We start from the raw sequence: 60948 nt of genomic DNA, 5'->3' as shown, positions 1-60948 counted from the left end.
AAACGTACAAAATGTCAACAGGACCAGGGATTCCCAGCCAGTCTCCCATGCCGGTACTGGCCCGGCCTCAAGCTGCTTAGCGGCTGCGATCTGACGAGGGCATGCATATTCAGCTTAGAATGGCCGTTGACGGAAGCGTGCCATCTCTGACGTTCTTTTCAAGAAGGATAAACTCGGAAGGGCAAGCTTGGAAATAAAACGTACAAAATGTCAACAGGACCAGGGATTCCCAGCCAGTCTCCCATGCTGGTACTGGCCCGGCCTCAAGCTGCTTAGCGGCTGCGATCTGACGAGGGCATGCATATTCATCTTAGAATGGCCGTTGACGGAAGCGTGCCATCTCTGACGTTCTTTTCAAGAAGGATAAACTCGGAAGGGCAAGCTTGGAAAAAAAATGTACAAAATGTCAACAGGACCAGGGATTCCCAGCCAGTCTCCTATGCCGGTACTGGCCCGGCTTCAAGCTGCTTAGCGGCTGCGATGTGACGAGGGAATGCATATTCAGCTTAGAATGGCCGTTGACGGACGCGTGCCATCTCTGACGTTCTTTTCAAGAAGGATAAACTCGGAAGGGCAAGCTTGGAAAAAAAACATACAAAATGTCAACAGGACCAGGGATTCCCAGCCAGTCTCCCATGCCGGTACTGGCCCGGCCTCAAGCTGCTTAGCGGCTGCGATCTGACGAGGGCATGCATATTCAGCTTAGAATGGCCGTTGACGGAAGCGTGCCATCTCTGACGTTCTTTTCAAAAAGGATAAACTCGGAAGGGCAAGCATGGAAATAAAACGTACAAAATGTCAACAGGACCAGGGATTCCCAGCCAGTCTCCCATGCCGGTACTGGCCCGGCCTCAAGCTGCTTAGCGGCTGCGATCTGACGAGGGCATGCATATTCAGCTTAGAATGGCCGTTGACGGAAGCGTGTCATCTCTGACGTTCTTTTCAAGAAGGATAAACTCGGAAGGGCAAGCTTGGAAAAAAAATGTACAAAATGTCAACAGGACCAGGGATTCCCAGCCAGTCTCCTATGCCGGTACTGGCCCGGCCTCAAGCTGCTTAGCGGCTGCGATCTGACAAGGGCATGCATATTCAGCTTAGAATGGCCATTGACGGAAGTGTGCCATCTCTGACGTTCTTTTCAAGAAGGATAAACTCGGAAGGGCAAGCTTGGAAAAAAAACGTACAAAATGTCAACACGACCAGGGATTCCCAGCCAGTCTCCCATGCCAGTACTGGCCCAGCCTCAAGCTGCTTAGCGGCTGCAATCTGACAAGGGCATGCATATTCAGCTTAGAATGGCCATTGACGGAAGTGTGCCATCTCTGACGTTCTTTTCAAGAAGGATAAACTCGGAAGGGCAAGCTTGGAAATAAAACGTACAAAATGTCAACAGGACCAGGGATTCCCAGCCAGTCTCCCATGCCGGTACTGGCCCGGCCTCAAGCTGCTTAGCGTCTGCAATCTGACGAGGGCATGCATATTCAGCTTAGAATGGCCGTTGACAGAAGCGTGCCATCTCTGACGTTTTTTTCAAGAAGGATAAACTCGGAAGGGCAAGCTTGGAAATAAAACATACAAAATGTTAACAGGACCAGGGATTCCCAGCCAGTCTCCCATGCCGGTACTGGCCCGGCCTCAAGCTGCTTAGCAGCTGCAATCTGACAAGGGCATGCATATTCAGCTTAGAATGGCCGTTGACAGGAGCGTGCCCTCTCTGACGTTCTTTTCAAGAAGGATAAACTCGGAAGGGCAAGCTTGGAAATAAAACATACAAAATGTCAACAGGACCAGGGATTCCCAGCCAGTCTCCCATGCCGGTACTGGCCCGGCCTCAAGCTGCTGCGATGTGACGAGGGCATGCATATTCAGCTTAGAATGGCCGTTGACGGAAGCGTGCCATCTCTGACGTTCTTTTCAAGAAGGATAAACTCGGAAGGGCAAGCTTGGAAAAAAAACGTACAAAATGTCAACAGGACCAGGGATTCCCAGCCAGTCTCCCATGCCGGTACTGGCCCGGCCTCAAGCTGCTTAGCGGCTGCGATCTGACGAGGGCATGCATATTCAGCTTAGAATGGCCGTTGACGGAAGCGTGCCATCTCTGACGTTCTTTTCAAGAAGGATAAACTCGGAAGGGCAAGCTTGGAAATAAAACGTACAGAATGTCAACAGGACCAGGGATTCCCAGCCAGTCTCCCATGCTGGTACTGGCCCGGCCTCAAGCTGCTTAGCGGCTGCGATCTGACGAGGGCATGCATATTCATCTTAGAATGGCCGTTGACGGAAGCGTGCCATCTCTGACGTTCTTTTCAAGAAGGATAAACTCGGAAGGGCAAGCTTGGAAAAAAAATGTACAAAATGTCAACAGGACCAGGGATTCCCAGCCAGTCTCCTATGCCGGTACTGGCCCGGCTTCAAGCTGCTTAGCGGCTGCGATGTGACGAGGGAATGCATATTCAGCTTAGAATGGCCGTTGACGGACGCGTGCCATCTCTGACGTTCTTTTCAAGAAGGATAAACTCGGAAGGGCAAGCTTGGAAAAAAAACATACAAAATGTCAACAGGACCAGGGATTCCCTGCCAGTCTCCCATGCCGGTACTGGCCCGGCCTCAAGCTGCTTAGCGGCTGCGATCTGACGAGGGCATGCATATTCAGCTTAGAATGGCCGTTGACGGAAGCGTGCCATCTCTGACGTTCTTTTCAAGAAGGATAAACTCGGAAGGGCAAGCATGGAAATAAAACGTACAAAATGTCAACAGGACCAGGGATTCCCAGCCAGTCTCCCATGCCGGTACTGGCCCGGCCTCAAGCTGCTTAGCGGCTGCGATCTGACGAGGGCATGCATATTCAGCTTAGAATGGCCGTTGACGGAAGCGTGTCATCTCTGACGTTCTTTTCAAGAAGGATAAACTCGGAAGGGCAAGCTTGGAAAAAAAATGTACAAAATGTCAACAGGACCAGGGATTCCCAGCCAGTCTCCTATGCCGGTACTGGCCCGGCCTCAAGCTGCTTAGCGGCTGCGATGTGACGAGGGAATGCATATTCAGCTTAGAATGGCCGTTGACGGACGCGTGCCATCTCTGACGTTCTTTTCAAGAAGGATAAACTCGGAAGGGCAAGCTTGGAAAAAAAACGTACAAAATGTCAACAGGACCAGGGATTCCCAGCCAGTCTCCCATGCCGGTACTGGCCCGGCCTCAAGCTGCTTAGTGGCTGCGATCTGACGAGGGAAGGCATATTCAGCTTAGAATGGCCGTTGACAGAAGCGTGCCATCTCTGACGTTTTTTTCAAGAAGGATAAACTCGGAAGGGCAAGCTTGGAAAAAAAACGTACAAAATGTCAACAGGACCAGGGATTCCCAGCCAGTCTCCCATGCCGGTACTGGCCCGGCCTCCGGCTGCTTAGCGGCTGCGATCTGATGAGGGCATGCATATTCAGCTTAGAAGGGCCATTGACGGAAGTGTGCCATCTCTGACGTTCTTTTCAAGAAGGATAAACTCGGAAGGGCAAGCTTGGAAATAAAACGTACAAAATGTCAACAGGACCAGGGATTCCCAGCCAGTCTCCCATGCCGGTACTGGCCCGGCCTCAAGCTGCTTAGCAGCTGCGATCTGACGAGGGCATGCATATTCAGCTTAGAATGGCCGTTGACGGAAGTGTGCCATCTCTGACGTTTTTTTCAAGAAGGATAAACTCGGAAGGGCAAGCTTGGAAATAAAACGTACAAAATGTTAACAGGACCAGGGATTCCCAGCCAGTCTCCCATGCCGGTACTCGCCCGGCCTCAGGCTGCTTAGCAGCTGCGATCTGACGAGGGCATGCATATTTAGCTTAGAATGGCCATTGACGGAAGTGTGCAATCTCTGACGTTCTTTTCAAGAAGGATAAACTCGGAAGGGCAAGCTTGGAAATAAAACGTACAAAATGTCAACAGGACCAGGGATTCCCAGCCAGTCTCCCATGCCGGTACTGGCCCGGCCTCAAGCTGCTTAGCGGCTGCGATCTGACGAGGGCATGCATATTCAGCTTAGAATGGCCGTTGACGGAAGCGTGCCATCTCTGACGTTCTTTTCAAGAAGGATAAACTCGGAAGGGCAAGCTTGGAAATAAAACGTACAAAATGTCAACAGGACCAGGGATTCCCAGCCAGTCTCCCATGCTGGTACTGGCCCAGCCTCAAGCTGCTTAGCGGCTGCGATCTGACGAGGGCATGCATATTCATCTTAGAATGGCCGTTGACGGAAGCGTGCCATCTCTGACGTTCTTTTCAAGAAGGATAAACTCGGAAGGGCAAGCTTGGAAAAAAAATGTACAAAATGTCAACAGGACCAGGGATTCCCAGCCAGTCTCCTATGCCGGTACTGGCCCGGCTTCAAGCTGCTTAGCGGCTGCGATGTGACGAGGGAATGCATATTCAGCTTAGAATGGCCGTTGACGGACGCGTGCCATCTCTGACGTTCTTTTCAAGAAGGATAAACTCGGAAGGGCAAGCTTGGAAAAAAAACGTACAAAATGTCAACAGGACCAGGGATTCCCAGCCAGTCTCCCATGCCGGTACTGGCCCGGCCTCAAGCTGCTTAGTGGCTGCGATCTGACGAGGGCAGGCATATTCAGCTTAGAATGGCCGTTGACAGAAGCGTGCCATCTCTGACGTTTTTTTCAAGAAGGATAAACTCGGAAGGGCAAGCTTGGAAAAAAAACGTACAAAATGTCAACAGGACCAGGGATTCCCAGCCAGTCTCCCATGCCGGTACTGGCCCGGCCTCTGGCTGCTTAGCGGCTGCGATCTGATGAGGGCATGCATATTCAGCTTAGAAGGGCCATTGACGGAAGTGTGCCATCTCTGACGTTCTTTTCAAGAAGGATAAACTCGGAAGGGCAAGCTTGGAAATAAAACGTACAAAATGTCAACAGGACCAGGGATTCCCAGCCAGTCTCCCATGCTGGTACTGGCCCGGCCTCAAGCTGCTGCGATCTGACGAGGGCATGCATATTCAGCTTAGAATGGCCGTTGACGGAAGCGTGCCATCTCTGACGTTCTTTTCAAGAAGGATAAACTCGGAAGGGCAAGCTTGGAAAAAAAATGTACAAAATGTCAACAGGACCAGGGATTCCCAGCCAGTCTCCTATGCCGGTACTGGCCCGGCTTCAAGCTGCTTAGCGGCTGCGATGTGACGAGGGAATGCATATTCAGCTTAGAATGGCCGTTGACGGACGCGTGCCATCTCTGACGTTCTTTTCAAGAAGGATAAACTCGGAAGGGCAAGCTTGGAAAAAAAACGTACAAAATGTCAACAGGACCAGGGATTCCCAGCCAGTCTCCCATGCCGGTAATGGCCCGGCCTCAAGCTGCTTAGCGGCTGCGATCTGACGAGGGCATGCATATTCAGCTTAGAATGGCCGTTGACGGAAGCGTGCCATCTCTGACGTTCTTTTCAAGAAGGATAAACTCGGAAGGGCAAGCTTGGAAATAAAACGTACAAAATGTCAACAGGACCAGGGATTCCCAGCCAGTCTCCCATGCCGGTACTGGCCCGGCCTCAAGCTGCTTAGTGGCTGCGATCTGATGAGGGCATGCATATTCAGCTTAGAAGGGCCATTGACGGAAGTGTGCCATCTCTGACGTTCTTTTCAAGAAGGATAAACTCGGAAGGGCAAGCTTGGAAAAAAAACGTACAAAATGTCAACAGGACCAGGGATTCCCAGCCAGTCTCCCATGCCGGTACTGGCCCGGCCTCAAGCTGCTTAGCAGCTGCGATCTGACAAGGGCATGCATATTCAGCTTAGAATGGCCGTTGACGGAAGCGTGCCATCTCTGACGTTCTTTTCAAGAAGGATAAACTCGGAAGGGCAAGCTTGGAAATAAAACGTACAAAATGTCAACAGGACCAGGGATTCCCAGCCAGTCTCCCATGCTGGTACTGGCCCGGCCTCAAGCTGCTTAGCGGCTGCGATCTGACGAGGGCATGCATATTCATCTTAGAATGGCCGTTGACAGAAGCGTGCCATCTCTGACGTTTTTTTCAAGAAGGATAAACTCGGAAGGGCAAGCTTGGAAATAAAACATACAAAATGTTAACAGGACCAGGGATTCCCAGCCAGTCTCCCATGCCGGTACTGGCCCGGCCTCAAGCTGCTTAGCAGCTGCAATCTGACAAGGGCATGCATATTCAGCTTAGAATGGCCGTTGACAGGAGCGTGCCCTCTCTGACGTTCTTTTCAAGAAGGATAAACTCGGAAGGGCAAGCTTGGAAATAAAACATACAAAATGTCAACAGGACCAGGGATTCCCAGCCAGTCTCCCATGCCGGTACTGGCCCGGCCTCAAGCTGCTGCGATGTGACGAGGGCATGCATATTCAGCTTAGAATGGCCGTTGACGGAAGCGTGCCATCTCTGACGTTTTTTTCAAGAAGGATAAACTCGGAAGGGCAAGCTTGGAAATAAAACGTACAAAATGTCAACAGGACCAGGGATTCCCAGCCAGTCTCCCATGCCGGTACTGGCCCGGCCTCAAGCTGCTGCGATCTGACGAGGGCATGCATATTCAGCTTAGAATGGCCGTTGACGGAAGCGTGCCATCTCTGACGTTCTTTTCAAGAAGGATAAACTCGGAAGGGCAAGCTTGGAAAAAAAACATTCAAAATGTCAACAGGACCAGGGATTCCCAGCCAGTCTCCCATGCCGGTACTGGCCCGGCCTCAAGCTGCTTAGCGGCTGCGATCTGACGAGGGAATGCATATTCAGCTTAGAATGGCCGTTGACAGAAGCGTGCCATCTCTGACGTTCTTTTCAAGAAGGATAAACTCGGAAGGGCAAGCTTGGAAATAAAACGTACAAAATGTCAACAGGACCAGGGATTCCCAGCCAGTCTCCCATGCCGGTACTGGCCCGGCCTCAAGCTGCTTAGCGGTTGCGATCTGACGAGGGCATGCATATTCAGCTTAGAATGGCCGTTGACGGAAGCGTGCCATCTCTGACGTTTTTTTCAAGAAGAATAAACTCGGAAGGGCAAGCTTGGAAAAAAACGTACAAAATGTCAACAGGACCAGGGATTCCCAGCCAGTCTCCCATGCCAGTACTGCCCCGGCCTCAAGCTGCTTAGCGGCTGCGATCTGACGAGGGCAGGCATATTCAGCTTAGAATGGCCGTTGACGGAAGCGTGCCATCTCTGACGTTTTTTTCAAGAAGGATAAACTCGGTAGGGCAAGCTTGGAAAAAAAACGTACAAAATGTCAACAGGACCAGGGATTCCCAGCCAGTCTTCCATGCCGGTACTGGCCCGGCCTCAGGCTGCTTAGCAGCTGCGATCTGACGAGGGCATGCATATTTAGCTTAGAATGGCCATTGACGGAAGTGTGCAATCTCTGACGTTCTTTTCAAGAAGGATAAACTCGGAAGGGCAAGCTTGGAAATAAAACGTACAAAATGTCAACAGGACCAGGGATTCCCAGCCAGTCTCCCATGCCGGTACTGGCCCGGCCTCAAGCTGCTGCGATCTGACAAGGGCATGCATATTCAGCTTAGAATGGCCATTGACGGAAGTGTGCCATCTCTGACGTTCTTTTCAAGAAGGATAAACTCGGAAGGGCAAGCTTGGAAAAAAAACGTACAAAATGTCAACACGACCAGGGATTCCCAGCCAGTCTCCCATGCCAGTACTGGCCCAGCCTCAAGCTGCTTAGCGGCTGCAATCTGACAAGGGCATGCATATTCAGCTTAGAATGGCCATTGACGGAAGTGTGCCATCTCTGACGTTCTTTTCAAGAAGGATAAACTCGGAAGGGCAAGCTTGGAAATAAAACGTACAAAATGTCAACAGGACCAGGGATTCCCAGCCAGTCTCCCATGCCGGTACTGGCCCGGCCTCAAGCTGCTTAGCGGCTGCAATCTGACGAGGGCATGCATATTCAGCTTAGAATGGCCGTTGACAGAAGCGTGCCATCTCTGACGTTTTTTTCAAGAAGGATAAACTCGGAAGGGCAAGCTTGGAAATAAAACATACAAAATGTTAACAGGACCAGGGATTCCCAGCCAGTCTCCCATGCCGGTACTGGCCCGGCCTCAAGCTGCTTAGCAGCTGCAATCTGACAAGGGCATGCATATTCAGCTTAGAATGGCCGTTGACAGGAGCGTGCCCTCTCTGACGTTCTTTTCAAGAAGGATAAACTCGGAAGGGCAAGCTTGGAAATAAAACGTACAAAATGTCAACAGGACCAGGGATTCCCAGCCAGTCTCCCATGCCGGTACTGGCCCGGCCTCAAGCTGCTGCGATGTGACGAGGGCATGCATATTCAGCTTAGAATGGCCGTTGACGGAAGCGTGCCATCTCTGACGTTCTTTTCAAGAAGGATAAACTCGGAAGGGCAAGCTTGGAAAAAAAACGTACAAAATGTCAACAGGACCAGGGATTCCCAGCCAGTCTCCCATGCCGGTACTGGCCCGGCCTCAAGCTGCTTAGCGGCTGCGATCTGACGAGGGCATGCATATTCAGCTTAGAATGGCCGTTGACGGAAGCGTGCCATCTCTGACGTTCTTTTCAAGAAGGATAAACTCGGAAGGGCAAGCTTGGAAATAAAACGTACAAAATGTCAACAGGACCAGGGATTCCCAGCCAGTCTCCCATGCTGGTACTGGCCCGGCCTCAAGCTGCTTAGCGGCTGCGATCTGACGAGGGCATGCATATTCATCTTAGAATGGCCGTTGACGGAAGCGTGCCATCTCTGACGTTCTTTTCAAGAAGGATAAACTCGGAAGGGCAAGCTTGGAAAAAAAATGTACAAAATGTCAACAGGACCAGGGATTCCCAGCCAGTCTCCTATGCCGGTACTGGCCCGGCTTCAAGCTGCTTAGCGGCTGCGATGTGACGAGGGAATGCATATTCAGCTTAGAATGGCCGTTGACGGACGCGTGCCATCTCTGACGTTCTTTTCAAGAAGGATAAACTCGGAAGGGCAAGCTTGGAAAAAAAACATACAAAATGTCAACAGGACCAGGGATTCCCAGCCAGTCTCCCATGCCGGTACTGGCCCGGCCTCAAGCTGCTTAGCGGCTGCGATCTGACGAGGGCATGCATATTCAGCTTAGAATGGCCGTTGACGGAAGCGTGCCATCTCTGACGTTCTTTTCAAGAAGGATAAACTCGGAAGGGCAAGCATGGAAATAAAACGTACAAAATGTCAACAGGACCAGGGATTCCCAGCCAGTCTCCCATGCCGGTACTGGCCCGGCCTCAAGCTGCTTAGCGGCTGCGATCTGACGAGGGCATGCATATTCAGCTTAGAATGGCCGTTGACGGAAGCGTGTCATCTCTGACGTTCTTTTCAAGAAGGATAAACTCGGAAGGGCAAGCTTGGAAAAAAAATGTACAAAATGTCAACAGGACCAGGGATTCCCAGCCAGTCTCCTATGCCGGTACTGGCCCGGCCTCAAGCTGCTTAGCGGCTGCGATCTGACAAGGGCATGCATATTCAGCTTAGAATGGCCATTGACGGAAGTGTGCCATCTCTGACGTTCTTTTCAAGAAGGATAAACTCGGAAGGGCAAGCTTGGAAAAAAAACGTACAAAATGTCAACACGACCAGGGATTCCCAGCCAGTCTCCCATGCCAGTACTGGCCCAGCCTCAAGCTGCTTAGCGGCTGCAATCTGACAAGGGCATGCATATTCAGCTTAGAATGGCCATTGACGGAAGTGTGCCATCTCTGACGTTCTTTTCAAGAAGGATAAACTCGGAAGGGCAAGCTTGGAAATAAAACGTACAAAATGTCAACAGGACCAGGGATTCCCAGCCAGTCTCCCATGCCGGTACTGGCCCGGCCTCAAGCTGCTTAGCGTCTGCAATCTGACGAGGGCATGCATATTCAGCTTAGAATGGCCGTTGACAGAAGCGTGCCATCTCTGACGTTTTTTTCAAGAAGGATAAACTCGGAAGGGCAAGCTTGGAAATAAAACATACAAAATGTTAACAGGACCAGGGATTCCCAGCCAGTCTCCCATGCCGGTACTGGCCCGGCCTCAAGCTGCTTAGCAGCTGCAATCTGACAAGGGCATGCATATTCAGCTTAGAATGGCCGTTGACAGGAGCGTGCCCTCTCTGACGTTCTTTTCAAGAAGGATAAACTCGGAAGGGCAAGCTTGGAAATAAAACATACAAAATGTCAACAGGACCAGGAATTCCCAGCCAGTCTCCCATGCCGGTACTGGCCCGGCCTCAAGCTGCTGCGATGTGACGAGGGCATGCATATTCAGCTTAGAATGGCCGTTGACGGAAGCGTGCCATCTCTGACGTTCTTTTCAAGAAGGATAAACTCGGAAGGGCAAGCTTGGAAAAAAAACGTACAAAATGTCAACAGGACCAGGGATTCCCAGCCAGTCTCCCATGCCGGTACTGGCCCGGCCTCAAGCTGCTTAGCGGCTGCGATCTGACGAGGGCATGCATATTCAGCTTAGAATGGCCGTTGACGGAAGCGTGCCATCTCTGACGTTCTTTTCAAGAAGGATAAACTCGGAAGGGCAAGCTTGGAAATAAAACGTACAGAATGTCAACAGGACCAGGGATTCCCAGCCAGTCTCCCATGCTGGTACTGGCCCGGCCTCAAGCTGCTTAGCGGCTGCGATCTGACGAGGGCATGCATATTCATCTTAGAATGGCCGTTGACGGAAGCGTGCCATCTCTGACGTTCTTTTCAAGAAGGATAAACTCGGAAGGGCAAGCTTGGAAAAAAAATGTACAAAATGTCAACAGGACCAGGGATTCCCAGCCAGTCTCCTATGCCGGTACTGGCCCGGCTTCAAGCTGCTTAGCGGCTGCGATGTGACGAGGGAATGCATATTCAGCTTAGAATGGCCGTTGACGGACGCGTGCCATCTCTGACGTTCTTTTCAAGAAGGATAAACTCGGAAGGGCAAGCTTGGAAAAAAAACATACAAAATGTCAACAGGACCAGGGATTCCCAGCCAGTCTCCCATGCCGGTACTGGCCCGGCCTCAAGCTGCTTAGCGGCTGCGATCTGACGAGGGCATGCATATTCAGCTTAGAATGGCCGTTGACGGAAGCGTGCCATCTCTGACGTTCTTTTCAAGAAGGATAAACTCGGAAGGGCAAGCATGGAAATAAAACGTACAAAATGTCAACAGGACCAGGGATTCCCAGCCAGTCTCCCATGCCGGTACTGGCCCGGCCTCAAGCTGCTTAGCGGCTGCGATCTGACGAGGGCATGCATATTCAGCTTAGAATGGCCGTTGACGGAAGCGTGTCATCTCTGACGTTCTTTTCAAGAAGGATAAACTCGGAAGGGCAAGCTTGGAAAAAAAATGTACAAAATGTCAACAGGACCAGGGATTCCCAGCCAGTCTCCTATGCCGGTACTGGCCCGGCCTCAAGCTGCTTAGCGGCTGCGATGTGACGAGGGAATGCATATTCAGCTTAGAATGGCCGTTGACGGACGCGTGCCATCTCTGACGTTCTTTTCAAGAAGGATAAACTCGGAAGGGCAAGCTTGGAAAAAAAACGTACAAAATGTCAACAGGACCAGGGATTCCCAGCCAGTCTCCCATGCCGGTACTGGCCCGGCCTCAAGCTGCTTAGTGGCTGCGATCTGACGAGGGCAGGCATATTCAGCTTAGAATGGCCGTTGACAGAAGCGTGCCATCTCTGACGTTTTTTTCAAGAAGGATAAACTCGGAAGGGCAAGCTTGGAAAAAAAACGTACAAAATGTCAACAGGACCAGGGATTCCCAGCCAGTCTCCCATGCCGGTACTGGCCCGGCCTCCGGCTGCTTAGCGGCTGCGATCTGATGAGGGCATGCATATTCAGCTTAGAAGGGCCATTGACGGAAGTGTGCCATCTCTGACGTTCTTTTCAAGAAGGATAAACTCGGAAGGGCAAGCTTGGAAATAAAACGTACAAAATGTCAACAGGACCAGGGATTCCCAGCCAGTCTCCCATGCCGGTACTGGCCCGGCCTCAAGCTGCTTAGCAGCTGCGATCTGACGAGGGCATGCATATTCAGCTTAGAATGGCCGTTGACGGAAGTGTGCCATCTCTGACGTTTTTTTCAAGAAGGATAAACTCGGAAGGGCAAGCTTGGAAATAAAACGTACAAAATGTTAACAGGACCAGGGATTCCCAGCCAGTCTCCCATGCCGGTACTGGCCCGGCCTCAGGCTGCTTAGCAGCTGCGATCTGACGAGGGCATGCATATTTAGCTTAGAATGGCCATCGACGGAAGTGTGCAATCTCTGACGTTCTTTTCAAGAAGGATAAACTCGGAAGGGCAAGCTTGGAAATAAAACGTACAAAATGTCAACAGGACCAGGGATTCCCAGCCAGTCTCCCATGCCGGTACTGGCCCGGCCTCAAGCTGCTTAGCGGCTGCGATCTGACGAGGGCATGCATATTCAGCTTAGAATGGCCGTTGACGGAAGCGTGCCATCTCTGACGTTCTTTTCAAGAAGGATAAACTCGGAAGGGCAAGCTTGGAAATAAAACGTACAAAATGTCAACAGGACCAGGGATTCCCAGCCAGTCTCCCATGCTGGTACTGGCCCAGCCTCAAGCTGCTTAGCGGCTGCGATCTGACGAGGGCATGCATATTCATCTTAGAATGGCCGTTGACGGAAGCGTGCCATCTCTGACGTTCTTTTCAAGAAGGATAAACTCGGAAGGGCAAGCTTGGAAAAAAAATGTACAAAATGTCAACAGGACCAGGGATTCCCAGCCAGTCTCCTATGCCGGTACTGGCCCGGCTTCAAGCTGCTTAGCGGCTGCGATGTGACGAGGGAATGCATATTCAGCTTAGAATGGCCGTTGACGGACGCGTGCCATCTCTGACGTTCTTTTCAAGAAGGATAAACTCGGAAGGGCAAGCTTGGAAAAAAAACGTACAAAATGTCAACAGGACCAGGGATTCCCAGCCAGTCTCCCATGCCGGTACTGGCCCGGCCTCAAGCTGCTTAGTGGCTGCGATCTGACGAGGGCAGGCATATTCAGCTTAGAATGGCCGTTGACAGAAGCGTGCCATCTCTGACGTTTTTTTCAAGAAGGATAAACTCGGAAGGGCAAGCTTGGAAAAAAAACGTACAAAATGTCAACAGGACCAGGGATTCCCAGCCAGTCTCCCATGCCGGTACTGGCCCGGCCTCTGGCTGCTTAGCGGCTGCGATCTGATGAGGGCATGCATATTCAGCTTAGAAGGGCCATTGACGGAAGTGTGCCATCTCTGACGTTCTTTTCAAGAAGGATAAACTCGGAAGGGCAAGCTTGGAAATAAAACGTACAAAATGTCAACAGGACCAGGGATTCCCAGCCAGTCTCCCATGCTGGTACTGGCCCGGCCTCAAGCTGCTGCGATCTGACGAGGGCATGCATATTCAGCTTAGAATGGCCGTTGACGGAAGCGTGCCATCTCTGACGTTCTTTTCAAGAAGGATAAACTCGGAAGGGCAAGCTTGGAAAAAAAATGTACAAAATGTCAACAGGACCAGGGATTCCCAGCCAGTCTCCTATGCCGGTACTGGCCCGGCTTCAAGCTGCTTAGCGGCTGCGATGTGACGAGGGAATGCATATTCAGCTTAGAATGGCCGTTGACGGACGCGTGCCATCTCTGACGTTCTTTTCAAGAAGGATAAACTCGGAAGGGCAAGCTTGGAAAAAAAACGTACAAAATGTCAACAGGACCAGGGATTCCCAGCCAGTCTCCCATGCCGGTACTGGCCCGGCCTCAAGCTGCTTAGCGGCTGCGATCTGACGAGGGCATGCATATTCAGCTTAGAATGGCCGTTGACGGAAGCGTGCCATCTCTGACGTTCTTTTCAAGAAGGATAAACTCGGAAGGGCAAGCTTGGAAATAAAACGTACAAAATGTCAACAGGACCAGGGATTCCCAGCCAGTCTCCCATGCCGGTACTGGCCCGGCCTCAAGCTGCTTAGCGGCTGCGATCTGATGAGGGCATGCATATTCAGCTTAGAAGGGCCATTGACGGAAGTGTGCCATCTCTGACGTTCTTTTCAAGAAGGATAAACTCGGAAGGGCAAGCTTGGAAAAAAAACGTACAAAATGTCAACAGGACCAGGGATTCCCAGCCAGTCTCCCATGCCGGTACTGGCCCGGCCTCAAGCTGCTTAGCAGCTGCGATCTGACGAGGGCATGCATATTCAGCTTAGAATGGCCGTTGACGGAAGTGTGCCATCTCTGACGTTTTTTTCAAGAAGGATAAACTCGGAAGGGCAAGCTTGGAAATAAAACGTACAAAATGTTAACAGGACCAGGGATTCCCAGCCAGTCTCCCATGCCGGTACTGGCCCGGCCTCAGGCTGCTTAGCAGCTGCGATCTGACGAGGGCATGCATATTTAGCTTAGAATGGCCATTGACGGAAGTGTGCAATCTCTGACGTTCTTTTCAAGAAGGATAAACTCGGAAGGGCAAGCTTGGAAATAAAACGTACAAAATGTCAACAGGACCAGGGATTCCCAGCCAGTCTCCCATGCCGGTACTGGCCCGGCCTCAAGCTGCTTAGCGGCTGCGATCTGACGAGGGCATGCATATTCAGCTTAGAATGGCCGTTGACGGAAGCGTGCCATCTCTGACGTTCTTTTCAAGAAGGATAAACTCGGAAGGGCAAGCTTGGAAATAAAACGTACAAAATGTCAACAGGACCAGGGATTCCCAGCCAGTCTCCCATGCCGGTACTGGCCCGGCCTCAAGCTGCTTAGCGGCTGCAATCTGACGAGGGCATGCATATTCAGCTTAGAATGGCCGTTGACAGAAGCGTGCCATCTCTGACGTTTTTTTCAAGAAGGATAAACTCGGAAGGGCAAGCTTGGAAATAAAACATACAAAATGTTAACAGGACCAGGGATTCCCAGCCAGTCTCCCATGCCGGTACTGGCCCGGCCTCAAGCTGCTTAGCAGCTGCAATCTGACAAGGGCATGCATATTCAGCTTAGAATGGCCGTTGACAGGAGCGTGCCCTCTCTGACGTTCTTTTCAAGAAGGATAAACTCGGAAGGGCAAGCTTGGAAATAAAACATACAAAATGTCAACAGGACCAGGGATTCCCAGCCAGTCTCCCATGCCGGTACTGGCCCGGCCTCAAGCTGCTGCGATGTGACGAGGGCATGCATATTCAGCTTAGAATGGCCGTTGACGGAAGCGTGCCATCTCTGACGTTCTTTTCAAGAAGGATAAACTCGGAAGGGCAAGCTTGGAAAAAAAACGTACAAAATGTCAACAGGACCAGGGATTCCCAGCCAGTCTCCCATGCCGGTACTGGCCCGGCCTCAAGCTGCTTAGCGGCTGCGATCTGACGAGGGCATGCATATTCAGCTTAGAATGGCCGTTGACGGAAGCGTGCCATCTCTGACGTTCTTTTCAAGAAGGATAAACTCGGAAGGGCAAGCTTGGAAATAAAACGTACAAAATGTCAACAGGACCAGGGATTCCCAGCCAGTCTCCCATGCTGGTACTGGCCCAGCCTCAAGCTGCTTAGCGGCTGCGATCTGACGAGGGCATGCATATTCATCTTAGAATGGCCGTTGACGGAAGCGTGCCATCTCTGACGTTCTTTTCAAGAAGGATAAACTCGGAAGGGCAAGCTTGGAAAAAAAATGTACAAAATGTCAACAGGACCAGGGATTCCCAGCCAGTCTCCTATGCCGGTACTGGCCCGGCTTCAAGCTGCTTAGCGGCTGCGATGTGACGAGGGAATGCATATTCAGCTTAGAATGGCCGTTGACGGATGCGTGCCATCTCTGACGTTCTTTTCAAGAAGGATAAACTCGGAAGGGCAAGCTTGGAAAAAAAACGTACAAAATGTCAACAGGACCAGGGATTCCCAGCCAGTCTCCCATGCCGGTACTGGCCCGGCCTCAAGCTGCTTAGTGGCTGCGATCTGACGAGGGCAGGTATATTCAGCTTAGAATGGCCGTTGACAGAAGCGTGCCATCTCTGACGTTTTTTTCAAGAAGGATAAACTCGGAAGGGCAAGCTTGGAAAAAAAACGTACAAAATGTCAACAGGACCAGGGATTCCCAGCCAGTCTCCCATGCCGGTACTGGCCCGGCCTCTGGCTGCTTAGCGGCTGCGATCTGATGAGGGCATGCATATTCAGCTTAGAAGGGCCATTGACGGAAGTGTGCCATCTCTGACGTTCTTTTCAAGAAGGATAAACTCGGAAGGGCAAGCTTGGAAATAAAACGTACAAAATGTCAACAGGACCAGGGATTCCCAGCCAGTCTCCCATGCTGGTACTGGCCCGGCCTCAAGCTGCTGCGATCTGACGAGGGCATGCATATTCAGCTTAGAATGGCCGTTGACGGAAGCGTGCCATCTCTGACGTTCTTTTCAAGAAGGATAAACTCGGAAGGGCAAGCTTGGAAAAAAAACGTACAAAATGTCAACAGGACCAGGGAATCCCAGCCAGTCTCCCATGCCGGCACTGGCCCGGCCTCAAGCTGCTTAGCAGCTGCGATCTGACGAGGGCATGCATATTCAGCTTAGAATGGCCGTTGACGGAAGCGTGCCATCTCTGACGTTTTTTTCAAGAAGGATAAACTCGGAAGGGCAAGCTTGGAAAAAAAACGTACAAAATGTCAACAGGACCAGGGATTCCCAGCCAGTCTCCCATGCCGGTACTGGCCCAGCCTCAAGCTGCTTAGCGGCTGCGATCTGACGAGGGCATGCATATTCAGCTTAGAATGGCCGTTGACGGAAGCGTGCCATCTCTGACGTTTTTTTCAAGAAGGATAAACTCGGAAGGGCAAGCTTGGAAATAAAACGTACAAAATGTCAACAGGACCAGGGATTCCCAGCCAGTCTCCCATGCCGGTACTGGCCCGGCCTCAAGCTGCTGCGATCTGACGAGGGCATGCATATTCAGCTTAGAATGGCCGTTGACGGAAGCGTGCCATCTCTGACGTTCTTTTCAAGAAGGATAAACTCGGAAGGGCAAGCTTGGAAAAAAAACATTCAAAATGTCAACAGGACCAGGGATTCCCAGCCAGTCTCCCATGCCGGTACTGGCCCGGCCTCAAGCTGCTTAGCGGCTGCGATCTGACGAGGGAATGCATATTCAGCTTAGAATGGCCGTTGACAGAAGCGTGCCATCTCTGACGTTCTTTTCAAGAAGGATAAACTCGGAAGGGCAAGCTTGGAAATAAAACGTACAAAATGTCAACAGGACCAGGGATTCCCAGCCAGTCTCCCATGCCGGTACTGGCCCGGCCTCAAGCTGCTTAGCGGCTGCGATCTGACGAGGGCATGCATATTCAGCTTAGAATGGCCGTTGACGGAAGCGTGCCATCTCTGACGTTTTTTTCAAGAAGAATAAACTCGGAAGGGCAAGCTTGGAAAAAAACGTACAAAATGTCAACAGGACCAGGGATTCCCAGCCAGTCTCCCATGCCAGTACTGCCCCGGCCTCAAGCTGCTTAGCGGCTGCGATCTGACGAGGGCAGGCATATTCAGCTTAGAATGGCCGTTGACGGAAGCGTGCCATCTCTGACGTTTTTTTCAAGAAGGATAAACTCGGTAGGGCAAGCTTGGAAAAAAAACGTACAAAATGTCAACAGGACCAGGGATTCCCAGCCAGTCTTCCATGCCGGTACTGGCCCGGCCTCAGGCTGCTTAGCAGCTGCGATCTGACGAGGGCATGCATATTTAGCTTAGAATGGCCATTGACGGAAGTGTGCAATCTCTGACGTTCTTTTCAAGAAGGATAAACTCGGAAGGGCAAGCTTGGAAATAAAACGTACAAAATGTCAACAGGACCAGGGATTCCCAGCCAGTCTCCCATGCCGGTACTGGCCCGGCCTCAAGCTGCTGCGATCTGACAAGGGCATGCATATTCAGCTTAGAATGGCCATTGACGGAAGTGTGCCATCTCTGACGTTCTTTTCAAGAAGGATAAACTCGGAAGGGCAAGCTTGGAAAAAAAACGTACAAAATGTCAACACGACCAGGGATTCCCAGCCAGTCTCCCATGCCAGTACTGGCCCAGCCTCAAGCTGCTTAGCGGCTGCAATCTGACAAGGGCATGCATATTCAGCTTAGAATGGCCATTGACGGAAGTGTGCCATCTCTGACGTTCTTTTCAAGAAGGATAAACTCGGAAGGGCAAGCTTGGAAATAAAACGTACAAAATGTCAACAGGACCAGGGATTCCCAGCCAGTCTCCCATGCCGGTACTGGCCCGGCCTCAAGCTGCTTAGCGGCTGCAATCTGACGAGGGCATGCATATTCAGCTTAGAATGGCCGTTGACAGAAGCGTGCCATCTCTGACGTTTTTTTCAAGAAGGATAAACTCGGAAGGGCAAGCTTGGAAATAAAACATACAAAATGTTAACAGGACCAGGGATTCCCAGCCAGTCTCCCATGCCGGTACTGGCCCGGCCTCAAGCTGCTTAGCAGCTGCAATCTGACAAGGGCATGCATATTCAGCTTAGAATGGCCGTTGACAGGAGCGTGCCCTCTCTGACGTTCTTTTCAAGAAGGATAAACTCGGAAGGGCAAGCTTGGAAATAAAACGTACAAAATGTCAACAGGACCAGGGATTCCCAGCCAGTCTCCCATGCCGGTACTGGCCCGGCCTCAAGCTGCTGCGATGTGACGAGGGCATGCATATTCAGCTTAGAATGGCCGTTGACGGAAGCGTGCCATCTCTGACGTTCTTTTCAAGAAGGATAAACTCGGAAGGGCAAGCTTGGAAAAAAAACGTACAAAATGTCAACAGGACCAGGGATTCCCAGCCAGTCTCCCATGCCGGTACTGGCCCGGCCTCAAGCTGCTTAGCGGCTGCGATCTGACGAGGGCATGCATATTCAGCTTAGAATGGCCGTTGACGGAAGCGTGCCATCTCTGACGTTCTTTTCAAGAAGGATAAACTCGGAAGGGCAAGCTTGGAAATAAAACGTACAAAATGTCAACAGGACCAGGGATTCCCAGCCAGTCTCCCATGCTGGTACTGGCCCGGCCTCAAGCTGCTTAGCGGCTGCGATCTGACGAGGGCATGCATATTCATCTTAGAATGGCCGTTGACGGAAGCGTGCCATCTCTGACGTTCTTTTCAAGAAGGATAAACTCGGAAGGGCAAGCTTGGAAAAAAAATGTACAAAATGTCAACAGGACCAGGGATTCCCAGCCAGTCTCCTATGCCGGTACTGGCCCGGCTTCAAGCTGCTTAGCGGCTGCGATGTGACGAGGGAATGCATATTCAGCTTAGAATGGCCGTTGACGGACGCGTGCCATCTCTGACGTTCTTTTCAAGAAGGATAAACTCGGAAGGGCAAGCTTGGAAAAAAAACATACAAAATGTCAACAGGACCAGGGATTCCCAGCCAGTCTCCCATGCCGGTACTGGCCCGGCCTCAAGCTGCTTAGCAGCTGCGATCTGACGAGGGCATGCATATTCAGCTTAGAATGGCCGTTGACGGAAGTGTGCCATCTCTGACGTTTTTTTCAAGAAGGATAAACTCGGAAGGGCAAGCTTGGAAATAAAACGTACAAAATGTTAACAGGACCAGGGATTCCCAGCCAGTCTCCCATGCCGGTACTGGCCCGGCCTCAGGCTGCTTAGCAGCTGCGATCTGACGAGGGCATGCATATTTAGCTTAGAATGGCCATTGACGGAAGTGTGCAATCTCTGACGTTCTTTTCAAGAAGGATAAACTCGGAAGGGCAAGCTTGGAAATAAAACGTACAAAATGTCAACAGGACCAGGGATTCCCAGCCAGTCTCCCATGCCGGTACTGGCCCGGCCTCAAGCTGCTTAGCGGCTGCGATCTGACGAGGGCATGCATATTCAGCTTAGAATGGCCGTTGACGGAAGCGTGCCATCTCTGACGTTCTTTTCAAGAAGGATAAACTCGGAAGGGCAAGCTTGGAAATAAAACGTACAAAATGTCAACAGGACCAGGGATTCCCAGCCAGTCTCCCATGCTGGTACTGGCCCAGCCTCAAGCTGCTTAGCGGCTGCGATCTGACGAGGGCATGCATATTCATCTTAGAATGGCCGTTGACGGAAGCGTGCCATCTCTGACGTTCTTTTCAAGAAGGATAAACTCGGAAGGGCAAGCTTGGAAAAAAAATGTACAAAATGTCAACAGGACCAGGGATTCCCAGCCAGTCTCCTATGCCGGTACTGGCCCGGCTTCAAGCTGCTTAGCGGCTGCGATGTGACGAGGGAATGCATATTCAGCTTAGAATGGCCGTTGACGGACGCGTGCCATCTCTGACGTTCTTTTCAAGAAGGATAAACTCGGAAGGGCAAGCTTGGAAAAAAAACGTACAAAATGTCAACAGGACCAGGGATTCCCAGCCAGTCTCCCATGCCGGTACTGGCCCGGCCTCAAGCTGCTTAGTGGCTGCGATCTGACGAGGGCAGGCATATTCAGCTTAGAATGGCCGTTGACAGAAGCGTGCCATCTCTGACGTTTTTTTCAAGAAGGATAAACTCGGAAGGGCAAGCTTGGAAAAAAAACGTACAAAATGTCAACAGGACCAGGGATTCCCAGCCAGTCTCCCATGCCGGTACTGGCCCGGCCTCTGGCTGCTTAGCGGCTGCGATCTGATGAGGGCATGCATATTCAGCTTAGAAGGGCCATTGACGGAAGTGTGCCATCTCTGACGTTCTTTTCAAGAAGGATAAACTCGGAAGGGCAAGCTTGGAAATAAAACGTACAAAATGTCAACAGGACCAGGGATTCCCAGCCAGTCTCCCATGCTGGTACTGGCCCGGCCTCAAGCTGCTGCGATCTGACGAGGGCATGCATATTCAGCTTAGAATGGCCGTTGACGGAAGCGTGCCATCTCTGACGTTCTTTTCAAGAAGGATAAACTCGGAAGGGCAAGCTTGGAAAAAAAATGTACAAAATGTCAACAGGACCAGGGATTCCCAGCCAGTCTCCTATGCCGGTACTGGCCCGGCTTCAAGCTGCTTAGCGGCTGCGATGTGACGAGGGAATGCATATTCAGCTTAGAATGGCCGTTGACGGACGCGTGCCATCTCTGACGTTCTTTTCAAGAAGGATAAACTCGGAAGGGCAAGCTTGGAAAAAAAACGTACAAAATGTCAACAGGACCAGGGATTCCCAGCCAGTCTCCCATGCCGGTAATGGCCCGGCCTCAAGCTGCTTAGCGGCTGCGATCTGACGAGGGCATGCATATTCAGCTTAGAATGGCCGTTGACGGAAGCGTGCCATCTCTGACGTTCTTTTCAAGAAGGATAAACTCGGAAGGGCAAGCTTGGAAATAAAACGTACAAAATGTCAACAGGACCAGGGATTCCCAGCCAGTCTCCCATGCCGGTACTGGCCCGGCCTCAAGCTGCTTAGTGGCTGCGATCTGATGAGGGCATGCATATTCAGCTTAGAAGGGCCATTGACGGAAGTGTGCCATCTCTGACGTTCTTTTCAAGAAGGATAAACTCGGAAGGGCAAGCTTGGAAAAAAAACGTACAAAATGTCAACAGGACCAGGGATTCCCAGCCAGTCTCCCATGCCGGTACTGGCCCGGCCTCAAGCTGCTTAGCAGCTGCGATCTGACAAGGGCATGCATATTCAGCTTAGAATGGCCGTTGACGGAAGCGTGCCATCTCTGACGTTCTTTTCAAGAAGGATAAACTCGGAAGGGCAAGCTTGGAAATAAAACGTACAAAATGTCAACAGGACCAGGGATTCCCAGCCAGTCTCCCATGCTGGTACTGGCCCGGCCTCAAGCTGCTTAGCGGCTGCGATCTGACGAGGGCATGCATATTCATCTTAGAATGGCCGTTGACAGAAGCGTGCCATCTCTGACGTTTTTTTCAAGAAGGATAAACTCGGAAGGGCAAGCTTGGAAATAAAACATACAAAATGTTAACAGGACCAGGGATTCCCAGCCAGTCTCCCATGCCGGTACTGGCCCGGCCTCAAGCTGCTTAGCAGCTGCAATCTGACAAGGGCATGCATATTCAGCTTAGAATGGCCGTTGACAGGAGCGTGCCCTCTCTGACGTTCTTTTCAAGAAGGATAAACTCGGAAGGGCAAGCTTGGAAATAAAACATACAAAATGTCAACAGGACCAGGGATTCCCAGCCAGTCTCCCATGCCGGTACTGGCCCGGCCTCAAGCTGCTGCGATGTGACGAGGGCATGCATATTCAGCTTAGAATGGCCGTTGACGGAAGCGTGCCATCTCTGACGTTCTTTTCAAGAAGGATAAACTCGGAAGGGCAAGCTTGGAAAAAAAACGTACAAAATGTCAACAGGACCAGGGATTCCCAGCCAGTCTCCCATGCCGGTACTGGCCCGGCCTCAAGCTGCTTAGCGGCTGCGATCTGACGAGGGCATGCATATTCAGCTTAGAATGGCCGTTGACGGAAGCGTGCCATCTCTGACGTTCTTTTCAAGAAGGATAAACTCGGAAGGGCAAGCTTGGAAATAAAACGTACAAAATGTCAACAGGACCAGGGATTCCCAGCCAGTCTCCCATGCTGGTACTGGCCCGGCCTCAAGCTGCTTAGCGGCTGCGATCTGACGAGGGCATGCATATTCAGCTTAGAATGGCCGTTGACGGAAGCGTGCCATCTCTGACGTTCTTTTCAAGAAGGATAAACTCGGAAGGGCAAGCTTGGAAAAAAAATGTACAAAATGTCAACAGGACCAGGGATTCCCAGCCAGTCTCCTATGCCGGTACTGGCCCGGCTTCAAGCTGCTTAGCGGCTGCGATGTGACGAGGGAATGCATATTCAGCTTAGAATGGCCGTTGACGGACGCGTGCCATCTCTGACGTTCTTTTCAAGAAGGATAAACTCGGAAGGGCAAGCTTGGAAAAAAAACATACAAAATGTCAACAGGACCAGGGATTCCCAGCCAGTCTCCCATGCCGGTACTGGCCCGGCCTCAAGCTGCTTAGCGGCTGCGATCTGACGAGGGCATGCATATTCAGCTTAGAATGGCCGTTGACGGAAGCGTGCCATCTCTGACGTTCTTTTCAAGAAGGATAAACTCGGAAGGGCAAGCATGGAAATAAAACGTACAAAATGTCAACAGGACCAGGGATTCCCAGCCAGTCTCCCATGCCGGTACTGGCCCGGCCTCAAGCTGCTTAGCGGCTGCGATCTGACGAGGGCATGCATATTCAGCTTAGAATGGCCGTTGACGGAAGCGTGTCATCTCTGACGTTCTTTTCAAGAAGGATAAACTCGGAAGGGCAAGCTTGGAAAAAAAATGTACAAAATGTCAACAGGACCAGGGATTCCCAGCCAGTCTCCTATGCCGGTACTGGCCCGGCCTCAAGCTGCTTAGCGGCTGCGATGTGACGAGGGAATGCATATTCAGCTTAGAATGGCCGTTGACGGACGCGTGCCATCTCTGACGTTCTTTTCAAGAAGGATAAACTCGGAAGGGCAAGCTTGGAAAAAAAACGTACAAAATGTCAACAGGACCAGGGATTCCCAGCCAGTCTCCCATGCCGGTACTGGCCCGGCCTCAAGCTGCTTAGTGGCTGCGATCTGACGAGGGCAGGCATATTCAGCTTAGAATGGCCGTTGACAGAAGCGTGCCATCTCTGACGTTTTTTTCAAGAAGGATAAACTCGGAAGGGCAAGCTTGGAAAAAAAACGTACAAAATGTCAACAGGACCAGGGATTCCCAGCCAGTCTCCCATGCCGGTACTGGCCCGGCCTCCGGCTGCTTAGCGGCTGCGATCTGATGAGGGCATGCATATTCAGCTTAGAAGGGCCATTGACGGAAGTGTGCCATCTCTGACGTTCTTTTCAAGAAGGATAAACTCGGAAGGGCAAGCTTGGAAATAAAACGTACAAAATGTCAACAGGACCAGGGATTCCCAGCCAGTCTCCCATGCCGGTACTGGCCCGGCCTCAAGCTGCTTAGCAGCTGCGATCTGACGAGGGCATGCATATTCAGCTTAGAATGGCCGTTGACGGAAGTGTGCCATCTCTGACGTTTTTTTCAAGAAGGATAAACTCGGAAGGGCAAGCTTGGAAATAAAACGTACAAAATGTTAACAGGACCAGGGATTCCCAGCCAGTCTCCCATGCCGGTACTGGCCCGGCCTCAGGCTGCTTAGCAGCTGCGATCTGACGAGGGCATGCATATTTAGCTTAGAATGGCCATCGACGGAAGTGTGCAATCTCTGACGTTCTTTTCAAGAAGGATAAACTCGGAAGGGCAAGCTTGGAAATAAAACGTACAAAATGTCAACAGGACCAGGGATTCCCAGCCAGTCTCCCATGCCGGTACTGGCCCGGCCTCAAGCTGCTTAGCGGCTGCGATCTGACGAGGGCATGCATATTCAGCTTAGAATGGCCGTTGACGGAAGCGTGCCATCTCTGACGTTCTTTTCAAGAAGGATAAACTCGGAAGGGCAAGCTTGGAAATAAAACGTACAAAATGTCAACAGGACCAGGGATTCCCAGCCAGTCTCCCATGCTGGTACTGGCCCAGCCTCAAGCTGCTTAGCGGCTGCGATCTGACGAGGGCATGCATATTCATCTTAGAATGGCCGTTGACGGAAGCGTGCCATCTCTGACGTTCTTTTCAAGAAGGATAAACTCGGAAGGGCAAGCTTGGAAAAAAAATGTACAAAATGTCAACAGGACCAGGGATTCCCAGCCAGTCTCCTATGCCGGTACTGGCCCGGCTTCAAGCTGCTTAGCGGCTGCGATGTGACGAGGGAATGCATATTCAGCTTAGAATGGCCGTTGACGGACGCGTGCCATCTCTGACGTTCTTTTCAAGAAGGATAAACTCGGAAGGGCAAGCTTGGAAAAAAAACGTACAAAATGTCAACAGGACCAGGGATTCCCAGCCAGTCTCCCATGCCGGTACTGGCCCGGCCTCAAGCTGCTTAGTGGCTGCGATCTGACGAGGGCAGGCATATTCAGCTTAGAATGGCCGTTGACAGAAGCGTGCCATCTCTGACGTTTTTTTCAAGAAGGATAAACTCGGAAGGGCAAGCTTGGAAAAAAAACGTACAAAATGTCAACAGGACCAGGGATTCCCAGCCAGTCTCCCATGCCGGTACTGGCCCGGCCTCTGGCTGCTTAGCGGCTGCGATCTGATGAGGGCATGCATATTCAGCTTAGAAGGGACATTGACGGAAGTGTGCCATCTCTGACGTTCTTTTCAAGAAGGATAAACTCGGAAGGGCAAGCTTGGAAATAAAACGTACAAAATGTCAACAGGACCAGGGATTCCCAGCCAGTCTCCCATGCTGGTACTGGCCCGGCCTCAAGCTGCTGCGATCTGACGAGGGCATGCATATTCAGCTTAGAATGGCCGTTGACGGAAGCGTGCCATCTCTGACGTTCTTTTCAAGAAGGATAAACTCGGAAGGGCAAGCTTGGAAAAAAAATGTACAAAATGTCAACAGGACCAGGGATTCCCAGCCAGTCTCCTATGCCGGTACTGGCCCGGCTTCAAGCTGCTTAGCGGCTGCGATGTGACGAGGGAATGCATATTCAGCTTAGAATGGCCGTTGACGGACGCGTGCCATCTCTGACGTTCTTTTCAAGAAGGATAAACTCGGAAGGGCAAGCTTGGAAAAAAAACGTACAAAATGTCAACAGGACCAGGGATTCCCAGCCAGTCTCCCATGCCGGTACTGGCCCGGCCTCAAGCTGCTTAGCGGCTGCGATCTGACGAGGGCATGCATATTCAGCTTAGAATGGCCGTTGACGGAAGCGTGCCATCTCTGACGTTCTTTTCAAGAAGGATAAACTCGGAAGGGCAAGCTTGGAAATAAAACGTACAAAATGTCAACAGGACCAGGGATTCCCAGCCAGTCTCCCATGCCGGTACTGGCCCGGCCTCAAGCTGCTTAGCGGCTGCGATCTGATGAGGGCATGCATATTCAGCTTAGAAGGGCCATTGACGGAAGTGTGCCATCTCTGACGTTCTTTTCAAGAAGGATAAACTCGGAAGGGCAAGCTTGGAAAAAAAACGTACAAAATGTCAACAGGACCAGGGATTCCCAGCCAGTCTCCCATGCCGGTACTGGCCCGGCCTCAAGCTGCTTAGCAGCTGCGATCTGACGAGGGCATGCATATTCAGCTTAGAATGGCCGTTGACGGAAGTGTGCCATCTCTGACGTTTTTTTCAAGAAGGATAAACTCGGAAGGGCAAGCTTGGAAATAAAACGTACAAAATGTTAACAGGACCAGGGATTCCCAGCCAGTCTCCCATGCCGGTACTGGCCCGGCCTCAGGCTGCTTAGCAGCTGCGATCTGACGAGGGCATGCATATTTAGCTTAGAATGGCCATTGACGGAAGTGTGCAATCTCTGACGTTCTTTTCAAGAAGGATAAACTCGGAAGGGCAAGCTTGGAAATAAAACGTACAAAATGTCAACAGGACCAGGGATTCCCAGCCAGTCTCCCATGCCGGTACTGGCCCGGCCTCAAGCTGCTTAGCGGCTGCGATCTGACGAGGGCATGCATATTCAGCTTAGAATGGCCGTTGACGGAAGCGTGCCATCTCTGACGTTCTTTTCAAGAAGGATAAACTCGGAAGGGCAAGCTTGGAAATAAAACGTACAAAATGTCAACAGGACCAGGGATTCCCAGCCAGTCTCCCATGCCGGTACTGGCCCGGCCTCAAGCTGCTTAGCGGCTGCAATCTGACGAGGGCATGCATATTCAGCTTAGAATGGCCGTTGACAGAAGCGTGCCATCTCTGACGTTTTTTTCAAGAAGGATAAACTCGGAAGGGCAAGCTTGGAAATAAAACATACAAAATGTTAACAGGACCAGGGATTCCCAGCCAGTCTCCCATGCCGGTACTGGCCCGGCCTCAAGCTGCTTAGCAGCTGCAATCTGACAAGGGCATGCATATTCAGCTTAGAATGGCCGTTGACAGGAGCGTGCCCTCTCTGACGTTCTTTTCAAGAAGGATAAACTCGGAAGGGCAAGCTTGGAAATAAAACATACAAAATGTCAACAGGACCAGGGATTCCCAGCCAGTCTCCCATGCCGGTACTGGCCCGGCCTCAAGCTGCTGCGATGTGACGAGGGCATGCATATTCAGCTTAGAATGGCCGTTGACGGAAGCGTGCCATCTCTGACGTTCTTTTCAAGAAGGATAAACTCGGAAGGGCAAGCTTGGAAAAAAAACGTACAAAATGTCAACAGGACCAGGGATTCCCAGCCAGTCTCCCATGCCGGTACTGGCCCGGCCTCAAGCTGCTTAGCGGCTGCGATCTGACGAGGGCATGCATATTCAGCTTAGAATGGCCGTTGACGGAAGCGTGCCATCTCTGACGTTCTTTTCAAGAAGGATAAACTCGGAAGGGCAAGCTTGGAAATAAAACGTACAAAATGTCAACAGGACCAGGGATTCCCAGCCAGTCTCCCATGCTGGTACTGGCCCAGCCTCAAGCTGCTTAGCGGCTGCGATCTGACGAGGGCATGCATATTCATCTTAGAATGGCCGTTGACGGAAGCGTGCCATCTCTGACGTTCTTTTCAAGAAGGATAAACTCGGAAGGGCAAGCTTGGAAAAAAAATGTACAAAATGTCAACAGGACCAGGGATTCCCAGCCAGTCTCCTATGCCGGTACTGGCCCGGCTTCAAGCTGCTTAGCGGCTGCGATGTGACGAGGGAATGCATATTCAGCTTAGAATGGCCGTTGACGGACGCGTGCCATCTCTGACGTTCTTTTCAAGAAGGATAAACTCGGAAGGGCAAGCTTGGAAAAAAAACGTACAAAATGTCAACAGGACCAGGGATTCCCAGCCAGTCTCCCATGCCGGTACTGGCCCGGCCTCAAGCTGCTTAGTGGCTGCGATCTGACGAGGGCAGGCATATTCAGCTTAGAATGGCCGTTGACAGAAGCGTGCCATCTCTGACGTTTTTTTCAAGAAGGATAAACTCGGAAGGGCAAGCTTGGAAAAAAAACGTACAAAATGTCAACAGGACCAGGGATTCCCAGCCAGTCTCCCATGCCGGTACTGGCCCGGCCTCTGGCTGCTTAGCGGCTGCGATCTGATGAGGGCATGCATATTCAGCTTAGAAGGGCCATTGACGGAAGTGTGCCATCTCTGACGTTCTTTTCAAGAAGGATAAACTCGGAAGGGCAAGCTTGGAAATAAAACGTACAAAATGTCAACAGGACCAGGGATTCCCAGCCAGTCTCCCATGCTGGTACTGGCCCGGCCTCAAGCTGCTGCGATCTGATGAGGGCATGCATATTCAGCTTAGAATGGCCGTTGACGGAAGCGTGCCATCTCTGACGTTCTTTTCAAGAAGGATAAACTCGGAAGGGCAAGCTTGGAAAAAAAACGTACAAAATGTCAACAGGACCAGGGAATCCCAGCCAGTCTCCCATGCCGGCACTGGCCCGGCCTCAAGCTGCTTAGCAGCTGCGATCTGACGAGGGCATGCATATTCAGCTTAGAATGGCCGTTGACGGAAGCGTGCCATCTCTGACGTTTTTTTCAAGAAGGATAAACTCGGAAGGGCAAGCTTGGAAAAAAAACGTACAAAATGTCAACAGGACCAGGGATTCCCAGCCAGTCTCCCATGCCGGTACTGGCCCAGCCTCAAGCTGCTTAGCGGCTGCGATCTGACGAGGGCATGCATATTCAGCTTAGAATGGCCGTTGACGGAAGCGTGCCATCTCTGACGTTTTTTTCAAGAAGGATAAACTCGGAAGGGCAAGCTTGGAAATAAAACGTACAAAATGTCAACAGGACCAGGGATTCCCAGCCAGTCTCCCATGCCGGTACTGGCCCGGCCTCAAGCTGCTGCGATCTGACGAGGGAATGCATATTCAGCTTAGAATGGCCGTTGACGGAAGCGTGCCATCTCTGACGTTCTTTTCAAGAAGGATAAACTCGGAAGGGCAAGCTTGGAAAAAAAACATTCAAAATGTCAACAGGACCAGGGATTCCCAGCCAGTCTCCCATGCCGGTACTGGCCCGGCCTCAAGCTGCTTAGCGGCTGCGATCTGACGAGGGAATGCATATTCAGCTTAGAATGGCCGTTGACAGAAGCGTGCCATCTCTGACGTTCTTTTCAAGAAGGATAAACTCGGAAGGGCAAGCTTGGAAATAAAACGTACAAAATGTCAACAGGACCAGGGATTCCCAGCCAGTCTCCCATGCCGGTACTGGCCCGGCCTCAAGCTGCTTAGCGGCTGCGATCTGACGAGGGCATGCATATTCAGCTTAGAATGGCCGTTGACGGAAGCGTGCCATCTCTGACGTTTTTTTCAAGAAGAATAAACTCGGAAGGGCAAGCTTGGAAAAAAACGTACAAAATGTCAACAGGACCAGGGATTCCCAGCCAGTCTCCCATGCCAGTACTGCCCCGGCCTCAAGCTGCTTAGCGGCTGCGATCTGACGAGGGCAGGCATATTCAGCTTAGAATGGCCGTTGACGGAAGCGTGCCATCTCTGACGTTTTTTTCAAGAAGGATAAACTCGGTAGGGCAAGCTTGGAAAAAAAACGTACAAAATGTCAACAGGACCAGGGATTCCCAGCCAGTCTTCCATGCCGGTACTGGCCCGGCCTCAGGCTGCTTAGCAGCTGCGATCTGACGAGGGCATGCATATTTAGCTTAGAATGGCCATTGACGGAAGTGTGCAATCTCTGACGTTCTTTTCAAGAAGGATAAACTCGGAAGGGCAAGCTTGGAAATAAAACGTACAAAATGTCAACAGGACCAGGGATTCCCAGCCAGTCTCCCATGCCGGTACTGGCCCGGCCTCAAGCTGCTGCGATCTGACAAGGGCATGCATATTCAGCTTAGAATGGCCATTGACGGAAGTGTGCCATCTCTGACGTTCTTTTCAAGAAGGATAAACTCGGAAGGGCAAGCTTGGAAAAAAAACGTACAAAATGTCAACACGACCAGGGATTCCCAGCCAGTCTCCCATGCCAGTACTGGCCCAGCCTCAAGCTGCTTAGCGGCTGCAATCTGACAAGGGCATGCATATTCAGCTTAGAATGGCCATTGACGGAAGTGTGCCATCTCTGACGTTCTTTTCAAGAAGGATAAACTCGGAAGGGCAAGCTTGGAAATAAAACGTACAAAATGTCAACAGGACCAGGGATTCCCAGCCAGTCTCCCATGCCGGTACTGGCCCGGCCTCAAGCTGCTTAGCGGCTGCAATCTGACGAGGGCATGCATATTCAGCTTAGAATGGCCGTTGACAGAAGCGTGCCATCTCTGACGTTTTTTTCAAGAAGGATAAACTCGGAAGGGCAAGCTTGGAAATAAAACATACAAAATGTTAACAGGACCAGGGATTCCCAGCCAGTCTCCCATGCCGGTACTGGCCCGGCCTCAAGCTGCTTAGCAGCTGCAATCTGACAAGGGCATGCATATTCAGCTTAGAATGGCCGTTGACAGGAGCGTGCCCTCTCTGACGTTCTTTTCAAGAAGGATAAACTCGGAAGGGCAAGCTTGGAAATAAAACGTACAAAATGTCAACAGGACCAGGGATTCCCAGCCAGTCTCCCATGCCGGTACTGGCCCGGCCTCAAGCTGCTGCGATGTGACGAGGGCATGCATATTCAGCTTAGAATGGCCGTTGACGGAAGCGTGCCATCTCTGACGTTCTTTTCAAGAAGGATAAACTCGGAAGGGCAAGCTTGGAAAAAAAACGTACAAAATGTCAACAGGACCAGGGATTCCCAGCCAGTCTCCCATGCCGGTACTGGCCCGGCCTCAAGCTGCTTAGCGGCTGCGATCTGACGAGGGCATGCATATTCAGCTTAGAATGGCCGTTGACGGAAGCGTGCCATCTCTGACGTTCTTTTCAAGAAGGATAAACTCGGAAGGGCAAGCTTGGAAATAAAACGTACAAAATGTCAACAGGACCAGGGATTCCCAGCCAGTCTCCCATGCTGGTACTGGCCCGGCCTCAAGCTGCTTAGCGGCTGCGATCTGACGAGGGCATGCATATTCATCTTAGAATGGCCGTTGACGGAAGCGTGCCATCTCTGACGTTCTTTTCAAGAAGGATAAACTCGGAAGGGCAAGCTTGGAAAAAAAATGTACAAAATGTCAACAGGACCAGGGATTCCCAGCCAGTCTCCTATGCCGGTACTGGCCCGGCTTCAAGCTGCTTAGCGGCTGCGATGTGACGAGGGAATGCATATTCAGCTTAGAATGGCCGTTGACGGACGCGTGCCATCTCTGACGTTCTTTTCAAGAAGGATAAACTCGGAAGGGCAAGCTTGGAAAAAAAACATACAAAATGTCAACAGGACCAGGGATTCCCAGCCAGTCTCCCATGCCGGTACTGGCCCGGCCTCAAGCTGCTTAGCGGCTGCGATCTGACGAGGGCATGCATATTCAGCTTAGAATGGCCGTTGACGGAAGCGTGCCATCTCTGACGTTCTTTTCAAGAAGGATAAACTCGGAAGGGCAAGCATGGAAATAAAACGTACAAAATGTCAACAGGACCAGGGATTCCCAGCCAGTCTCCCATGCCGGTACTGGCCCGGCCTCAAGCTGCTTAGCGGCTGCGATCTGACGAGGGCATGCATATTCAGCTTAGAATGGCCGTTGACGGAAGCGTGTCATCTCTGACGTTCTTTTCAAGAAGGATAAACTCGGAAGGGCAAGCTTGGAAAAAAAATGTACAAAATGTCAACAGGACCAGGGATTCCCAGCCAGTCTCCTATGCCGGTACTGGCCCGGCCTCAAGCTGCTTAGCGGCTGCGATCTGACAAGGGCATGCATATTCAGCTTAGAATGGCCATTGACGGAAGTGTGCCATCTCTGACGTTCTTTTCAAGAAGGATAAACTCGGAAGGGCAAGCTTGGAAAAAAAACGTACAAAATGTCAACACGACCAGGGATTCCCAGCCAGTCTCCCATGCCAGTACTGGCCCAGCCTCAAGCTGCTTAGCGGCTGCAATCTGACAAGGGCATGCATATTCAGCTTAGAATGGCCATTGACGGAAGTGTGCCATCTCTGACGTTCTTTTCAAGAAGGATAAACTCGGAAGGGCAAGCTTGGAAATAAAACGTACAAAATGTCAACAGGACCAGGGATTCCCAGCCAGTCTCCCATGCCGGTACTGGCCCGGCCTCAAGCTGCTTAGCGTCTGCAATCTGACGAGGGCATGCATATTCAGCTTAGAATGGCCGTTGACAGAAGCGTGCCATCTCTGACGTTTTTTTCAAGAAGGATAAACTCGGAAGGGCAAGCTTGGAAATAAAACATACAAAATGTTAACAGGACCAGGGATTCCCAGCCAGTCTCCCATGCCGGTACTGGCCCGGCCTCAAGCTGCTTAGCAGCTGCAATCTGACAAGGGCATGCATATTCAGCTTAGAATGGCCGTTGACAGGAGCGTGCCCTCTCTGACGTTCTTTTCAAGAAGGATAAACTCGGAAGGGCAAGCTTGGAAATAAAACATACAAAATGTCAACAGGACCAGGGATTCCCAGCCAGTCTCCCATGCCGGTACTGGCCCGGCCTCAAGCTGCTGCGATGTGACGAGGGCATGCATATTCAGCTTAGAATGGCCGTTGACGGAAGCGTGCCATCTCTGACGTTCTTTTCAAGAAGGATAAACTCGGAAGGGCAAGCTTGGAAAAAAAACGTACAAAATGTCAACAGGACCAGGGATTCCCAGCCAGTCTCCCATGCCGGTACTGGCCCGGCCTCAAGCTGCTTAGCGGCTGCGATCTGACGAGGGCATGCATATTCAGCTTAGAATGGCCGTTGACGGAAGCGTGCCATCTCTGACGTTCTTTTCAAGAAGGATAAACTCGGAAGGGCAAGCTTGGAAATAAAACGTACAGAATGTCAACAGGACCAGGGATTCCCAGCCAGTCTCCCATGCTGGTACTGGCCCGGCCTCAAGCTGCTTAGCGGCTGCGATCTGACGAGGGCATGCATATTCATCTTAGAATGGCCGTTGACGGAAGCGTGCCATCTCTGACGTTCTTTTCAAGAAGGATAAACTCGGAAGGGCAAGCTTGGAAAAAAAATGTACAAAATGTCAACAGGACCAGGGATTCCCAGCCAGTCTCCTATGCCGGTACTGGCCCGGCTTCAAGCTGCTTAGCGGCTGCGATGTGACGAGGGAATGCATATTCAGCTTAGAATGGCCGTTGACGGACGCGTGCCATCTCTGACGTTCTTTTCAAGAAGGATAAACTCGGAAGGGCAAGCTTGGAAAAAAAACATACAAAATGTCAACAGGACCAGGGATTCCCAGCCAGTCTCCCATGCCGGTACTGGCCCGGCCTCAAGCTGCTTAGCGGCTGCGATCTGACGAGGGCATGCATATTCAGCTTAGAATGGCCGTTGACGGAAGCGTGCCATCTCTGACGTTCTTTTCAAGAAGGATAAACTCGGAAGGGCAAGCATGGAAATAAAACGTACAAAATGTCAACAGGACCAGGGATTCCCAGCCAGTCTCCCATGCCGGTACTGGCCCGGCCTCAAGCTGCTTAGCGGCTGCGATCTGACGAGGGCATGCATATTCAGCTTAGAATGGCCGTTGACGGAAGCGTGTCATCTCTGACGTTCTTTTCAAGAAGGATAAACTCGGAAGGGCAAGCTTGGAAAAAAAATGTACAAAATGTCAACAGGACCAGGGATTCCCAGCCAGTCTCCTATGCCGGTACTGGCCCGGCCTCAAGCTGCTTAGCGGCTGCGATGTGACGAGGGAATGCATATTCAGCTTAGAATGGCCGTTGACGGACGCGTGCCATCTCTGACGTTCTTTTCAAGAAGGATAAACTCGGAAGGGCAAGCTTGGAAAAAAAACGTACAAAATGTCAACAGGACCAGGGATTCCCAGCCAGTCTCCCATGCCGGTACTGGCCCGGCCTCAAGCTGCTTAGTGGCTGCGATCTGACGAGGGCAGGCATATTCAGCTTAGAATGGCCGTTGACAGAAGCGTGCCATCTCTGACGTTTTTTTCAAGAAGGATAAACTCGGAAGGGCAAGCTTGGAAAAAAAACGTACAAAATGTCAACAGGACCAGGGATTCCCAGCCAGTCTCCCATGCCGGTACTGGCCCGGCCTCCGGCTGCTTAGCGGCTGCGATCTGATGAGGGCATGCATATTCAGCTTAGAAGGGCCATTGACGGAAGTGTGCCATCTCTGACGTTCTTTTCAAGAAGGATAAACTCGGAAGGGCAAGCTTGGAAATAAAACGTACAAAATGTCAACAGGACCAGGGATTCCCAGCCAGTCTCCCATGCCGGTACTGGCCCGGCCTCAAGCTGCTTAGCAGCTGCGATCTGACGAGGGCATGCATATTCAGCTTAGAATGGCCGTTGACGGAAGTGTGCCATCTCTGACGTTTTTTTCAAGAAGGATAAACTCGGAAGGGCAAGCTTGGAAATAAAACGTACAAAATGTTAACAGGACCAGGGATTCCCAGCCAGTCTCCCATGCCGGTACTGGCCCGGCCTCAGGCTGCTTAGCAGCTGCGATCTGACGAGGGCATGCATATTTAGCTTAGAATGGCCATCGACGGAAGTGTGCAATCTCTGACGTTCTTTTCAAGAAGGATAAACTCGGAAGGGCAAGCTTGGAAATAAAACGTACAAAATGTCAACAGGACCAGGGATTCCCAGCCAGTCTCCCATGCCGGTACTGGCCCGGCCTCAAGCTGCTTAGCGGCTGCGATCTGACGAGGGCATGCATATTCAGCTTAGAATGGCCGTTGACGGAAGCGTGCCATCTCTGACGTTCTTTTCAAGAAGGATAAACTCGGAAGGGCAAGCTTGGAAATAAAACGTACAAAATGTCAACAGGACCAGGGATTCCCAGCCAGTCTCCCATGCTGGTACTGGCCCAGCCTCAAGCTGCTTAGCGGCTGCGATCTGACGAGGGCATGCATATTCATCTTAGAATGGCCGTTGACGGAAGCGTGCCATCTCTGACGTTCTTTTCAAGAAGGATAAACTCGGAAGGGCAAGCTTGGAAAAAAAATGTACAAAATGTCAACAGGACCAGGGATTCCCAGCCAGTCTCCTATGCCGGTACTGGCCCGGCTTCAAGCTGCTTAGCAGCTGCGATGTGACGAGGGAATGCATATTCAGCTTAGAATGGCCGTTGACGGACGCGTGCCATCTCTGACGTTCTTTTCAAGAAGGATAAACTCGGAAGGGCAAGCTTGGAAAAAAAACGTACAAAATGTCAACAGGACCAGGGATTCCCAGCCAGTCTCCCATGCCGGTACTGGCCCGGCCTCAAGCTGCTTAGTGGCTGCGATCTGACGAGGGCAGGCATATTCAGCTTAGAATGGCCGTTGACAGAAGCGTGCCATCTCTGACGTTTTTTTCAAGAAGGATAAACTCGGAAGGGCAAGCTTGGAAAAAAAACGTACAAAATGTCAACAGGACCAGGGATTCCCAGCCAGTCTCCCATGCCGGTACTGGCCCGGCCTCTGGCTGCTTAGCGGCTGCGATCTGATGAGGGCATGCATATTCAGCTTAGAAGGGCCATTGACGGAAGTGTGCCATCTCTGACGTTCTTTTCAAGAAGGATAAACTCGGAAGGGCAAGCTTGGAAATAAAACGTACAAAATGTCAACAGGACCAGGGATTCCCAGCCAGTCTCCCATGCTGGTACTGGCCCGGCCTCAAGCTGCTGCGATCTGACGAGGGCATGCATATTCAGCTTAGAATGGCCGTTGACGGAAGCGTGCCATCTCTGACGTTCTTTTCAAGAAGGATAAACTCGGAAGGGCAAGCTTGGAAAAAAAATGTACAAAATGTCAACAGGACCAGGGATTCCCAGCCAGTCTCCTATGCCGGTACTGGCCCGGCTTCAAGCTGCTTAGCGGCTGCGATGTGACGAGGGAATGCATATTCAGCTTAGAATGGCCGTTGACGGACGCGTGCCATCTCTGACGTTCTTTTCAAGAAGGATAAACTCGGAAGGGCAAGCTTGGAAAAAAAACGTACAAAATGTCAACAGGACCAGGGATTCCCAGCCAGTCTCCCATGCCGGTACTGGCCCGGCCTCAAGCTGCTTAGCGGCTGCGATCTGACGAGGGCATGCATATTCAGCTTAGAATGGCCGTTGACGGAAGCGTGCCATCTCTGACGTTCTTTTCAAGAAGGATAAACTCGGAAGGGCAAGCTTGGAAATAAAACGTACAAAATGTCAACAGGACCAGGGATTCCCAGCCAGTCTCCCATGCCGGTACTGGCCCGGCCTCAAGCTGCTTAGCGGCTGCGATCTGATGAGGGCATGCATATTCAGCTTAGAAGGGCCATTGACGGAAGTGTGCCATCTCTGACGTTCTTTTCAAGAAGGATAAACTCGGAAGGGCAAGCTTGGAAAAAAAACGTACAAAATGTCAACAGGACCAGGGATTCCCAGCCAGTCTCCCATGCCGGTACTGGCCCGGCCTCAAGCTGCTTAGCAGCTGCGATCTGACGAGGGCATGCATATTCAGCTTAGAATGGCCGTTGACGGAAGTGTGCCATCTCTGACGTTTTTTTCAAGAAGGATAAACTCGGAAGGGCAAGCTTGGAAATAAAACGTACAAAATGTTAACAGGACCAGGGATTCCCAGCCAGTCTCCCATGCCGGTACTGGCCCGGCCTCAGGCTGCTTAGCAGCTGCGATCTGACGAGGGCATGCATATTTAGCTTAGAATGGCCATTGACGGAAGTGTGCAATCTCTGACGTTCTTTTCAAGAAGGATAAACTCGGAAGGGCAAGCTTGGAAATAAAACGTACAAAATGTCAACAGGACCAGGGATTCCCAGCCAGTCTCCCATGCCGGTACTGGCCCGGCCTCAAGCTGCTTAGCGGCTGCGATCTGACGAGGGCATGCATATTCAGCTTAGAATGGCCGTTGACGGAAGCGTGCCATCTCTGACGTTCTTTTCAAGAAGGATAAACTCGGAAGGGCAAGCTTGGAAATAAAACGTACAAAATGTCAACAGGACCAGGGATTCCCAGCCAGTCTCCCATGCCGGTACTGGCCCGGCCTCAAGCTGCTTAGCGGCTGCAATCTGACGAGGGCATGCATATTCAGCTTAGAATGGCCGTTGACAGAAGCGTGCCATCTCTGACGTTTTTTTCAAGAAGGATAAACTCGGAAGGGCAAGCTTGGAAATAAAACATACAAAATGTTAACAGGACCAGGGATTCCCAGCCAGTCTCCCATGCCGGTACTGGCCCGGCCTCAAGCTGCTTAGCAGCTGCAATCTGACAAGGGCATGCATATTCAGCTTAGAATGGCCGTTGACAGGAGCGTGCCCTCTCTGACGTTCTTTTCAAGAAGGATAAACTCGGAAGGGCAAGCTTGGAAATAAAACATACAAAATGTCAACAGGACCAGGGATTCCCAGCCAGTCTCCCATGCCGGTACTGGCCCGGCCTCAAGCTGCTGCGATGTGACGAGGGCATGCATATTCAGCTTAGAATGGCCGTTGACGGAAGCGTGCCATCTCTGACGTTCTTTTCAAGAAGGATAAACTCGGAAGGGCAAGCTTGGAAAAAAAACGTACAAAATGTCAACAGGACCAGGGATTCCCAGCCAGTCTCCCATGCCGGTACTGGCCCGGCCTCAAGCTGCTTAGCGGCTGCGATCTGACGAGGGCATGCATATTCAGCTTAGAATGGCCGTTGACGGAAGCGTGCCATCTCTGACGTTCTTTTCAAGAAGGATAAACTCGGAAGGGCAAGCTTGGAAATAAAACGTACAAAATGTCAACAGGACCAGGGATTCCCAGCCAGTCTCCCATGCTGGTACTGGCCCAGCCTCAAGCTGCTTAGCGGCTGCGATCTGACGAGGGCATGCATATTCATCTTAGAATGGCCGTTGACGGAAGCGTGCCATCTCTGACGTTCTTTTCAAGAAGGATAAACTCGGAAGGGCAAGCTTGGAAAAAAAATGTACAAAATGTCAACAGGACCAGGGATTCCCAGCCAGTCTCCTATGCCGGTACTGGCCCGGCTTCAAGCTGCTTAGCGGCTGCGATGTGACGAGGGAATGCATATTCAGCTTAGAATGGCCGTTGACGGACGCGTGCCATCTCTGACGTTCTTTTCAAGAAGGATAAACTCGGAAGGGCAAGCTTGGAAAAAAAACGTACAAAATGTCAACAGGACCAGGGATTCCCAGCCAGTCTCCCATGCCGGTACTGGCCCGGCCTCAAGCTGCTTAGTGGCTGCGATCTGACGAGGGCAGGTATATTCAGCTTAGAATGGCCGTTGACAGAAGCGTGCCATCTCTGACGTTTTTTTCAAGAAGGATAAACTCGGAAGGGCAAGCTTGGAAAAAAAACGTACAAAATGTCAACAGGACCAGGGATTCCCAGCCAGTCTCCCATGCCGGTACTGGCCCGGCCTCTGGCTGCTTAGCGGCTGCGATCTGATGAGGGCATGCATATTCAGCTTAGAAGGGCCATTGACGGAAGTGTGCCATCTCTGACGTTCTTTTCAAGAAGGATAAACTCGGAAGGGCAAGCTTGGAAATAAAACGTACAAAATGTCAACAGGACCAGGGATTCCCAGCCAGTCTCCCATGCTGGTACTGGCCCGGCCTCAAGCTGCTGCGATCTGACGAGGGCATGCATATTCAGCTTAGAATGGCCGTTGACGGAAGCGTGCCATCTCTGACGTTCTTTTCAAGAAGGATAAACTCGGAAGGGCAAGCTTGGAAAAAAAACGTACAAAATGTCAACAGGACCAGGGAATCCCAGCCAGTCTCCCATGCCGGCACTGGCCCGGCCTCAAGCTGCTTAGCAGCTGCGATCTGACGAGGGCATGCATATTCAGCTTAGAATGGCCGTTGACGGAAGCGTGCCATCTCTGACGTTTTTTTCAAGAAGGATAAACTCGGAAGGGCAAGCTTGGAAAAAAAACGTACAAAATGTCAACAGGACCAGGGATTCCCAGCCAGTCTCCCATGCCGGTACTGGCCCAGCCTCAAGCTGCTTAGCGGCTGCGATCTGACGAGGGCATGCATATTCAGCTTAGAATGGCCGTTGACGGAAGCGTGCCATCTCTGACGTTTTTTTCAAGAAGGATAAACTCGGAAGGGCAAGCTTGGAAATAAAACGTACAAAATGTCAACAGGACCAGGGATTCCCAGCCAGTCTCCCATGCCGGTACTGGCCCGGCCTCAAGCTGCTGCGATCTGACGAGGGCATGCATATTCAGCTTAGAATGGCCGTTGACGGAAGCGTGCCATCTCTGACGTTCTTTTCAAGAAGGATAAACTCGGAAGGGCAAGCTTGGAAAAAAAACATTCAAAATGTCAACAGGACCAGGGATTCCCAGCCAGTCTCCCATGCCGGTACTGGCCCGGCCTCAAGCTGCTTAGCGGCTGCGATCTGACGAGGGAATGCATATTCAGCTTAGAATGGCCGTTGACAGAAGCGTGCCATCTCTGACGTTCTTTTCAAGAAGGATAAACTCGGAAGGGCAAGCTTGGAAATAAAACGTACAAAATGTCAACAGGACCAGGGATTCCCAGCCAGTCTCCCATGCCGGTACTGGCCCGGCCTCAAGCTGCTTAGCGGCTGCGATCTGACGAGGGCATGCATATTCAGCTTAGAATGGCCGTTGACGGAAGCGTGCCATCTCTGACGTTTTTTTCAAGAAGAATAAACTCGGAAGGGCAAGCTTGGAAAAAAACGTACAAAATGTCAACAGGACCAGGGATTCCCAGCCAGTCTCCCATGCCAGTACTGCCCCGGCCTCAAGCTGCTTAGCGGCTGCGATCTGACGAGGGCAGGCATATTCAGCTTAGAATGGCCGTTGACGGAAGCGTGCCATCTCTGACGTTTTTTTCAAGAAGGATAAACTCGGTAGGGCAAGCTTGGAAAAAAAACGTACAAAATGTCAACAGGACCAGGGATTCCCAGCCAGTCTTCCATGCCGGTACTGGCCCGGCCTCAGGCTGCTTAGCAGCTGCGATCTGACGAGGGCATGCATATTTAGCTTAGAATGGCCATTGACGGAAGTGTGCAATCTCTGACGTTCTTTTCAAGAAGGATAAACTCGGAAGGGCAAGCTTGGAAATAAAACGTACAAAATGTCAACAGGACCAGGGATTCCCAGCCAGTCTCCCATGCCGGTACTGGCCCGGCCTCAAGCTGCTGCGATCTGACAAGGGCATGCATATTCAGCTTAGAATGGCCATTGACGGAAGTGTGCCATCTCTGACGTTCTTTTCAAGAAGGATAAACTCGGAAGGGCAAGCTTGGAAAAAAAACGTACAAAATGTCAACACGACCAGGGATTCCCAGCCAGTCTCCCATGCCAGTACTGGCCCAGCCTCAAGCTGCTTAGCGGCTGCAATCTGACAAGGGCATGCATATTCAGCTTAGAATGGCCATTGACGGAAGTGTGCCATCTCTGACGTTCTTTTCAAGAAGGATAAACTCGGAAGGGCAAGCTTGGAAATAAAACGTACAAAATGTCAACAGGACCAGGGATTCCCAGCCAGTCTCCCATGCCGGTACTGGCCCGGCCTCAAGCTGCTTAGCGGCTGCAATCTGACGAGGGCATGCATATTCAGCTTAGAATGGCCGTTGACAGAAGCGTGCCATCTCTGACGTTTTTTTCAAGAAGGATAAACTCGGAAGGGCAAGCTTGGAAATAAAACATACAAAATGTTAACAGGACCAGGGATTCCCAGCCAGTCTCCCATGCCGGTACTGGCCCGGCCTCAAGCTGCTTAGCAGCTGCAATCTGACAAGGGCATGCATATTCAGCTTAGAATGGCCGTTGACAGGAGCGTGCCCTCTCTGACGTTCTTTTCAAGAAGGATAAACTCGGAAGGGCAAGCTTGGAAATAAAACGTACAAAATGTCAACAGGACCAGGGATTCCCAGCCAGTCTCCCATGCCGGTACTGGCCCGGCCTCAAGCTGCTGCGATGTGACGAGGGCATGCATATTCAGCTTAGAATGGCCGTTGACGGAAGCGTGCCATCTCTGACGTTCTTTTCAAGAAGGATAAACTCGGAAGGGCAAGCTTGGAAAAAAAACGTACAAAATGTCAACAGGACCAGGGATTCCCAGCCAGTCTCCCATGCCGGTACTGGCCCGGCCTCAAGCTGCTTAGCGGCTGCGATCTGACGAGGGCATGCATATTCAGCTTAGAATGGCCGTTGACGGAAGCGTGCCATCTCTGACGTTCTTTTCAAGAAGGATAAACTCGGAAGGGCAAGCTTGGAAATAAAACGTACAAAATGTCAACAGGACCAGGGATTCCCAGCCAGTCTCCCATGCTGGTACTGGCCCGGCCTCAAGCTGCTTAGCGGCTGCGATCTGACGAGGGCATGCATATTCATCTTAGAATGGCCGTTGACGGAAGCGTGCCATCTCTGACGTTCTTTTCAAGAAGGATAAACTCGGAAGGGCAAGCTTGGAAAAAAAATGTACAAAATGTCAACAGGACCAGGGATTCCCAGCCAGTCTCCTATGCCGGTACTGGCCCGGCTTCAAGCTGCTTAGCGGCTGCGATGTGACGAGGGAATGCATATTCAGCTTAGAATGGCCGTTGACGGACGCGTGCCATCTCTGACGTTCTTTTCAAGAAGGATAAACTCGGAAGGGCAAGCTTGGAAAAAAAACATACAAAATGTCAACAGGACCAGGCATTCCCAGCCAGTCTCCCATGCCGGTACTGGCCCGGCCTCAAGCTGCTTAGCGGCTGCGATCTGACGAGGGCATGCATATTCAGCTTAGAATGGCCGTTGACGGAAGCGTGCCATCTCTGACGTTCTTTTCAAGAAGGATAAACTCGGAAGGGCAAGCATGGAAATAAAACGTACAAAATGTCAACAGGACCAGGGATTCCCAGCCAGTCTCCCATGCCGGTACTGGCCCGGCCTCAAGCTGCTTAGCGGCTGCGATCTGACGAGGGCATGCATATTCAGCTTAGAATGGCCGTTGACGGAAGCGTGTCATCTCTGACGTTCTTTTCAAGAAGGATAAACTCGGAAGGGCAAGCTTGGAAAAAAAATGTACAAAATGTCAACAGGACCAGGGATTCCCAGCCAGTCTCCTATGCCGGTACTGGCCCGGCCTCAAGCTGCTTAGCGGCTGCGATCTGACAAGGGCATGCATATTCAGCTTAGAATGGCCATTGACGGAAGTGTGCCATCTCTGACGTTCTTTTCAAGAAGGATAAACTCGGAAGGGCAAGCTTGGAAAAAAAACGTACAAAATGTCAACACGACCAGGGATTCCCAGCCAGTCTCCCATGCCAGTACTGGCCCAGCCTCAAGCTGCTTAGCGGCTGCAATCTGACAAGGGCATGCATATTCAGCTTAGAATGGCCATTGACGGAAGTGTGCCATCTCTGACGTTCTTTTCAAGAAGGATAAACTCGGAAGGGCAAGCTTGGAAATAAAACGTACAAAATGTCAACAGGACCAGGGATTCCCAGCCAGTCTCCCATGCCGGTACTGGCCCGGCCTCAAGCTGCTTAGCGTCTGCAATCTGACGAGGGCATGCATATTCAGCTTAGAATGGCCGTTGACAGAAGCGTGCCATCTCTGACGTTTTTTTCAAGAAGGATAAACTCGGAAGGGCAAGCTTGGAAATAAAACATACAAAATGTTAACAGGACCAGGGATTCCCAGCCAGTCTCCCATGCCGGTACTGGCCCGGCCTCAAGCTGCTTAGCAGCTGCAATCTGACAAGGGCATGCATATTCAGCTTAGAATGGCCGTTGACAGGAGCGTGCCCTCTCTGACGTTCTTTTCAAGAAGGATAAACTCGGAAGGGCAAGCTTGGAAATAAAACATACAAAATGTCAACAGGACCAGGGATTCCCAGCCAGTCTCCCATGCCGGTACTGGCCCGGCCTCAAGCTGCTGCGATGTGACGAGGGCATGCATATTCAGCTTAGAATGGCCGTTGACGGAAGCGTGCCATCTCTGACGTTCTTTTCAAGAAGGATAAACTCGGAAGGGCAAGCTTGGAAAAAAAACGTACAAAATGTCAACAGGACCAGGGATTCCCAGCCAGTCTCCCATGCCGGTACTGGCCCGGCCTCAAGCTGCTTAGCGGCTGCGATCTGACGAGGGCATGCATATTCAGCTTAGAATGGCCGTTGACGGAAGCGTGCCATCTCTGACGTTCTTTTCAAGAAGGATAAACTCGGAAGGGCAAGCTTGGAAATAAAACGTACAGAATGTCAACAGGACCAGGGATTCCCAGCCAGTCTCCCATGCTGGTACTGGCCCGGCCTCAAGCTGCTTAGCGGCTGCGATCTGACGAGGGCATGCATATTCATCTTAGAATGGCCGTTGACGGAAGCGTGCCATCTCTGACGTTCTTTTCAAGAAGGATAAACTCGGAAGGGCAAGCTTGGAAAAAAAATGTACAAAATGTCAACAGGACCAGGGATTCCCAGCCAGTCTCCTATGCCGGTACTGGCCCGGCTTCAAGCTGCTTAGCGGCTGCGATGTGACGAGGGAATGCATATTCAGCTTAGAATGGCCGTTGACGGACGCGTGCCATCTCTGACGTTCTTTTCAAGAAGGATAAACTCGGAAGGGCAAGCTTGGAAAAAAAACATACAAAATGTCAACAGGACCAGGGATTCCCAGCCAGTCTCCCATGCCGGTACTGGCCCGGCCTCAAGCTGCTTAGCGGCTGCGATCTGACGAGGGCATGCATATTCAGCTTAGAATGGCCGTTGACGGAAGCGTGCCATCTCTGACGTTCTTTTCAAGAAGGATAAACTCGGAAGGGCAAGCATGGAAATAAAACGTACAAAATGTCAACAGGACCAGGGATTCCCAGCCAGTCTCCCATGCCGGTACTGGCCCGGCCTCAAGCTGCTTAGCGGCTGCGATCTGACGAGGGCATGCATATTCAGCTTAGAATGGCCGTTGACGGAAGCGTGTCATCTCTGACGTTCTTTTCAAGAAGGATAAACTCGGAAGGGCAAGCTTGGAAAAAAAATGTACAAAATGTCAACAGGACCAGGGATTCCCAGCCAGTCTCCTATGCCGGTACTGGCCCGGCCTCAAGCTGCTTTGCGGCTGCGATGTGACGAGGGAATGCATATTCAGCTTAGAATGGCCGTTGACGGACGCGTGCCATCTCTGACGTTCTTTTCAAGAAGGATAAACTCGGAAGGGCAAGCTTGGAAAAAAAACGTACAAAATGTCAACAGGACCAGGGATTCCCAGCCAGTCTCCCATGCCGGTACTGGCCCGGCCTCAAGCTGCTTAGTGGCTGCGATCTGACGAGGGCAGGCATATTCAGCTTAGAATGGCCGTTGACAGAAGCGTGCCATCTCTGACGTTTTTTTCAAGAAGGATAAACTCGGAAGGGCAAGCTTGGAAAAAAAACGTACAAAATGTCAACAGGACCAGGGATTCCCAGCCAGTCTCCCATGCCGGTACTGGCCCGGCCTCCGGCTGCTTAGCGGCTGCGATCTGATGAGGGCATGCATATTCAGCTTAGAAGGGCCATTGACGGAAGTGTGCCATCTCTGACGTTCTTTTCAAGAAGGATAAACTCGGAAGGGCAAGCTTGGAAATAAAACGTACAAAATGTCAACAGGACCAGGGATTCCCAGCCAGTCTCCCATGCCGGTACTGGCCCGGCCTCAAGCTGCTTAGCAGCTGCGATCTGACGAGGGCATGCATATTCAGCTTAGAATGGCCGTTGACGGAAGTGTGCCATCTCTGACGTTTTTTTCAAGAAGGATAAACTCGGAAGGGCAAGCTTGGAAATAAAACGTACAAAATGTTAACAGGACCAGGGATTCCCAGCCAGTCTCCCATGCCGGTACTGGCCCGGCCTCAGGCTGCTTAGCAGCTGCGATCTGACGAGGGCATGCATATTTAGCTTAGAATGGCCATTGACGGAAGTGTGCAATCTCTGACGTTCTTTTCAAGAAGGATAAACTCGGAAGGGCAAGCTTGGAAATAAAACGTACAAAATGTCAACAGGACCAGGGATTCCCAGCCAGTCTCCCATGCCGGTACTGGCCCGGCCTCAAGCTGCTTAGCGGCTGCGATCTGACGAGGGCATGCATATTCAGCTTAGAATGGCCGTTGACGGAAGCGTGCCATCTCTGACGTTCTTTTCAAGAAGGATAAACTCGGAAGGGCAAGCTTGGAAATAAAACGTACAAAATGTCAACAGGACCAGGGATTCCCAGCCAGTCTCCCATGCCGGTACTGGCCCAGCCTCAAGCTGCTTAGCGGCTGCGATCTGACGAGGGCATGCATATTCATCTTAGAATGGCCGTTGACGGAAGCGTGCCATCTCTGACGTTCTTTTCAAGAAGGATAAACTCGGAAGGGCAAGCTTGGAAAAAAAATGTACAAAATGTCAACAGGACCAGGGATTCCCAGCCAGTCTCCTATGCCGGTACTGGCCCGGCTTCAAGCTGCTTAGCGGCTGCGATGTGACGAGGGAATGCATATTCAGCTTAGAATGGCCGTTGACGGACGTGTGCCATCTCTGACGTTCTTTTCAAGAAGGATAAACTCGGAAGGGCAAGCTTGGAAAAAAAACGTACAAAATGTCAACAGGACCAGGGATTCCCAGCCAGTCTCCCATGCCGGTACTGGCCCGGCCTCAAGCTGCTTAGTGGCTGCGATCTGACGAGGGCAGGCATATTCAGCTTAGAATGGCCGTTGACAGAAGCGTGCCATCTCTGACGTTTTTTTCAAGAAGGATAAACTCGGAAGGGCAAGCTTGGAAAAAAAACGTACAAAATGTCAACAGGACCAGGGATTCCCAGCCAGTCTCCCATGCCGGTACTGGCCCGGCCTCTGGCTGCTTAGCGGCTGCGATCTGATGAGGGCATGCATATTCAGCTTAGAAGGGCCATTGACGGAAGTGTGCCATTTCTGACGTTCTTTTCAAGAAGGATAAACTCGGAAGGGCAAGCTTGGAAATAAAACGTACAAAATGTCAACAGGACCAGGGATTCCCAGCCAGTCTCCCATGCTGGTACTGGCCCGGCCTCAAGCTGCTGCGATCTGACGAGGGCATGCATATTCAGCTTAGAATGGCCGTTGACGGAAGCGTGCCATCTCTGACGTTCTTTTCAAGAAGGATAAACTCGGAAGGGCAAGCTTGGAAAAAAAATGTACAAAATGTCAACAGGACCAGGGATTCCCAGCCAGTCTCCTATGCCGGTACTGGCCCGGCTTCAAGCTGCTTAGCGGCTGCGATGTGACGAGGGAATGCATATTCAGCTTAGAATGGCCGTTGACGGACGCGTGCCATCTCTGACGTTCTTTTCAAGAAGGATAAACTCGGAAGGGCAAGCTTGGAAAAAAAACGTACAAAATGTCAACAGGACCAGGGATTTCCAGCCAGTCTCCCATGCCGGTACTGGCCCGGCCTCAAGCTGCTTAGCGGCTGCGATCTGACGAGGGCATGCATATTCAGCTTAGAATGGCCGTTGACGGAAGCGTGCCATCTCTGACGTTCTTTTCAAGAAGGATAAACTCGGAAGGGCAAGCTTGGAAATAAAACGTACAAAATGTCAACAGGACCAGGGATTCCCAGCCAGTCTCCCATGCCGGTACTGGCCCGGCCTCAAGCTGCTTAGCGGCTGCGATCTGATGAGGGCATGCATATTCAGCTTAGAAGGGCCATTGACGGAAGTGTGCCATCTCTGACGTTCTTTTCAAGAAGGATAAACTCGGAAGGGCAAGCTTGGAAAAAAAACGTACAAAATGTCAACAGGACCAGGGATTCCCAGCCAGTCTCCCATGCCGGTACTGGCCCGGCCTCAAGCTGCTTAGCAGCTGCGATCTGACGAGGGCATGCATATTCAGCTTAGAATGGCCGTTGACGGAAGTGTGCCATCTCTGACGTTTTTTTCAAGAAGGATAAACTCGGAAGGGCAAGCTTGGAAATAAAACGTACAAAATGTTAACAGGACCAGGGATTCCCAGCCAGTCTCCCATGCCGGTACTGGCCCGGCCTCAGGCTGCTTAGCAGCTGCGATCTGACGAGGGCATGCATATTTAGCTTAGAATGGCCATTGACGGAAGTGTGCAATCTCTGACGTTCTTTTCAAGAAGGATAAACTCGGAAGGGCAAGCTTGGAAATAAAACGTACAAAATGTCAACAGGACCAGGGATTCCCAGCCAGTCTCCCATGCCGGTACTGGCCCGGCCTCAAGCTGCTTAGCGGCTGCGATCTGACGAGGGCATGCATATTCAGCTTAGAATGGCCGTTGACGGAAGCGTGCCATCTCTGACGTTCTTTTCAAGAAGGATAAACTCGGAAGGGCAAGCTTGGAAATAAAACGTACAAAATGTCAACAGGACCAGGGATTCCCAGCCAGTCTCCCATGCCGGTACTGGCCCGGCCTCAAGCTGCTTAGCGGCTGCAATCTGACGAGGGCATGCATATTCAGCTTAGAATGGCCGTTGACAGAAGCGTGCCATCTCTGACGTTTTTTTCAAGAAGGATAAACTCGGAAGGGCAAGCTTGGAAATAAAACATACAAAATGTTAACAGGACCAGGGATTCCCAGCCAGTCTCCCATGCCGGTACTGGCCCGGCCTCAAGCTGCTTAGCAGCTGCAATCTGACAAGGGCATGCATATTCAGCTTAGAATGGCCGTTGACAGGAGCGTGCCCTCTCTGACGTTCTTTTCAAGAAGGATAAACTCGGAAGGGCAAGCTTGGAAATAAAACATACAAAATGTCAACAGGACCAGGGATTCCCAGCCAGTCTCCCATGCCGGTACTGGCCCGGCCTCAAGCTGCTGCGATGTGACGAGGGCATGCATATTCAGCTTAGAATGGCCGTTGACGGAAGCGTGCCATCTCTGACGTTCTTTTCAAGAAGGATAAACTCGGAAGGGCAAGCTTGGAAAAAAAACGTACAAAATGTCAACAGGACCAGGGATTCCCAGCCAGTCTCCCATGCCGGTACTGGCCCGGCCTCAAGCTGCTTAGCGGCTGCGATCTGACGAGGGCATGCATATTCAGCTTAGAATGGCCGTTGACGGAAGCGTGCCATCTCTGACGTTCTTTTCAAGAAGGATAAACTCGGAAGGGCAAGCTTGGAAATAAAACGTACAAAATGTCAACAGGACCAGGGATTCCCAGCCAGTCTCCCATGCTGGTACTGGCCCAGCCTCAAGCTGCTTAGCGGCTGCGATCTGACGAGGGCATGCATATTCATCTTAGAATGGCCGTTGACGGAAGCGTGCCATCTCTGACGTTCTTTTCAAGAAGGATAAACTCGGAAGGGCAAGCTTGGAAAAAAAATGTACAAAATGTCAACAGGACCAGGGATTCCCAGCCAGTCTCCTATGCCGGTACTGGCCCGGCTTCAAGCTGCTTAGCGGCTGCGATGTGACGAGGGAATGCATATTCAGCTTAGAATGGCCGTTGACGGACGCGTGCCATCTCTGACGTTCTTTTCAAGAAGGATAAACTCGGAAGGGCAAGCTTGGAAAAAAAACGTACAAAATGTCAACAGGACCAGGGATTCCCAGCCAGTCTCCCATGCCGGTACTGGCCCGGCCTCAAGCTGCTTAGTGGCTGCGATCTGACGAGGGCAGGTATATTCAGCTTAGAATGGCCGTTGACAGAAGCGTGCCATCTCTGACGTTTTTTTCAAGAAGGATAAACTCGGAAGGGCAAGCTTGGAAAAAAAACGTACAAAATGTCAACAGGACCAGGGATTCCCAGCCAGTCTCCCATGCCGGTACTGGCCCGGCCTCTGGCTGCTTAGCGGCTGCGATCTGATGAGGGCATGCATATTCAGCTTAGAAGGGCCATTGACGGAAGTGTGCCATCTCTGACGTTCTTTTCAAGAAGGATAAACTCGGAAGGGCAAGCTTGGAAATAAAACGTACAAAATGTCAACAGGACCAGGGATTCCCAGCCAGTCTCCCATGCTGGTACTGGCCCGGCCTCAAGCTGCTGCGATCTGACGAGGGCATGCATATTCAGCTTAGAATGGCCGTTGACGGAAGCGTGCCATCTCTGACGTTCTTTTCAAGAAGGATAAACTCGGAAGGGCAAGCTTGGAAAAAAAACGTACAAAATGTCAACAGGACCAGGGAATCCCAGCCAGTCTCCCATGCCGGCACTGGCCCGGCCTCAAGCTGCTTAGCAGCTGCGATCTGACGAGGGCATGCATATTCAGCTTAGAATGGCCGTTGACGGAAGCGTGCCATCTCTGACGTTTTTTTCAAGAAGGATAAACTCGGAAGGGCAAGCTTGGAAAAAAAACGTACAAAATGTCAACAGGACCAGGGATTCCCAGCCAGTCTCCCATGCCGGTACTGGCCCAGCCTCAAGCTGCTTAGCGGCTGCGATCTGACGAGGGCATGCATATTCAGCTTAGAATGGCCGTTGACGGAAGCGTGCCATCTCTGACGTTTTTTTCAAGAAGGATAAACTCGGAAGGGCAAGCTTGGAAATAAAACGTACAAAATGTCAACAGGACCAGGGATTCCCAGCCAGTCTCCCATGCCGGTACTGGCCCGGCCTCAAGCTGCTGCGATCTGACGAGGGCATGCATATTCAGCTTAGAATGGCCGTTGACGGAAGCGTGCCATCTCTGACGTTCTTTTCAAGAAGGATAAACTCGGAAGGGCAAGCTTGGAAAAAAAACATTCAAAATGTCAACAGGACCAGGGATTCCCAGCCAGTCTCCCATGCCGGTACTGGCCCGGCCTCAAGCTGCTTAGCGGCTGCGATCTGACGAGGGAATGCATATTCAGCTTAGAATGGCCGTTGACAGAAGCGTGCCATCTCTGACGTTCTTTTCAAGAAGGATAAACTCGGAAGGGCAAGCTTGGAAATAAAACGTACAAAATGTCAACAGGACCAGGGATTCCCAGCCAGTCTCCCATGCCGGTACTGGCCCGGCCTCAAGCTGCTTAGCGGCTGCGATCTGACGAGGGCATGCATATTCAGCTTAGAATGGCCGTTGACGGAAGCGTGCCATCTCTGACGTTTTTTTCAAGAAGAATAAACTCGGAAGGGCAAGCTTGGAAAAAAACGTACAAAATGTCAACAGGACCAGGGATTCCCAGCCAGTCTCCCATGCCAGTACTGCCCCGGCCTCAAGCTGCTTAGCGGCTGCGATCTGACGAGGGCAGGCATATTCAGCTTAGAATGGCCGTTGACGGAAGCGTGCCATCTCTGACGTTTTTTTCAAGAAGGATAAACTCGGTAGGGCAAGCTTGGAAAAAAAACGTACAAAATGTCAACAGGACCAGGGATTCCCAGCCAGTCTTCCATGCCGGTACTGGCCCGGCCTCAGGCTGCTTAGCAGCTGCGATCTGACGAGGGCATGCATATTTAGCTTAGAATGGCCATTGACGGAAGTGTGCAATCTCTGACGTTCTTTTCAAGAAGGATAAACTCGGAAGGGCAAGCTTGGAAATAAAACGTACAAAATGTCAACAGGACCAGGGATTCCCAGCCAGTCTCCCATGCCGGTACTGGCCCGGCCTCAAGCTGCTGCGATCTGACAAGGGCATGCATATTCAGCTTAGAATGGCCATTGACGGAAGTGTGCCATCTCTGACGTTCTTTTCAAGAAGGATAAACTCGGAAGGGCAAGCTTGGAAAAAAAACGTACAAAATGTCAACACGACCAGGGATTCCCAGCCAGTCTCCCATGCCAGTACTGGCCCAGCCTCAAGCTGCTTAGCGGCTGCAATCTGACAAGGGCATGCATATTCAGCTTAGAATGGCCATTGACGGAAGTGTGCCATCTCTGACGTTCTTTTCAAGAAGGATAAACTCGGAAGGGCAAGCTTGGAAATAAAACGTACAAAATGTCAACAGGACCAGGGATTCCCAGCCAGTCTCCCATGCCGGTACTGGCCCGGCCTCAAGCTGCTTAGCGGCTGCAATCTGACGAGGGCATGCATATTCAGCTTAGAATGGCCGTTGACAGAAGCGTGCCATCTCTGACGTTTTTTTCAAGAAGGATAAACTCGGAAGGGCAAGCTTGGAAATAAAACATACAAAATGTTAACAGGACCAGGGATTCCCAGCCAGTCTCCCATGCCGGTACTGGCCCGGCCTCAAGCTGCTTAGCAGCTGCAATCTGACAAGGGCATGCATATTCAGCTTAGAATGGCCGTTGACAGGAGCGTGCCCTCTCTGACGTTCTTTTCAAGAAGGATAAACTCGGAAGGGCAAGCTTGGAAATAAAACGTACAAAATGTCAACAGGACCAGGGATTCCCAGCCAGTCTCCCATGCCGGTACTGGCCCGGCCTCAAGCTGCTGCGATGTGACGAGGGCATGCATATTCAGCTTAGAATGGCCGTTGACGGAAGCGTGCCATCTCTGACGTTCTTTTCAAGAAGGATAAACTCGGAAGGGCAAGCTTGGAAAAAAAACGTACAAAATGTCAACAGGACCAGGGATTCCCAGCCAGTCTCCCATGCCGGTACTGGCCCGGCCTCAAGCTGCTTAGCGGCTGCGATCTGACGAGGGAATGCATATTCAGCTTAGAATGGCCGTTGACGGAAGCGTGCCATCTCTGACGTTCTTTTCAAGAAGGATAAACTCGGAAGGGCAAGCTTGGAAATAAAACGTACAAAATGTCAACAGGACCAGGGATTCCCAGCCAGTCTCCCATGCTGGTACTGGCCCGGCCTCAAGCTGCTTAGCGGCTGCGATCTGACGAGGGCATGCATATTCATCTTAGAATGGCCGTTGACGGAAGCGTGCCATCTCTGACGTTCTTTTCAAGAAGGATAAACTCGGAAGGGCAAGCTTGGAAAAAAAATGTACAAAATGTCAACAGGACCAGGGATTCCCAGCCAGTCTCCTATGCCGGTACTGGCCCGGCTTCAAGCTGCTTAGCGGCTGCGATGTGACGAGGGAATGCATATTCAGCTTAGAATGGCCGTTGACGGACGCGTGCCATCTCTGACGTTCTTTTCAAGAAGGATAAACTCGGAAGGGCAAGCTTGGAAAAAAAACATACAAAATGTCAACAGGACCAGGGATTCCCAGCCAGTCTCCCATGCCGGTACTGGCCCGGCCTCAAGCTGCTTAGCAGCTGCGATCTGACGAGGGCATGCATATTCAGCTTAGAATGGCCGTTGACGGAAGTGTGCCATCTCTGACGTTTTTTTCAAGAAGGATAAACTCGGAAGGGCAAGCTTGGAAATAAAACGTACAAAATGTTAACAGGACCAGGGATTCCCAGCCAGTCTCCCATGCCGGTACTGGCCCGGCCTCAGGCTGCTTAGCAGCTGCGATCTGACGAGGGCATGCATATTTAGCTTAGAATGGCCATTGACGGAAGTGTGCAATCTCTGACGTTCTTTTCAAGAAGGATAAACTCGGAAGGGCAAGCTTGGAAATAAAACGTACAAAATGTCAACAGGACCAGGGATTCCCAGCCAGTCTCCCATGCCGGTACTGGCCCGGCCTCAAGCTGCTTAGCGGCTGCGATCTGACGAGGGCATGCATATTCAGCTTAGAATGGCCGTTGACGGAAGCGTGCCATCTCTGACGTTCTTTTCAAGAAGGATAAACTCGGAAGGGCAAGCTTGGAAATAAAACGTACAAAATGTCAACAGGACCAGGGATTCCCAGCCAGTCTCCCATGCTGGTACTGGCCCAGCCTCAAGCTGCTTAGCGGCTGCGATCTGACGAGGGCATGCATATTCATCTTAGAATGGCCGTTGACGGAAGCGTGCCATCTCTGACGTTCTTTTCAAGAAGGATAAACTCGGAAGGGCAAGCTTGGAAAAAAAATGTACAAAATGTCAACAGGACCAGGGATTCCCAGCCAGTCTCCTATGCCGGTACTGGCCCGGCTTCAAGCTGCTTAGCGGCTGCGATGTGACGAGGGAATGCATATTCAGCTTAGAATGGCCGTTGACGGACGCGTGCCATCTCTGACGTTCTTTTCAAGAAGGATAAACTCGGAAGGGCAAGCTTGGAAAAAAAACGTACAAAATGTCAACAGGACCAGGGATTCCCAGCCAGTCTCCCATGCCGGTACTGGCCCGGCCTCAAGCTGCTTAGTGGCTGCGATCTGACGAGGGCAGGCATATTCAGCTTAGAATGGCCGTTGACAGAAGCGTGCCATCTCTGACGTTTTTTTCAAGAAGGATAAACTCGGAAGGGCAAGCTTGGAAAAAAAACGTACAAAATGTCAACAGGACCAGGGATTCCCAGCCAGTCTCCCATGCCGGTACTGGCCCGGCCTCTGGCTGCTTAGCGGCTGCGATCTGATGAGGGCATGCATATTCAGCTTAGAAGGGCCATTGACGGAAGTGTGCCATCTCTGACGTTCTTTTCAAGAAGGATAAACTCGGAAGGGCAAGCTTGGAAATAAAACGTACAAAATGTCAACAGGACCAGGGATTCCCAGCCAGTCTCCCATGCTGGTACTGGCCCGGCCTCAAGCTGCTGCGATCTGACGAGGGCATGCATATTCAGCTTAGAATGGCCGTTGACGGAAGCGTGCCATCTCTGACGTTCTTTTCAAGAAGGATAAACTCGGAAGGGCAAGCTTGGAAAAAAAATGTACAAAATGTCAACAGGACCAGGGATTCCCAGCCAGTCTCCTATGCCGGTACTGGCCCGGCTTCAAGCTGCTTAGCGGCTGCGATGTGACGAGGGAATGCATATTCAGCTTAGAATGGCCGTTGACGGACGCGTGCCATCTCTGACGTTCTTTTCAAGAAGGATAAACTCGGAAGGGCAAGCTTGGAAAAAAAACGTACAAAATGTCAACAGGACCAGGGATTCCCAGCCAGTCTCCCATGCCGGTAATGGCCCGGCCTCAAGCTGCTTAGCGGCTGCGATCTGACGAGGGCATGCATATTCAGCTTAGAATGGCCGTTGACGGAAGCGTGCCATCTCTGACGTTCTTTTCAAGAAGGATAAACTCGGAAGGGCAAGCTTGGAAATAAAACGTACAAAATGTCAACAGGACCAGGGATTCCCAGCCAGTCTCCCATGCCGGTACTGGCCCGGCCTCAAGCTGCTTAGTGGCTGCGATCTGATGAGGGCATGCATATTCAGCTTAGAAGGGCCATTGACGGAAGTGTGCCATCTCTGACGTTCTTTTCAAGAAGGATAAACTCGGAAGGGCAAGCTTGGAAAAAAAACGTACAAAATGTCAACAGGACCAGGGATTCCCAGCCAGTCTCCCATACCGGTACTGGCCCGGCCTCAAGCTGCTTAGCAGCTGCGATCTGACAAGGGCATGCATATTCAGCTTAGAATGGCCGTTGACGGAAGCGTGCCATCTCTGACGTTCTTTTCAAGAAGGATAAACTCGGAAGGGCAAGCTTGGAAATAAAACGTACAAAATGTCAACAGGACCAGGGATTCCCAGCCAGTCTCCCATGCTGGTACTGGCCCGGCCTCAAGCTGCTTAGCGGCTGCGATCTGACGAGGGCATGCATATTCATCTTAGAATGGCCGTTGACAGAAGCGTGCCATCTCTGACGTTTTTTTCAAGAAGGATAAACTCGGAAGGGCAAGCTTGGAAATAAAACATACAAAATGTTAACAGGACCAGGGATTCCCAGCCAGTCTCCCATGCCGGTACTGGCCCGGCCTCAAGCTGCTTAGCAGCTGCAATCTGACAAGGGCATGCATATTCAGCTTAGAATGGCCGTTGACAGGAGCGTGCCCTCTCTGACGTTCTTTTCAAGAAGGATAAACTCGGAAGGGCAAGCTTGGAAATAAAACATACAAAATGTCAACAGGACCAGGGATTCCCAGCCAGTCTCCCATGCCGGTACTGGCCCGGCCTCAAGCTGCTGCGATGTGACGAGGGCATGCATATTCAGCTTAGAATGGCCGTTGACGGAAGCGTGCCATCTCTGACGTTCTTTTCAAGAAGGATAAACTCGGAAGGGCAAGCTTGGAAAAAAAACGTACAAAATGTCAACAGGACCAGGGATTCCCAGCCAGTCTCCCATGCCGGTACTGGCCCGGCCTCAAGCTGCTTAGCGGCTGCGATCTGACGAGGGCATGCATATTCAGCTTAGAATGGCCGTTGACGGAAGCGTGCCATCTCTGACGTTCTTTTCAAGAAGGATAAACTCGGAAGGGCAAGCTTGGAAATAAAACGTACAAAATGTCAACAGGACCAGGGATTCCCAGCCAGTCTCCCATGCTGGTACTGGCCCGGCCTCAAGCTGCTTAGCGGCTGCGATCTGACGAGGGCATGCATATTCAGCTTAGAATGGCCGTTGACGGAAGCGTGCCATCTCTGACGTTCTTTTCAAGAAGGATAAACTCGGAAGGGCAAGCTTGGAAAAAAAATGTACAAAATGTCAACAGGACCAGGGATTCCCAGCCAGTCTCCTATGCCGGTACTGGCCCGGCTTCAAGCTGCTTAGCGGCTGCGATGTGACGAGGGAATGCATATTCAGCTTAGAATGGCCGTTGACGGACGCGTGCCATCTCTGACGTTCTTTTCAAGAAGGATAAACTCGGAAGGGCAAGCTTGGAAAAAAAACATACAAAATGTCAACAGGACCAGGGATTCCCAGCCAGTCTCCCATGCCGGTACTGGCCCGGCCTCAAGCTGCTTAGCGGCTGCGATCTGACGAGGGCATGCATATTCAGCTTAGAATGGCCGTTGACGGAAGCGTGCCATCTCTGACGTTCTTTTCAAGAAGGATAAACTCGGAAGGGCAAGCATGGAAATAAAACGTACAAAATGTCAACAGGACCAGGGATTCCCAGCCAGTCTCCCATGCCGGTACTGGCCCGGCCTCAAGCTGCTTAGCGGCTGCGATCTGACGAGGGCATGCATATTCAGCTTAGAATGGCCGTTGACGGAAGCGTGTCATCTCTGACGTTCTTTTCAAGAAGGATAAACTCGGAAGGGCAAGCTTGGAAAAAAAATGTACAAAATGTCAACAGGACCAGGGATTCCCAGCCAGTCTCCTATGCCGGTACTGGCCCGGCCTCAAGCTGCTTAGCGGCTGCGATGTGACGAGGGAATGCATATTCAGCTTAGAATGGCCGTTGACGGACGCGTGCCATCTCTGACGTTCTTTTCAAGAAGGATAAACTCGGAAGGGCAAGCTTGGAAAAAAAACGTACAAAATGTCAACAGGACCAGGGATTCCCAGCCAGTCTCCCATGCCGGTACTGGCCCGGCCTCAAGCTGCTTAGTGGCTGCGATCTGACGAGGGCAGGCATATTCAGCTTAGAATGGCCGTTGACAGAAGCGTGCCATCTCTGACGTTTTTTTCAAGAAGGATAAACTCGGAAGGGCAAGCTTGGAAAAAAAACGTACAAAATGTCAACAGGACCAGGGATTCCCAGCCAGTCTCCCATGCCGGTACTGGCCCGGCCTCCGGCTGCTTAGCGGCTGCTTTCTGATGAGGGCATGCATATTCAGCTTAGAAGGGCCATTGACGGAAGTGTGCCATCTCTGACGTTCTTTTCAAGAAGGATAAACTCGGAAGGGCAAGCTTGGAAATAAAACGTACAAAATGTCAACAGGACCAGGGATTCCCAGCCAGTCTCCCATGCCGGTACTGGCCCGGCCTCAAGCTGCTTAGCAGCTGCGATCTGACGAGGGCATGCATATTCAGCTTAGAATGGCCGTTGACGGAAGTGTGCCATCTCTGACGTTTTTTTCAAGAAGGATAAACTCGGAAGGGCAAGCTTGGAAATAAAACGTACAAAATGTTAACAGGACCAGGGATTCCCAGCCAGTCTCCCATGCCGGTACTGGCCCGGCCTCAGGCTGCTTAGCAGCTGCGATCTGACGAGGGCATGCATATTTAGCTTAGAATGGCCATCGACGGAAGTGTGCAATCTCTGACGTTCTTTTCAAGAAGGATAAACTCGGAAGGGCAAGCTTGGAAATAAAACGTACAAAATGTCAACAGGACCAGGGATTCCCAGCCAGTCTCCCATGCCGGTACTGGCCCGGCCTCAAGCTGCTTAGCGGCTGCGATCTGACGAGGGCATGCATATTCAGCTTAGAATGGCCGTTGACGGAAGCGTGCCATCTCTGACGTTCTTTTCAAGAAGGATAAACTCGGAAGGGCAAGCTTGGAAATAAAACGTACAAAATGTCAACAGGACCAGGGATTCCCAGCCAGTCTCCCATGCTGGTACTGGCCCAGCCTCAAGCTGCTTAGCGGCTGCGATCTGACGAGGGCATGCATATTCATCTTAGAATGGCCGTTGACGGAAGCGTGCCATCTCTGACGTTCTTTTCAAGAAGGATAAACTCGGAAGGGCAAGCTTGGAAAAAAAATGTACAAAATGTCAACAGGACCAGGGATTCCCAGCCAGTCTCCTATGCCGGTACTGGCCCGGCTTCAAGCTGCTTAGCGGCTGCGATGTGACGAGGGAATGCATATTCAGCTTAGCATGGCCGTTGACGGACGCGTGCCATCTCTGACGTTCTTTTCAAGAAGGATAAACTCGGAAGGGCAAGCTTGGAAAAAAAACGTACAAAATGTCAACAGGACCAGGGATTCCCAGCCAGTCTCCCATGCCGGTACTGGCCCGGCCTCAAGCTGCTTAGTGGCTGCGATCTGACGAGGGCAGGCATATTCAGCTTAGAATGGCCGTTGACAGAAGCGTGCCATCTCTGACGTTTTTTTCAAGAAGGATAAACTCGGAAGGGCAAGCTTGGAAAAAAAACGTACAAAATGTCAACAGGACCAGGGATTCCCAGCCAGTCTCCCATGCCGGTACTGGCCCGGCCTCTGGCTGCTTAGCGGCTGCGATCTGATGAGGGCATGCATATTCAGCTTAGAAGGGACATTGACGGAAGTGTGCCATCTCTGACGTTCTTTTCAAGAAGGATAAACTCGGAAGGGCAAGCTTGGAAATAAAACGTACAAAATGTCAACAGGACCAGGGATTCCCAGCCAGTCTCCCATGCTGGTACTGGCCCGGCCTCAAGCTGCTGCGATCTGACGAGGGCATGCATATTCAGCTTAGAATGGCCGTTGACGGAAGCGTGCCATCTCTGACGTTCTTTTCAAGAAGGATAAACTCGGAAGGGCAAGCTTGGAAAAAAAATGTACAAAATGTCAACAGGACCAGGGATTCCCAGCCAGTCTCCTATGCCGGTACTGGCCCGGCTTCAAGCTGCTTAGCGGCTGCGATGTGACGAGGGAATGCATATTCAGCTTAGAATGGCCGTTGACGGACGCGTGCCATCTCTGACGTTCTTTTCAAGAAGGATAAACTCGGAAGGGCAAGCTTGGAAAAAAAACGTACAAAATGTCAACAGGACCAGGGATTCCCAGCCAGTCTCCCATGCCGGTACTGGCCCGGCCTCAAGCTGCTTAGCGGCTGCGATCTGACGAGGGCATGCATATTCAGCTTAGAATGGCCGTTGACGGAAGCGTGCCATCTCTGACGTTCTTTTCAAGAAGGATAAACTCGGAAGGGCAAGCTTGGAAATAAAACGTACAAAATGTCAACAGGACCAGGGATTCCCAGCCAGTCTCCCATGCCGGTACTGGCCCGGCCTCAAGCTGCTTAGCGGCTGCGATCTGATGAGGGCATGCATATTCAGCTTAGAAGGGCCATTGACGGAAGTGTGCCATCTCTGACGTTCTTTTCAAGAAGGATAAACTCGGAAGGGCAAGCTTGGAAAAAAAACGTACAAAATGTCAACAGGACCAGGGATTCCCAGCCAGTCTCCCATGCCGGTACTGGCCCGGCCTCAAGCTGCTTAGCAGCTGCGATCTGACGAGGGCATGCATATTCAGCTTAGAATGGCCGTTGACGGAAGTGTGCCATCTCTGACGTTTTTTTCAAGAAGGATAAACTCGGAAGGGCAAGCTTGGAAATAAAACGTACAAAATGTTAACAGGACCAGGGATTCCCAGCCAGTCTCCCATGCCGGTACTGGCCCGGCCTCAGGCTGCTTAGCAGCTGCGATCTGACGAGGGCATGCATATTTAGCTTAGAATGGCCATTGACGGAAGTGTGCAATCTCTGACGTTCTTTTCAAGAAGGATAAACTCGGAAGGGCAAGCTTGGAAATAAAACGTACAAAATGTCAACAGGACCAGGGATTCCCAGCCAGTCTCCCATGCCGGTACTGGCCCGGCCTCAAGCTGCTTAGCGGCTGCGATCTGACGAGGGCATGCATATTCAGCTTAGAATGGCCGTTGACGGAAGCGTGCCATCTCTGACGTTCTTTTCAAGAAGGATAAACTCGGAAGGGCAAGCTTGGAAATAAAACGTACAAAATGTCAACAGGACCAGGGATTCCCAGCCAGTCTCCCATGCCGGTACTGGCCCGGCCTCAAGCTGCTTAGCGGCTGCAATCTGACGAGGGCATGCATATTCAGCTTAGAATGGCCGTTGACAGAAGCGTGCCATCTCTGACGTTTTTTTCAAGAAGGATAAACTCGGAAGGGCAAGCTTGGAAATAAAACATACAAAATGTTAACAGGACCAGGGATTCCCAGCCAGTCTCCCATGCCGGTACTGGCCCGGCCTCAAGCTGCTTAGCAGCTGCAATCTGACAAGGGCATGCATATTCAGCTTAGAATGGCCGTTGACAGGAGCGTGCCCTCTCTGACGTTCTTTTCAAGAAGGATAAACTCGGAAGGGCAAGCTTGGAAATAAAACATACAAAATGTCAACAGGACCAGGGATTCCCAGCCAGTCTCCCATGCCGGTACTGGCCCGGCCTCAAGCTGCTGCGATGTGACGAGGGCATGCATATTCAGCTTAGAATGGCCGTTGACGGAAGCGTGCCATCTCTGACGTTCTTTTCAAGAAGGATAAACTCGGAAGGGCAAGCTTGGAAAAAAAACGTACAAAATGTCAACAGGACCAGGGATTCCCAGCCAGTCTCCCATGCCGGTACTGGCCCGGCCTCAAGCTGCTTAGCGGCTGCGATCTGACGAGGGCATGCATATTCAGCTTAGAATGGCCGTTGACGGAAGCGTGCCATCTCTGACGTTCTTTTCAAGAAGGATAAACTCGGAAGGGCAAGCTTGGAAATAAAACGTACAAAATGTCAACAGGACCAGGGATTCCCAGCCAGTCTCCCATGCTGGTACTGGCCCAGCCTCAAGCTGCTTAGCGGCTGCGATCTGACGAGGGCATGCATATTCATCTTAGAATGGCCGTTGACGGAAGCGTGCCATCTCTGACGTTCTTTTCAAGAAGGATAAACTCGGAAGGGCAAGCTTGGAAAAAAAATGTACAAAATGTCAACAGGACCAGGGATTCCCAGCCAGTCTCCTATGCCGGTACTGGCCCGGCTTCAAGCTGCTTAGCGGCTGCGATGTGACGAGGGAATGCATATTCAGCTTAGAATGGCCGTTGACGGACGCGTGCCATCTCTGACGTTCTTTTCAAGAAGGATAAACTCGGAAGGGCAAGCTTGGAAAAAAAACGTACAAAATGTCAACAGGACCAGGGATTCCCAGCCAGTCTCCCATGCCGGTACTGGCCCGGCCTCAAGCTGCTTAGTGGCTGCGATCTGACGAGGGCAGGCATATTCAGCTTAGAATGGCCGTTGACAGAAGCGTGCCATCTCTGACGTTTTTTTCAAGAAGGATAAACTCGGAAGGGCAAGCTTGGAAAAAAAACGTACAAAATGTCAACAGGACCAGGGATTCCCAGCCAGTCTCCCATGCCGGTACTGGCCCGGCCTCTGGCTGCTTAGCGGCTGCGATCTGATGAGGGCATGCATATTCAGCTTAGAAGGGCCATTGACGGAAGTGTGCCATCTCTGACGTTCTTTTCAAGAAGGATAAACTCGGAAGGGCAAGCTTGGAAATAAAACGTACAAAATGTCAACAGGACCAGGGATTCCCAGCCAGTCTCCCATGCTGGTACTGGCCCGGCCTCAAGCTGCTGCGATCTGACGAGGGCATGCATATTCAGCTTAGAATGGCCGTTGACGGAAGCGTGCCATCTCTGACGTTCTTTTCAAGAAGGATAAACTCGGAAGGGCAAGCTTGGAAAAAAAACGTACAAAATGTCAACAGGACCAGGGAATCCCAGCCAGTCTCCCATGCCGGCACTGGCCCGGCCTCAAGCTGCTTAGCAGCTGCGATCTGACGAGGGCATGCATATTCAGCTTAGAAT

General features: G+C 51.4%; 60 pseudogenes; all 60 read right to left on the bottom strand.

The window, feature by feature from the left end:
- Positions 1–8391: 8391 nt before the first annotated feature.
- On the bottom strand, positions 8392–8510 carry LOC141052479 (5S ribosomal RNA; annotated as a pseudogene).
- A 469-nt stretch (positions 8511–8979) lies between these two features.
- Positions 8980–9098, bottom strand: LOC141052474 (5S ribosomal RNA; annotated as a pseudogene).
- A 77-nt stretch (positions 9099–9175) lies between these two features.
- LOC141052467 (5S ribosomal RNA) lies at positions 9176–9294 on the bottom strand (annotated as a pseudogene).
- Positions 9295–10343: 1049 nt separating this feature from the next.
- Positions 10344–10462, bottom strand: LOC141052463 (5S ribosomal RNA; annotated as a pseudogene).
- A 469-nt stretch (positions 10463–10931) lies between these two features.
- LOC141052458 (5S ribosomal RNA) lies at positions 10932–11050 on the bottom strand (annotated as a pseudogene).
- Positions 11051–11127: 77 nt separating this feature from the next.
- LOC141052451 (5S ribosomal RNA) lies at positions 11128–11246 on the bottom strand (annotated as a pseudogene).
- Positions 11247–11519: 273 nt separating this feature from the next.
- On the bottom strand, positions 11520–11638 carry LOC141056959 (5S ribosomal RNA; annotated as a pseudogene).
- Positions 11639–11911: 273 nt separating this feature from the next.
- LOC141055678 (5S ribosomal RNA) lies at positions 11912–12030 on the bottom strand (annotated as a pseudogene).
- A 273-nt stretch (positions 12031–12303) lies between these two features.
- Positions 12304–12422, bottom strand: LOC141052446 (5S ribosomal RNA; annotated as a pseudogene).
- A 469-nt stretch (positions 12423–12891) lies between these two features.
- Positions 12892–13010, bottom strand: LOC141056955 (5S ribosomal RNA; annotated as a pseudogene).
- Positions 13011–13667: 657 nt separating this feature from the next.
- LOC141052440 (5S ribosomal RNA) lies at positions 13668–13786 on the bottom strand (annotated as a pseudogene).
- A 273-nt stretch (positions 13787–14059) lies between these two features.
- Positions 14060–14178, bottom strand: LOC141055672 (5S ribosomal RNA; annotated as a pseudogene).
- A 273-nt stretch (positions 14179–14451) lies between these two features.
- LOC141052433 (5S ribosomal RNA) lies at positions 14452–14570 on the bottom strand (annotated as a pseudogene).
- Positions 14571–15227: 657 nt separating this feature from the next.
- Positions 15228–15346, bottom strand: LOC141052421 (5S ribosomal RNA; annotated as a pseudogene).
- A 469-nt stretch (positions 15347–15815) lies between these two features.
- Positions 15816–15934, bottom strand: LOC141051367 (5S ribosomal RNA; annotated as a pseudogene).
- A 1237-nt stretch (positions 15935–17171) lies between these two features.
- LOC141052416 (5S ribosomal RNA) lies at positions 17172–17290 on the bottom strand (annotated as a pseudogene).
- Positions 17291–17366: 76 nt separating this feature from the next.
- LOC141057071 (5S ribosomal RNA) lies at positions 17367–17485 on the bottom strand (annotated as a pseudogene).
- A 1237-nt stretch (positions 17486–18722) lies between these two features.
- Positions 18723–18841, bottom strand: LOC141052410 (5S ribosomal RNA; annotated as a pseudogene).
- A 469-nt stretch (positions 18842–19310) lies between these two features.
- LOC141055667 (5S ribosomal RNA) lies at positions 19311–19429 on the bottom strand (annotated as a pseudogene).
- Positions 19430–19702: 273 nt separating this feature from the next.
- On the bottom strand, positions 19703–19821 carry LOC141052403 (5S ribosomal RNA; annotated as a pseudogene).
- A 469-nt stretch (positions 19822–20290) lies between these two features.
- LOC141056949 (5S ribosomal RNA) lies at positions 20291–20409 on the bottom strand (annotated as a pseudogene).
- Positions 20410–22234: 1825 nt separating this feature from the next.
- LOC141052395 (5S ribosomal RNA) lies at positions 22235–22353 on the bottom strand (annotated as a pseudogene).
- Positions 22354–22430: 77 nt separating this feature from the next.
- LOC141051410 (5S ribosomal RNA) lies at positions 22431–22549 on the bottom strand (annotated as a pseudogene).
- Positions 22550–22822: 273 nt separating this feature from the next.
- LOC141052388 (5S ribosomal RNA) lies at positions 22823–22941 on the bottom strand (annotated as a pseudogene).
- A 77-nt stretch (positions 22942–23018) lies between these two features.
- On the bottom strand, positions 23019–23137 carry LOC141052383 (5S ribosomal RNA; annotated as a pseudogene).
- A 273-nt stretch (positions 23138–23410) lies between these two features.
- Positions 23411–23529, bottom strand: LOC141056944 (5S ribosomal RNA; annotated as a pseudogene).
- A 273-nt stretch (positions 23530–23802) lies between these two features.
- On the bottom strand, positions 23803–23921 carry LOC141055664 (5S ribosomal RNA; annotated as a pseudogene).
- A 273-nt stretch (positions 23922–24194) lies between these two features.
- Positions 24195–24313, bottom strand: LOC141052378 (5S ribosomal RNA; annotated as a pseudogene).
- Positions 24314–24782: 469 nt separating this feature from the next.
- LOC141056938 (5S ribosomal RNA) lies at positions 24783–24901 on the bottom strand (annotated as a pseudogene).
- Positions 24902–25558: 657 nt separating this feature from the next.
- LOC141052374 (5S ribosomal RNA) lies at positions 25559–25677 on the bottom strand (annotated as a pseudogene).
- Positions 25678–25950: 273 nt separating this feature from the next.
- On the bottom strand, positions 25951–26069 carry LOC141055659 (5S ribosomal RNA; annotated as a pseudogene).
- A 273-nt stretch (positions 26070–26342) lies between these two features.
- LOC141052370 (5S ribosomal RNA) lies at positions 26343–26461 on the bottom strand (annotated as a pseudogene).
- A 657-nt stretch (positions 26462–27118) lies between these two features.
- On the bottom strand, positions 27119–27237 carry LOC141052363 (5S ribosomal RNA; annotated as a pseudogene).
- Positions 27238–27706: 469 nt separating this feature from the next.
- LOC141056929 (5S ribosomal RNA) lies at positions 27707–27825 on the bottom strand (annotated as a pseudogene).
- Positions 27826–29062: 1237 nt separating this feature from the next.
- On the bottom strand, positions 29063–29181 carry LOC141052358 (5S ribosomal RNA; annotated as a pseudogene).
- Positions 29182–29257: 76 nt separating this feature from the next.
- Positions 29258–29376, bottom strand: LOC141057024 (5S ribosomal RNA; annotated as a pseudogene).
- Positions 29377–30613: 1237 nt separating this feature from the next.
- On the bottom strand, positions 30614–30732 carry LOC141052353 (5S ribosomal RNA; annotated as a pseudogene).
- Positions 30733–31201: 469 nt separating this feature from the next.
- Positions 31202–31320, bottom strand: LOC141052348 (5S ribosomal RNA; annotated as a pseudogene).
- A 77-nt stretch (positions 31321–31397) lies between these two features.
- On the bottom strand, positions 31398–31516 carry LOC141052342 (5S ribosomal RNA; annotated as a pseudogene).
- A 1049-nt stretch (positions 31517–32565) lies between these two features.
- Positions 32566–32684, bottom strand: LOC141052339 (5S ribosomal RNA; annotated as a pseudogene).
- A 469-nt stretch (positions 32685–33153) lies between these two features.
- Positions 33154–33272, bottom strand: LOC141052334 (5S ribosomal RNA; annotated as a pseudogene).
- Positions 33273–33349: 77 nt separating this feature from the next.
- Positions 33350–33468, bottom strand: LOC141052330 (5S ribosomal RNA; annotated as a pseudogene).
- Positions 33469–33741: 273 nt separating this feature from the next.
- On the bottom strand, positions 33742–33860 carry LOC141056924 (5S ribosomal RNA; annotated as a pseudogene).
- A 273-nt stretch (positions 33861–34133) lies between these two features.
- On the bottom strand, positions 34134–34252 carry LOC141055652 (5S ribosomal RNA; annotated as a pseudogene).
- A 273-nt stretch (positions 34253–34525) lies between these two features.
- Positions 34526–34644, bottom strand: LOC141052324 (5S ribosomal RNA; annotated as a pseudogene).
- A 469-nt stretch (positions 34645–35113) lies between these two features.
- On the bottom strand, positions 35114–35232 carry LOC141056920 (5S ribosomal RNA; annotated as a pseudogene).
- A 657-nt stretch (positions 35233–35889) lies between these two features.
- LOC141052319 (5S ribosomal RNA) lies at positions 35890–36008 on the bottom strand (annotated as a pseudogene).
- Positions 36009–36281: 273 nt separating this feature from the next.
- On the bottom strand, positions 36282–36400 carry LOC141055648 (5S ribosomal RNA; annotated as a pseudogene).
- Positions 36401–36673: 273 nt separating this feature from the next.
- On the bottom strand, positions 36674–36792 carry LOC141052312 (5S ribosomal RNA; annotated as a pseudogene).
- Positions 36793–37449: 657 nt separating this feature from the next.
- On the bottom strand, positions 37450–37568 carry LOC141052308 (5S ribosomal RNA; annotated as a pseudogene).
- Positions 37569–38037: 469 nt separating this feature from the next.
- Positions 38038–38156, bottom strand: LOC141051320 (5S ribosomal RNA; annotated as a pseudogene).
- Positions 38157–39393: 1237 nt separating this feature from the next.
- On the bottom strand, positions 39394–39512 carry LOC141052303 (5S ribosomal RNA; annotated as a pseudogene).
- Positions 39513–39588: 76 nt separating this feature from the next.
- Positions 39589–39707, bottom strand: LOC141056964 (5S ribosomal RNA; annotated as a pseudogene).
- A 1237-nt stretch (positions 39708–40944) lies between these two features.
- On the bottom strand, positions 40945–41063 carry LOC141052299 (5S ribosomal RNA; annotated as a pseudogene).
- Positions 41064–41532: 469 nt separating this feature from the next.
- Positions 41533–41651, bottom strand: LOC141056763 (5S ribosomal RNA; annotated as a pseudogene).
- Positions 41652–41728: 77 nt separating this feature from the next.
- LOC141052293 (5S ribosomal RNA) lies at positions 41729–41847 on the bottom strand (annotated as a pseudogene).
- A 1049-nt stretch (positions 41848–42896) lies between these two features.
- On the bottom strand, positions 42897–43015 carry LOC141052287 (5S ribosomal RNA; annotated as a pseudogene).
- A 469-nt stretch (positions 43016–43484) lies between these two features.
- Positions 43485–43603, bottom strand: LOC141052283 (5S ribosomal RNA; annotated as a pseudogene).
- A 77-nt stretch (positions 43604–43680) lies between these two features.
- On the bottom strand, positions 43681–43799 carry LOC141052280 (5S ribosomal RNA; annotated as a pseudogene).
- A 273-nt stretch (positions 43800–44072) lies between these two features.
- On the bottom strand, positions 44073–44191 carry LOC141056916 (5S ribosomal RNA; annotated as a pseudogene).
- Positions 44192–60948: the final 16757 nt, after the last annotated feature.

This window comes from Dendrobates tinctorius, unplaced genomic scaffold, assembly GCF_039654945.1.
Source record: "Dendrobates tinctorius isolate UK_male_01 unplaced genomic scaffold, ASM3965494v1 ptg000011l, whole genome shotgun sequence".
In the NCBI taxonomy this organism is placed as follows: domain Eukaryota; kingdom Metazoa; phylum Chordata; class Amphibia; order Anura; family Dendrobatidae; genus Dendrobates; species Dendrobates tinctorius.
The sequence above is the reverse complement of the archived record's forward strand: the minus strand, read 5'-3'. Positions and strand labels throughout refer to the sequence as shown.